The sequence below is a fragment of the Musca vetustissima genome, unplaced genomic scaffold, assembly GCF_032173495.1.
Source record: "Musca vetustissima isolate MV318-11 ecotype Yass unplaced genomic scaffold, APGP_CSIRO_Mvet_v1 utg12623, whole genome shotgun sequence".
In the NCBI taxonomy this organism is placed as follows: Eukaryota; Metazoa; Arthropoda; class Insecta; order Diptera; family Muscidae; genus Musca; species Musca vetustissima.
Genome location: NW_026877613.1, coordinates 1,624 through 73,712, shown reverse-complemented (window position 1 = coordinate 73,712; position 72,089 = coordinate 1,624). Strand labels below are relative to the sequence as shown.

At 35.1% G+C, this 72,089-nt stretch overlaps 2 protein-coding genes across 2 annotated transcripts; both read right to left on the bottom strand.

The window, feature by feature from the left end:
* Nucleotides 1-41,723: 41,723 nt before the first annotated feature.
* LOC133322266 (probable cytochrome P450 28a5) lies at nt 41,724-56,862 on the bottom strand. The gene is made up of 8 exons (XM_061531279.1): nt 56,667-56,862; nt 49,654-49,792; nt 49,451-49,558; nt 49,284-49,388; nt 42,480-42,887; nt 42,295-42,415; nt 41,954-42,223; nt 41,724-41,887 (listed from the first exon to the last, which is right to left on the bottom strand). The coding sequence occupies exons 1-8, from the start codon at nt 56,852-56,854 to the stop codon at nt 41,724-41,726; spliced, it is 1,503 nt and encodes a 500-aa protein (XP_061387263.1). The 5' UTR covers nt 56,855-56,862.
* Nucleotides 56,863-63,787: 6,925 nt separating this feature from the next.
* LOC133322269 (probable cytochrome P450 28d1) lies at nt 63,788-71,342 on the bottom strand. Its single transcript, XM_061531280.1, has 8 exons — nt 71,149-71,342; nt 65,394-65,532; nt 65,223-65,330; nt 65,052-65,159; nt 64,537-64,953; nt 64,355-64,478; nt 64,022-64,291; nt 63,788-63,957 (listed from the first exon to the last, which is right to left on the bottom strand). The coding sequence occupies exons 1-8, from the start codon at nt 71,340-71,342 to the stop codon at nt 63,788-63,790; spliced, it is 1,530 nt and encodes a 509-aa protein (XP_061387264.1).
* Nucleotides 71,343-72,089: the final 747 nt, after the last annotated feature.

The following is a 72,089-nucleotide window of genomic DNA, read 5'->3' as shown; positions in this document are numbered from 1 at the left end:
TAGAAATGCAGACATAGCCCATATATATATTTTCGCCCGAATTCATGTTAGTTGGGCTCCAAATAATCATTTTGTCCCATGGCAAGAAACAACTTTATATCTGTCCAAATGAAAAAAAAAACTTTCTATAGGTGGCAGAATGACATGGTTATGGATTGATCTAAGTCGGTTCACATTTAGGAATTTTAGTCCATCCTACTTCATGTTAATGGTCCTTCAAGAATGGGACGTCCGAAAGGATGCATCTGTTGAACATACCCAAAGTGGTGAAGGGTATCATAGTCGATCCCGTCCGACTTTACTACTTTCCTTTCTAATTCATAATAATATCGAAAAAATAGTAAAACTTAGAAGATTCCTGCAGTACGTGAACAGCCCAATAGATTAATAGTATAATTTTTTAATGAATGTCAGTTATGTGCATGCAATTCGTTATGTTTCATGTTTGAACGTAATACCACCAGCCCTATTAAAACAACAGCATGTTTGGGCTTTCAAAATGACTGATGTTTTGTCTATCAATTTAATGTATGAACATCGAATTGAATGTCACCCATACATTGATGGGTGACATTCAGGCAAATTTAGTTTGTTTCAAATATATATACGTTGCGTTTTGGAATTTTGATGTGTTTTCTGTCAGAGTATAGACATCATGATTTTCAAATGAACATAATTATTTCACTACATTTTTGGAGTTCGTGTGCTAATTTTACCCATGCAACATAAATTACAGTATAGCAGCGTGTCAATTTACTCGCAGGTATAGTATATAAAATGTCAGAAATGGAATATTGTTGTATAGCATGATACAACTCGTGCACTGATTTGTCACGACATTGAAAACAAAAATTACTTAACTATTATTTAAAAAATGGAAAAAAACTGCAAGCCAGCCGATATATAAGTAACATAGTTATGTTTTTGAACAATTATGTTTGCAATATATGGTTGGAACATAAAACTGGTCATGCATCAAAATAATTGCACATTAATCGTTGTCTAACAGAGAAAATGAGAATGCGATTGTAATCAACTTGTCTACTATTGCACACCAAGACGTATGAGTACTAAATTAACTAAATTATTGTAACGCATACGACCCAAAGTATTTCTCTAACAAAAAAGTTGACGCATATAAAAACATTGTTTCGTTTCAAATGCAACTAAAAGGAAATGAAAACACAATAAAAAACATCTACACCTCGTTTTAGTTATTACTTCAGTAGAATTTATGGCGAAAGGGAAAAATTCAAAATAGTTGACGGTCTGTATTCAGGGTATGGACAAAATAAATGAAATAAATCACAACATTTTTGCAATTTTTTTTTTTAGGATGATATTGAGATTTTATTAGCATAGGGAAATTGGAACGTTTTTATTTTCTATCCACTACCATTTGTAGTTTTTTAAGGGCATCGCAAAGCGGGGATTTGATGCTGCTGTGATATGCCCACCTGTTCGTACATAATATTCGAAATGGTCAACTCAAAATAGATAAATAGATATATTTGGCAATACCAGAAATTAAAATAGCATTACATACATACATACAAAATGGCACAGGAGAGAAAAGTGTGTCTTTCTTCAGCTATACATCAACAAAACAATTAAGTAAGTAAGGAAAGGAGTAAAGTCGTACGGGGCCGACTATATGATACCCTTCACCACTATGGGTATGTTAAACGAATGCATCCTAACAGAAGGGCCATTAACATGAAATCGTATACTCAAATATATATGACCTTTATCTAAATGTGAACCGACTTAGATCAATCCATAAACATGTCATTCGTTAGTTACAATGGGCCAAAATTATGTAAATGGATTTAAAGCAAATATCAAAAATATCAAAATGCTCCATTTTGTACGTTGTGCAAAATTTCATGTCAATATTACAAACATGAGGAGTTTGGTGCACCATTTACTTAAAATGGGATGAAAATAGATATGGAAGCTATATCCAAATATGATCCGATTTCAACGAAACTTGTCACAGGTTAGATTGTACCAATTTCAGCAGGTTTTGTTCCTAATGGCCATATTTTGGGTCCTACTGAAAATCAGATAGCTATATCTAAATCGGAACCGATTTTCAACATATTTTACACACATCATTCTAGACTGAATCCATTACGCTATGCCAAAATTCGTGCAAATCGAATGATTTTCAGGGACTTTGGTGCACCATTTACCTAAAATCGGGCGAAACTATATATGGGAGCTATATCTTAATCTGAACCGATTTTCAAGAAATTTTATACACATCGTTCTAGACTCAATCCAGTACGGTATGCCAAAATTCATGCAAATCGTATGATTTTCTGGGATTTAGGTGCACCATTTACCTAAATCTGAACCGATTTTCACGAAACTTAGCACATGTCATTCTAGACTTAATTCAGTACGCTATGCCAAAAATCGAGCAAATCGAATGATTTTCAGGCACTTTGGTGCACCATTTACCTAAAATCGGGCGAAACTATATATAGGTCCCATATATAGTTTCTGAACCGATTTTCAAGAAATTGTACACACATCATTCTAGACTCAATCCAGTACGGTATGTAAAATTTCGTTCAAATCAAAAGACATATAGCGACTTTGGTACACCATTTATATTAAATCGGGCGAAACTATATATGGGAGCTATATCCAAATTTGAACCGATTTTCTCCAATTTCAATATGGCTCGTCTTTGGGCCAAATAAGTGAATCGGATCATAAATGCGACCTGTAATTTGTTAACAAAAATACATGGACGGACAGACAGACGGACGGACGGACAGACGGACATGCTTAAATCGACTCAGAAAGTGATTCTATGCATAATCTCAAAAGGAACCATGGGTCCATCTCGATTCCTTTTGCCTGTTACAAACATATGCACAAAGATATAATACCCTGTACCACAGTGTGGTGAAGAGTATAAAAATACACATTTGTTCAAAGATTCGTATGAATCGTTTTGTGCAGTTACAACTTATTTACAACACAATATTTATAATCAACAAAACTATGATGTGAGAATCTAACAAGTTTGTGGGCGCAAAAGTTTATAAACTCCACATTTTACGTTACCAATATCTCGACTAAACAAAACACAGGACGCACTTACGAATCATTCGAAATTTTGCATCTTGGTTCTGTTCACTTATAGTTATTGGTAATGATCGATTTTTAATCTAATAGCAATTCCGATAAAAGAGGATGGATATACGTGATATATATATATATATATATATATATATATCGATATTTTCCCTAGATCAGGGATTTAACTCTGGTGAAAGTTAAAGTTCAGACTAATTGGTGTTTATATATACATGTGGCCTCCCAGGAAGCTTGTGGTTTCAATCCAGCGAGCTGACCGAAAGATTCACACTGCACCAAATCCTAGAAATCTGCGTCTGCGTCGAATAAACCATGTACCATCTATTCTCTGAAATCGACATAGTCAGACGTATTTTGCTGCAGCGACTACGGTGACTAGGTCATGTTGTAGGAATGGATGAGGATGCCCAATCTTAGAAGGCACATAAAAGAGAAGGTTTAAGCAGAAGGGGAACGCCATGGAAAGATCAAGTGGAAGACAACAGTTCGAAACATGGTCTATCAAATTTGAAAAGCTGAGTGTAAGACCGAGGGTCCAGAAATCTTTTCTAAGCTTGGCTTATGGAACAAATATTCTGTCCAGAGCCAGCTATGTTAGTAAATAATGTAGGCTGTAATTTGGTATTGTGTTTTCATTGTGTTACAAGACTTCTTACCATGAATTTTCAATATTCATCATATGTTTAAGGTACCTTGCACATTTTGCTATTTTGAGAATTTTTTTAATGTCCAGCTCATGGTGGAGGGCATAAAAACTTCGGCCCGGCCGATTTTAACGACCTTTTTACTTGTAATATTTTAAAATATGATACGAACCTTTAATAGTTAGGGTAGTATATTTTTAGTTTCAAATAAATGTTGCTCCAAATAGTGAAACAAACACCGTGAGTCTTTCCAAATGAATAGAAATTTTCTATAAAATGGAATGTGTCAAGTCCATATATAATTAATTGTGTGTTACAATAACATTCATAGAACTTTGGTTATTAATGACGTGTTTAAAAATAATAGCTTCGGCCTTTGTACCATGATTTATTTAAATAAATATTAATATTGTTCATTTTTAATTTAACATATGCATACCTTTTATGTTTTTCTAAGCGTGAAATAAAAAAAAATATCATCGCCCTTTCAGGCAAAAACTCAGTATGAAGTATTGTAAAAAGTCAGTTATCCCTTTTCACCGCTGATATATTGTTTGTATGTACATCTGTAGAAAGCACACAAAAAGCATCAACTGTCAGTTATAATTAAAAAACATTTAACTAATAGCACTACAGCTTCTATTGTATATTAATATTGAAATATGAATTTGTTATTTTTTACGGCAAGTGAGATGCGAAATTACAAAGCTCTAAATGAATGAATTGTGGAGATCAAAAAGTGTGAAATAATAAAAACAACAATATTTCAGTTATGATAAAGTGTTACATTCATTATGCATATTTATCTGCCATAACAAACAACGAATAATCTGTAAATATTTACACAAATGCATGGCACAACCTTCTATTTTTTAGAGTTTGATGTCGTTCTTTAGTACGCAAAGTGGTAAACTTTTCTTCACCATAAAAGGTAAAGTTACCCTTTTGAAGTTCATGATATATTTCGAGGTCGTAGAACTCCAATATACATCAAAAAGGTTAATATAATAACAAAAGCCTACGCTCTATGTCGTGAAACTAGCTCACTATAGACACCTTAGTATATTTCTATACATACAAATCTCCAAGATACAGTATTTTTATATTATTTTATATTTATTCACAAAATATAGCAATGCCCATATATGTAAATCGTTTTTTTCCAGATTTTTATTTAATATTTGCTCATCGTTTTCAAATGATTATCATTCAACTGTTAATCGCAATGCAGAATATATGGAATTTTTGATAATATCCTTCTTCGAATTATTGTTTGACTGGTAATACTAAATACACAACGATGTCCTTTGTAAATGTTCCAGTAAATACTTTAAATACGAACATGTAAGGAATTTTGTGCAAAATTTCGTCTAAATCGGCTACCTTGGAAGTTTGGTCTACAATATGCATCAAATCAGGTAAAACCAGTAAGGAAAGTAGTAAAGTCGGACTGGGCCGACTATATGATAACATTCACCACTTTGGGTATATTGTACATATGTATCCTAACAATATCATGTCTATGTTCCCTCTTTCTCCAACCTATCCTAACTTTAATTTCATTCAAGCAGATGTAGAGCCGTCTGCGTAACATAGGGAACATTTATGGAAAACTATTGATAGCAAAATTGATACACGATATTCGGTACGCCGCGTTGTTAAAAATATAATCTATATGTGGGAGCTATATCTAAATCTGAACCGAAAATTGACACATATCCTTCTAGACATATTTCAGTACGTTATGCCAAATTTTGTGCAAATCGATGGATATATATAGGAACCTTTACATAAAATTGGACGAACATATATATGGGAGATATGTCGAAATCTAAACCGATTTTCCCGAAACTCACCGCTCATCATTCTAGACTCAATTCAGTACGCTATGCCAAATTTCGTGCAAACCGAGGATACAAAGGGACTTTGGTGCCCTATTTACCGAAAATCGGACGAAAATATATATGGGAGCTATATCTAAATCTGAACCGATTACCACGGAATTTATCACACATCGTTTTAGACTTAATTCAGCACGTTGTGCCAACGGTCGTGCAAATTGAAGGATATATAGGGACGTTGGTGCATCATTTACATAAAATCGGACGAACATATATATGGGAGATATATCGAAATCTTGATCAATTTTCCCGAAACTCACCACTCATCATTCTAGAGCCAATTTAGTACGCTAAGCCAAATTTTGTGCAAATCGAAGCATATAAAGAGACTTTGGTGCACTATTTACCTAAAATCGGACGAACATATATATGGGAGCTATATCTAAATCTGAACCGATGTTCACAAAATTTAACAAGCTTAGTTCTAGAATTAATTCTGTACGCTATGCCAAATTTCGTGCAAATCGAAGTATATATAGAGACATTGGTACAGCATTTACCTTAAATGGGACGAAAATATATATGGGAGCTATATCCAAATCTGAATCAATTTTCAGGAAACCTAACACACATCATTCTAGACCTAATTAATTACGCTGTGCCAAATTTCGCGCAAATCAAAAGATATATAGGGACTTTGGTACACCATTCACCTTAAATCGAACGAAATCATATATGGGAGCTATATCCAAATCTGAACCGATTTTCAGGAAACTTGACACACATAATTCTAGACCTAATTAATTACGCTGTGCCAAATTTCGCGCAAATCAAAAGATATATAGGGACTTTGGTACACCAGGGTTGGTATAGGGTTCGTCCTTGGGCCAAATAAGTGACCTGTGTGAAATTTCATCCCATTCGGATTATAAATGCGATCTGTACTTTGTTTACAATTTTACATCGACAGACAGACGGACGGACGGACATGCATAAAACGACTCAGAAAGTGATTCTATGCATATTCTCAAAAGCAACCATGTGTCTATCTCGATTATTTTTGCCTGTTACAAACATATGCACAAAGACATAACACCCTGTACCACAGAGTGGTGAAGGGTATAAATATATTAGGTTAGGGAATAGGAATCCACTCTTTTTATAAGAACTCTAGGACTTTATTCAACATGCTTCGGGATGTCTGGGTCAAATATGCACCGTTTTGTTGTATGATTTGTTGCCATTTAAAATGTAACTTAAAATGCCTCTTTCATAGAAATCATGTTCTATATTTGCAAAAAACCCTAGTAGTCGATTTTCACAATCCTCTCTATATACCGATTTTTTAGCGTAAAAGAAATTTTTCAATGCAAGGAAAAAATGATAATTAAAACGTCCAAACCAAGCTCCCGAATTTTCTGGCGAGTCGCTGTGTGTGGCCTAGCGTTGTCATGGTGGAAGAAAACACCTCTTATACCAATTCTTCCCGTTGCTGGTCAATTGCTATCTTCAAATCGTCGAGATGTTGACAGTAGAGATCAGAATTTAGCGTTTGGCCATATGGAAGCAACTCATAGTAAACCAGTGAGCGGAGCAGTATAGTCGGACGGGGCCGACCATACGATACCCTACACAACTACCACGGAACTCTAATTTTCTACGGATTTTTATTCCGTACCTGGTAGTTCCGTCGTAGTTCCACCCTCTTGCCCTATAAGAGGTCAACAGCACCTCTTCATTACACTGACATATTTTCCGAATATTACTAATATTCAGTACAGTCCTTCTAGTTACTTGTCCATATTCTCTTCGCCGTGGGTTGTGTTGTGATGTACGGTTTATAATTGTGGCCTATAGATCGACTCGAAAAAAAAATAAGTTTTCGGTCCATTTCATCCCAAAATAATTATCTGATCATCACCGATAATTACAGGCTTTGTCCTTGACCATAACTGGAACCTCATGGAACATTTCAAAACATACAGCGCTATATTTCTGCCCACTAGTGTGGTAATAGGTTACTAAAGAATATATCACAGTACGTAAGCACATGTAAATATTTAAATGTAAATCCCACATCCGAGTACATAAAACAATATAATTGGTATCAATTTGAAGGCCAAGCACTCCTCTTTGGCATATTGTCAACTTCATGGGTCTATGCCATTCAGGGGTAAATATTTACGCGATAGAATACAAATTTTGTCAATTTTCACACAAAAGCTAAATATTGACCGATCTTTTTCAAAACTGGTATGATTATTCTTTGGCCCGATTCTCTTCTTCATGTAAAAATTCGCGATGTTTGGACCATAATAGCGGCCTCTGGAGCGACTAGAAAATCAGACAAAAATTTAGTATTTGGACCATTTCACTCCATAAATATTAACTGATCTTTCAAAAAAAAAAAACAATAGGGGTCTTTATGGGCCAAAACCCATCCTATATGCAAAATTTCGTGAAGATTGTTCCATAACTTTGGCCTGTATCGTGTTTACAAATTATAATGGACAGACGGACACGCATGTCTAGATCGACTCAGCTTGTCGAGATATGACGGTCGGTATACTTAATGGTAGGTCTAGGACCAATATTTCGCGGCGTCACAAACTCTTGGGGCTGCACAAAGCTATAATACCCTGACAACATAGTTGTGTAGGGTATAAAAATCCCCTTCCAGTCTGTTAGTCCTATTTTGGCCACCTTTTGAGGTGCTTCACTGCTCTTTGGCCACGATCGGCTTCGCACAGGGTCCATGATTCATTTCTAAACTCCAGTCACCATCCGTTTAAGAAATGGGTCTATCTCATTCTGTTTGGCCAAGGCTTCGCAGATGGAAATTCGATCCATCCAATTTTTTCTGTTTATTGACGAGACATCCAAACTTCGACCTTTTTTGAGTCCAGCTTTATGTGAATGATTTAAAACAGCTACATGGTCGATTTTTAGCTCCTGGTCGATGTTACGACTGCTTACATGTCGATCAACTTTTATCATTTCCCAGATTTTATAGACATTTTCATAATGGGTTTCTTTCATCTTTGGAGGACCATTACAGTACATAGATATTTGAACTAAATTAAAATAGCCAATACACATACCAATCTGAAATTTAAGAAAATTGAATATCAATCATCTTTATTCGATGATATATGATCTACATTTAAATCTGAACCGATTTCCGACTTAACAAAAAGCATTCTAGACTAAATTCCATATCCGCTTCTAAATGGTGTGAATATAAAACAAACGTAGGCATACATCAATCCAGACCTAATTCAGTGCTCTGTGCACAGTTTTGTCTTAAGGGGACCCCCCCATTCTCGATGTCAAAATTTTTGTTGATATAATTCGAATCTACACTGATTAAGGAATGTCTCTACAAAATTTCAAGTGAAAATCTCAAGAAGTCTTGAAGATATATCCGATTTATTGTATCAACATTAAGTGACGGCTAAAGGGCTTCTCAAACTTTAATCGCGTTTTACTCTAAACATTTTTTTTGTGAATGGCGGGCACGATAACTCAAAAACCAATAATCCAATCGGTTCCAAATTTTGCAGCGTTTCTCTGAGAGTGTATAGCTCTCGTATGAACTAGGATAAAGCCAATCGGTGAAGATCTTCCTTATTTTTTAACATGGTTTTTGGTAAAAAATCGGCGATTTTCCAAAAAACAAATTTCAAAGGTCCACCATTTTGTTAATTTTAGAGCGAAGTCAATAATCCTAGTTCATACGAGAGCCAGACATGTCCTCTTTCTAACACAGTTGGAATTTTCGGATTCCGATGTTCCAGTGAGGAGTTATCATGCCCGCCATCGAAAATGTGGACTTTTCTTTGCACCCAAAAAACAACAACAAAACAACAACAACAACAAATTTTTGTAAATTATTTTTCTTCCTTTTTAAATCTTCAAATATATATGTGCCAAGTTACAAACCTTAACAAGCATTGGTATTCATTTACCAGCCCATTTAAAATCTTAAAAATAAAAAATCGAGAATGGGGGGGGGGTTCCCTTAATAGGACCAATATTGGAAGTATGGTGCTTCATTTACATAAAATCGGATGAAACTGTATATGGGATATATATTTAAATCTGAGCCGATTTCAACAAAACTTCGCATACATCAATGTGAACATAATTCAGTACTCTGTGTAAAAATTTGCCTCAATCGGACTAATATTGGGAGCTTGGTGCATCATTTAAAAAAATCAGACGGAGTAATATCTAAATCTGAACCGATTTTCTCCAATTTCAATAGGGTTTGTCCTTGGACCAAATAAGTGACATGTGTCATATTTCATCCAAATCGGATCATAAATGCGGCCTGTACTTTGTTTACAAAAATACATAGAAGGACGGACATGCTTAAATCGACTCAGAAAGCGATTCTATGCATATTTTCAAAAGGAACTATATCGATTCCTTTTGCCTGTTATCAAATATATGCATACGCTGTACCACAGTGTGGTGAAGGGTATAAATATATATAATGTTTTATTTAAGTCCCTAATTCGTCCCTAATTCGGGTTTCAAATTACAAACTTAAAATTACAAACTACTTCCCCGTCTTTTGAATTTCGGACAGTTTTTAAACTGTACAATATGGCTCAAACTGTTTGATACCACAATTCTAATTTCCAACTTCCCAACTGCCAACTAAATATGCAACTTTGTAAAACAGCTAACAATTTATCGTCGTCAAAAATGTTTGTTATCAACAAAATAAAACAATTCGTACATGACACAGACAAAGTGAGAATTGTCCAAAACAATCCGCAACAGAATGAGTTCTAAATGAAATGTACCAAACTACAACAGCAGGAACAATGATAATAAAAACCATTCAAAAATTTTAATTAATTCACTTTTAACGCCATGGATGAGCATCGCACTGCGGAGTTCAACAGTGGGAGTTTCTGAATAAAAACATAAATTTATTCATAACAATATTTCTCATTTATTAGAGTTTGTTGTGGTGTGATATAATGAATATAATAAGTATTCAGATTGTTCATGCTGTGTGTCCGTTGTTGCATATATATTCAAACATTCTATTTAGAATTTATGATAATGTAATTGTTTGCCATTGCCACTGTTGTCATATTAAAGAGTAGCAGCATATGCCAGGGAAGAATTGTAGTTTTAGTGGCATTTGCATCTTTTAACCAGTAAGGAAAGTAGTAAAGTTGGACTGGGCCGTCTATATGATGCCCTTCACCACTTTGGGAATATTCAACATATGTATCCAAAAAAGACGTCGCCTTTACGAGTGCACATTGGCATGAAGTGGAACGAACTTAAATATCATTATCTATAGGTGAACGGACTAACAACAATCCCTACACATACCATTCTGCAACATATAATAAATTTTTTAAATCGATTTAAAGCAAACTTGACACACTCTATTCGGTATCTGCACTGTTCAAAATGTAATCTCAATCGGATACCCGTCGATTATTTTGTGCACAATTACAGCAAATTCGGTTGAAAAACGATATCAAAACCCTGAAAATTCCGAAAATTGGGGGTACTCCTACGGGAAAAAGTGGATCTATATTTATAATTTTTGGTGGAAAGATTTAGTACCCAATAAGAACCCAATGTACCAAAATTCATCGAAATCTGTTGAAAACGCGCTTAAGTCTCAATCGCACACCCGTTGATTCTTTTGTGCATAATTACAGCAAATTCAGTTGAAAAACGCGATCAAAACCCTCAAAATATCGAAAATTGGGGGTACCCCCACCGGAAAAAGTGGACCTATATTTATAATTTTTTGGTGGAATTATTTAGTACCCAATAAGAACCCAATGTATTCAATTTCATCGAATTCTGTTGAAAAATGCGCTTAAGAACAAAATACCGAAAATTTTGTGGAGACATTTGTTACCCAATTCGGTTGAAAAGCGCGCTCTAAAACACCAAAATACCGAAAACTGAAGGGTACCCTTATATGGGGGTATACCTAAACATAATTCTAGACTAAATTCATTCCGCTATGGCAAATGTTGTGAAAATCGAATGATATATAGGGTCTTTGATATATAGGGTCGAATGATATATAGGGTCAAAATACCGAAAATTTTGTGGAGACATTTGTTACCCAATTCGGTTGAAAAGCGCGCTCTAAAACACCAAAATACCGAAAACTGAAGGGTACCCTTATATGGGGGTATACCTAAACATAATTCTGGACTAAATTCATTCCGCTATGGCAAATGTTGTGAAAATCGAATGATATATAGGGTCTTTGGTGCACCATTTAAATTAAATATCTAAATCTGAACCAATTTTCACGAAACTTAAAATACATCATTCTAGTCTTAATTCATTACGCTCTCCCAAGTTTCGTGCGAATCGAGAGATATATGGGTACTTTGGTGCACCATTTAAATCAAATCGGACGAAAATATATAGGAGCTATATCTAAATCTGAACCGATTTTCACGAAACTTAACACACATCATTCTTGTCTTAATTCAGTACGCTCTTCCAAATTTCGTGCGAATAGAACGATGTATAGGTACTTTGTTGCACCACTTACCTTAAATCGAACGAAAATATATATGTGAGCTATATCTAAATCTGAACCAATTTTCACGAAACTTAACACACATCATTCTAATCTTAGTTCAGTACGCTCTGCCAAATTTCGTGCGAATCGAAATATATATAGGTACTTAAGTGTACCATTTACCTTAAATCTGACCAAAATATATGTGAACCGCTGAACCGATTTTCACAAAACTTAACACACATCATTCTATTCCTAATTCAGTAACATATGCCAAATTTCGTGCAAATCGAAAGATATGTAGGTACTAAGGAGTGGACCGATATTCTCCATCTTCGAACTTGCTCTAAGTTTGCATGAAATATTACGATGTGCAAAGTTTGGATGAAACAGATTTGGTTCAAAGAAACATGAGGTCTAAAATCAACAAGGATGTTCCGTGTGACTATTTTTTAGGTTTTCGACTGTCAAAAAGGTGTAAACGTCGAAAAAGTCATATACCTGTATAAAATGTAATAAATGTAGTAAACGTCATTTATTGGTATATTCCTACCATATACAGTTATTTTCAAGAATATATATTATTTTTAGATATATGTGACTATTCCTTACTAGAACTGATAAAAAATCTAAGCTTTTTGCAGAAGAAAATTTTGAAAATTTATATGGAATTTAGTAAACTATACGTAATTTCCAAATTGATTAGTGGAAATAGCTTTTTGGTAAAAAACTTAATGGTATTGGGTGGGTTTCCGACGTTTCGGACGTATGTATTATACGTCGGAAATGTATGTCATTTACGTCAGAGTTTCTGACGGACCATCTCTGAAAATCAATATTTCGATCAGGCACATTTTTGTCGTATCAATGTGGATATACTCTCATTATTCATATGGCTTAGAGTATAGAAATATATGAGGTATGTCAAAATCGGAATGTCATTTTGACAGCATATTTTAATTTACAGTTATTCAAATCGGAAATCTGAAGACCAAAGACACAAACAGACGGACATTTTTGATTTTTTTCCTTTTGATTTAATGCGAATGTTTAAAAATCTAGTTTATTTCATTATTGCAATATATTCTTTAAAATTCAAAGTATTAGAAACCGTAAAGACTCGACAAAATGTATTTTGATAAAATAGTTTATGAAAAAATATCCAGGGGGAATCAGGTATAACAGAGGCATGTTAACAATATAAACGCCAATACGCGATAATGTGTTTATAAAATGTAAATAAAATCAGAGATCTGCACTCAAAATATATTTTTTTAATTTAATAAGCTTGCGATATAGCGTTTAAAACGTTTAATATTGTTTACTCTGTTGTTATGATATCGTAACAACAGATCAAAAGCCATCTATTGGAAATTGTTTACGCATCGATTGTCGTATCTTTATACTTTTATGTCTTGATAAAATGTTCCTTGATAACTCAAATAAAAGCTTCGTAGTTACACCAAGGGTTCAACTTCCTTCGTATAATGTTATATCCTGAAGATGAAGATGGAGATCTGACGTAAATATCAAGTTGTTTTGCCTACATCATCACTGACGATGGTCGTATTTTTGTCAGTTTCGTTATCATTTTTTTGCCTTTTTAAGCATAAATAAAACGCGTCCTGTCACATGAATTGACAAATTCAAACTAAAGTTTTCCACCAAACAACAAACAGAACCAATCAACCCACAACTTTCTGGTAAATATTGCGAGAAGTAATGTTGTTTGCAAACACACGTTACTTGCAACAACAGCAGATTCGCTATAACAACAGCAAATCTCACTGTAACCGGCAACCGGGATGATAAACCACAATATAATAACGTTGATTTGATGATGTTGTGAGTCTGAAATAGAGGAAATGAAACTGTATGAGAAAGGAACGCTTAGAGTATATTGGCGAATTTAGAGTCAAAATATATTTCTTATTATACCCTACATCACACTGTGGTACTGGGTATTGTGTACACATGTTTGTAACTCTTTTCTCTGCTAATTCATTAAAATCCCGCTCTTGTTTGAAGAGTGTGGGGTAAAGGCAATAACATCTCCAAATGACTGCATGTTCAGTCTGCACAAATCTGTGATGAGTTGTAAGAAATATATAAACGTGCAGACTTCCTTTTCTCCCTAATATAAACCACAAACCGGCTTTTGCTGCTGATATTTGTGCGCTAATAATGTGCACGCAGATTTTGTTGCAGTTTTAATTTGTTTATTTCAGAGAGACAGTATTCCATCTCAGTAATCGCTCTCCATTTCAATTTTACTCTGCGACAATTTCTGTTAAAAGAGTAAAGCCATTTACAGAACATGTAAACCAGTCGTAACCGTCGGATCAATCTGCTGGAAACGATGGGAAACGTTTTCGTTATTTAAAATTTAATTTATCACATTTTTTTATATTATTTGGAGAGCAAGTAAGTTTTCATTGTATACCATCCACAATTAGTTGTGCATTCAAAAGGCCTCACATCGAGACTTTTATATGGGAACATTGTCTTACAAATTAAATAAGCAGCTATCATACAATATTTCAAAATTACGAAATTTAAACAATTTGGGATGTCATACCAACAATAACAAGTAAAAGCGTTCGGTCACGCCGATTTTTTTACCCTCCATTCGAAATACCTTTAAAGGATAATAAAGATATATGGGAATGTTCTGGATGCTGGCATATGACATATGAGACCACATTCAATGAGAAAATTCTGATAAAAACTTAATAACACGGTGTTATAATATATATGAGGCGTTCAGTTCACACATAGATTAAGTCCAATTTTTGAAAAGTCGTAAATTTAAGTTTCAAAAGCCTTGTAATAGTAATAAAATTTTATATTTAAAAATCTTTCCTGAGTAATCATGATTATGGCGTATATTAATTATTTTTGGTAGAAATATTTTCTACCCAGTAGGAACACAAAATATCAAACTACAGCTTATTAGATGGAAAAACGTGCTTCAAAATAGCGAATATTGAGGATGCCGTTGTATGGAGGCTATCCCAAAGGTGAGCCGATATGCCCCTTTTTCAATACGAAACATCCTAGTGACCATAGAGTAACTTCTGGTAATGTGGACCATGCATCAAATGTGGACCACCCCCCATATCTAAGAAAATACTTGAAATATGCCAATGCCGCCTAATTAGTGAAAACAAACATCAAACTTGGTTTTTAATAAATAATTGCAATGTTGAAAATTTAGTAGGTGAAAATGTAGCTCTGATTTTAAAAGTGTGATTTGAAAATTTTTTAGCACAATAGTGGAACGATTTTGTAAAATAGTGGTTTTCTGGTGGTGGTTTATGTGGTTTTCTTGTTTCCTTTAACAAAAATACACGTTTATCTGTAATTACTTTCGGTTATTTTTAAATTTTTATTCATTTTTGAAGCCGATAATTATTTTTAAATAAAAATATTCAATGTCGGGTAATGTGGACCACTATAAAAAAGTGGGACATTTTCATGAGGACGAGTTCGAAACAAGGGCGCATTTAATATGCGAGGAGGTATTCTATCCTCTGAAAACTCGATATCCGAAATTATAGGTGCCTCGGTTGGATAATGAAGGAAGGACCTTTAAAATACCGCAAATGGGGTGGTACCCTTAAATGGGGGCTATTCCAAAACATGGACCCATATATTTTTGCATTCATTGTTACCCAAGAGTGCAATAAATTGAAATTTATCACAATTAATCCACAACCTACCTTTAACTTACTGATCCTCATTACCCACACATACTGGTCCACATTACCCGCCAAGTTATTTTTATTTGCAGTTTAGAGTTTTTTGAAATATAATGCAATAACATTTTTATGGACAAATATATATAATTTTTGACCTGGAATATAATTAGACAACAAATCTACCATGCTGTGAAAACAATTTGTTTTTATTTTTTACCGTTGTTACGCCCACAATATCAAAAAAAGAAAATGGTGGTCCACATTACCCGAAGTTACTCTATATGTGCACAATTTCAAAACTTTATCTTAAATATTGCAAGCTCTATCGCGATTTCAACGGCATAGAATTTCATTTAATCAAGAATATATACTGGTCTTCCGGCCAATATTTCATGGAGATGCGATGGAATGATAAATAGTCTACCACTGTATCCCATGGATTCATATTCCCAAGGGTATTTACGAAACAACAATTAAAATGGTTGCTATTCAAATTGTCAAGGTCTCTAAAATAAATCTATTAAAAACCAAAGCTGTAATTCAATTTACCGTTAAATTTACAGACAGAGAGCATAAACACGTTATGGGAAGTTTTAATGGAATTCACTCTAACTTGGACAGAATGTCAACGACAGGATTATATGAATGAAGTTGAAACCAACAAAAATATTTGTTTAGTAGTAATACAGCCAAATTAGTTTATAACGACACCGCTTATAAAAACATGCCACTGTATCAAAAGTTCCGATAAATGTTCTCCCATTTATTTCAAAGATTTACCACGGCATATCGCGTACAGCGACCAATTTCGGTTCATTGACCATCGTTACAGATCGCAATTAAAATCCGAATTGGATTAAATTTGGCACAGCTAATTTATAATATCCAAGGACGAACCGGTGCAACAAAAACCCAAAAACAAGCCGATTTGCATTAAATTTTGCACAATATACTAAAGTTACTATAACATAACGTGTGTCAAGGAATCGGTTCACATTTAAATATAGCTCCCATATAAAGTTTCGTCTGATTTTAAATAATTGTTGCACCAAAGATCCAAAGTTAGGCCGATTGACTCAAAATTTTGCATAACGTACAGAAGTTTGTATAACCTAACGCGTGGAAAGTTTCATTGAAATCGGTTCAGATTTAGCTATAGCTCCCATATATAGTTTCGTGCGATTTTAAGTATATAGTGCAATAATATGACCGTTGAAATCGGTTCAGGTTTTGATATAGCTTTCATACAAATTTTCGCCCGATTTTATGTAAATGGCAAGAAATTTTGCACCACTTGTAAAATTGAGGATAGAATGACGTAATTGTGTTTTTTAGAAATACAAATATAGCCTATATATATTTTCGACCGATTTAATGTTAAGTAGGCGAACGGGTGTTCGATTGATATTTGATTTAAACTAATTTACATAATTTTTTCTTATTGAAAACAAACGATTCTATATCAGTCCAAATGAAAAATTTAGTATAGGTCTCACACCGACATGGATTGATCTATGTCGGTTCACATTTAGAAAAGGATCACATATTGATACGATTATTCTTTCGAAAGGTCGCATATGTACGATAATATGCGACCAAAATTATTAGCGAAGGGCGTATGTTGTACTTGGTTTATTTGTGCTGTACCTTACAATATAAATCGTATAGTCGGTCCCGTCCGACTTTTGTATTTATACCCTTCACTACTCTGTGGTACATGGTATTATGTCTTTGTGCATATGATTGTAACAGGCAAAAGGAATCGAGATAGACCCGTGGTTCCTTTTGAGAATATGCATAGAATCACTTTCTGAGTCGATTTCCGTATGGCCGTCTGTCCGTCCGACCATGTATTTTTGTTAACAAAGTACAGGTCGCATTTATGATCCAATTTGGATGAAATTTGGCACAGTTCACTTATTTAGCCCAAGGACGAATCCTATTGAAATTGGAGAAAATCGTTTCAGATTTAGATATAGCTCCCATATATAGTTTCGCCCGATTTTAGGTAAATGGTGCACCAAAGTCCCTAAAAATCATTCGATTTGCACGAATTTTGGCATATCGTACTGAATTAGGTCTAGAATGACGTGTGATAAGTTTCGTGAAAATCGGTTCAGGTTTAGATATAGCTCCCATATATAGTTTCGCCCGATTTTAGGTAAATAATATGCCAAAGTCCCTACATGTCTTCCGATTTGCACGAAATTTGGTATAGCGTGCTGGATTGAGCCTAGAATGATTTGTGTACAATTTCTTGAAAATCGGTTCAGATTTAGATGTAGCTTCCATATATAGTTTCGTCCGATTTTAGGTAAGTGGTGCACTAAAGTCCCTGAAAATTAGTCTAGAAATTAAGTCTAGAATGATGTATGTAAAAGTTCATGAAAATCGGTTCAGATTTGGATATAGATCCAATATAAATGGTTCACCAAAGTCCCTATATATCCTTCGATTTTCATGAAATTTGGCATAGCTTAATGAATTGAGTATACAATGATGTGTGTAAAATTTCTTGAATATCGGTTCCGATTTAGATATAGCTCCCATATATATGTTCATCCGATTTTAAGTAGGACGCAAAATATGGGCTTTAGGAACAAAACCTGCTGAAATTAGTACAATATACCCCTTCTGTTAGGATGCATTCGTTTAATATACCCATAGTGGTGAAGAATATCATATAATCGGCCCCCTCCGACTTTACTACATTCCTTAATGATTTTCTTACTGGATTTTTAATTATCGATGGATAGGAAATTTTTTACCTATATTTATTGGTCTCGATGTACTTTTTACAATAGGATCATTCGGTATTGAGAGAGTTTGGAATCGCGTTTCAAACAAGTTTGTAACACTTTACTATATTGGATTACCATTGGCTTTCTACAAAAAAAAACTTGGTCCCCTTTTTAAGATAGCCACATATAACCGTATCCCATATTATTCAATATTTTGGAGAGGGTACCGAGGGTACAATTTTTAATGCCAACGAGTAGTAACAATACATCTTAAGAATAATAACAATGTAAGTATTATTATACACTCCATATAGAGGGTATTAAAGCGAGATTTCCAAAATGTTTACCTGTTACAAAAACACGTCAAAATATTAGCGTAATATCATTTGTAAGGATTAGATTCGTGCCTTTACTCGTTACATAAATATTCCATAAATTTATATGTGGTTGTATATACATACGGAATTACATAAAATCCGTATTCGATACTTAAACACGTAACTCTTACTGCCAAATATATTCCGCCTTTATACTAACTGGATTAACCGTCGGCGACATGCAACATATAACTAGTATGTTTGTATAATTTTACGAAATCATTGGTCTTTCTGGGTTTATTTAAAACCAACAGTGTTATATATATATACATACACTTATATATATATATATATATATATATATATAAGTGTATGTATGAGCATTTTTAAAACTAGCTGTAGATGTACGAGCCTTCCCCACATTTTATTCGTATTCAAAGAAATTGAACAGAATCCAGAAATAAATGCAATAAAAAGAAAAACTAAACACTAAGGAAATGAGGAAAGTGTTTCATTTTCACTTTTCTTTGACTCGATTGTTTGTTTGAGTTTGTCTGTCTGTTTATCTGTTGAACAGGCATAGAGAAATACACAACAGACATACCTAAATGTGTACATCACAAAAATACCATATTTTAGAGCAATATTTAAAAGGAAACCCATGTCTTTAATTTATTACTTTCGTATAAAGTGTACACATTTAAAACAAAGGAACGAAGGCTGACCGTGAGGTTCCTGCAATGCCTCATTCCAAAATTGGACAAACCATTTGAAAACTTTGTTACGCAATGCATTCAGCACACAAAAAACTGTATCATGTCAATTGTCCGCCAAAAATGCTATCTCTGACCGATCGACATGATAATCGGACATTTATTTAATTAGGTAATTTATTTAATTAGACAAGAAAAATTAATAAAAACTAGTTTTCATTTATAATATTACAATATTACAAACTAAGAGATAACTAACTCAAATTAAATAATTACTGCTTCCGATAATAAAGTTATATAAAGCCAGCCGAAATCAACTATTTTATCTCTTTTTAACCGCCCAAAGGGAGACACTACTCTTTTAGTAATACACTAGCAAAGTGCCCGCTACTTCGTATGCGGAAAGGGAATACAAAAAATATTTAATATGGTATCGTAAATACTGTAAATTTGTTGTACTATAGTTTGCGATTTAGTACTCTTCCTACACATAAGCACTATTTTCCGAAATCTCTCTTACTTCCATTAAACAGATTAAAACCAGTAAGGAAAGTAGTAAGTCGAAAGATATATAGGGACTTTGGTACACCATTTACATTAAATCGGACGAAGTTATATATGGGAGCTATATCTAAATCGGAACCGATTTTCACGATGTTTAACACACATCGTTCTAGACGTAATTCAGCCCGCTGTGCCTAATTTCGTGTAAATCGAAGGATATATAGGGAGTTTGGTTCACTATTTACCTAAAATCGGACTAAAATATATATGGGAACTATATCTAAATTTGAAAAGATTTTTCCCAATTTCATTAGAATTCCAGCTCTGTCTGTTCATCAAAAACCAAATTGTGCCAGATTTGGTACCATTCTGTACTTTTCGTACCCATATTCCAAACTTTGTCAAATCTACACTAAGTTGCAACTTTCGGGATTCGAATTCTACCCGTTCACCAATGTCCAATTTGTACCAAATTTTGTGCTTTTCGTACCCATAAGTACGAATTTCCAAAACTACCCCAGTAATGTTCTCCAATAATAACCTTTAGTCCACATTTAAGGATTACAGCTCTATCCGTTCGCCACACTCCAACGTTAATTTAATCATAAATTTCAGGATCCCATCCCTATCCGTTCACATAAATCCAAATTATAGCATATTTAGTACCATTTAGTACTTTTCGTACTTTAAGTTTGAATTTTCAACACTGTCTCAATCCTGTACTCTAACAGTAATTTTATTTTCAAATATAAGTTTTTTATCTCAATCTAAATAAACTTAGTACCATTTAGTACACATAATCATGCAGTTTCAAAATTACCTCCATATCTCAATCCCACACTCCATCCTTAATTTTGATTCCAAATTTTAGGGTTCCCGCTCACACAATACGAATTGTACCCTATTTAGTACCATTTAGTGCTTCTCGCATACAAGAGTACGAAATTCCAATACTACCTTAATTCTGTGATTTGCATTCTAAATTTAAGTTTTCCATCTCTATCCATTCACTCTGATCTAAACTGTACCAAATTTAGTACCATTTAGTACACGAAATGACAAATTTTCAAAACTACCGACATATTTCAATTCTGCACTCCAACAGTAATATTAATTTAATCAAAATTTCAGGATCTCAACCCTATCCATTGGTACCATTTAGTACTTTTTGTTTCTATAATTAAACTACGTCAATCCTACACTTCAAAAGTAATTTTAATTCCAAAATTCTGGAGTCCAACTCTATCCACTTAATCAAGTTGTACCAAATATAGTACCATTTAGTACACATACGTACTATGCTTCCATACCTTAATTCTATATTCTAAAAGCAACCATTATTCCAAATTTTAGGTTTCCAGCTCTCTCCGTTCACCCAAATCCAAATTGTACCATATCTAGTGCCGTTTAGTACTTTTCGTACACACAAATACGAATTTCCACAGATGTCTCTATAGCTCAATCTTCAACAGTAATCAAAATTCCAAATTTCAGGTTTTAAGCTCATCCGTTTAAGCAAAATTCAAATTTTACTATATTTAGTACGATTTAGTACTTTTCGTACCAATAAGTGCGAATTTCCAAAACTACCTCAATTCTACACTGCAACTGTCATTTTAATTCCCAATTTCAAGACTCCAGCTCTATATGTGAACCGAAATCCAACTTGCACCAAATTTAGTACCATTAAGTACTTTTCGTACACAAAGGTACGATTTTTTAAAGCTACCTCAATCCTGTATTCCAACAGTAGTCCTAATTCCGATTTTCAGGATTCCATCTATATACACTCAACTAAATGCAAATAGTACCAAATTTAGTACCATTTAGTACTTTTTAAAAAACATAAGTACGAAAATCTTAAACCATTTCTATACATCAACACCACTTCCCAACCTGTATTCTATATAAAATTTCAAGATTTTAGCTATATATGTTCAATATATGTAGAATTAGAACTAAATTTAGTACTTTTAGTACACTTATAGGTCGAATTTCCAAAAACCCTTTTGTACATCTTTCTAACTTTCCATCAGTGACCCACATTCCAAATTTCAGAATTCTAGCTCTTCCCGTTCGCCTAATACAAAGGGTACCATATTTAGTACATTTTAGTACTTTTCGTACCCTTCTAGTACGAATCTCCAAAAACCCAGCCTTATCTCACGCCTACACACCAACAACAACTCACACTCAAAATTTCAAGCTTCTAGCTTTAGCCGTTTCTTCTGGGCTATGATCTGTCAGTCACTCACTCACTTAACACTAAGCTCTTTTATATATGGGCAATATTGCCAATTTTTTAACATAGCTGAAGCTTCACCCTTATATATTTATAAAAATCGATTATAAGATTATTGTAGTCGCGAATCTGCGTAATTTGATATGTATTTTGTGTATGTAGTATGCACAGCTTCAGAGTAATACTCATCCGAAGGTGCGAATTTTGTGCGATCAAATTTCTAAAAAACCTATTTTTCGGGCCAAATTTTTAGATCTGTCAACTGAATGACATGGGTACCCGCGATCAATAAGGTTTTTTACGTGTCGGATGATATAAAAACTTCTTCGTGAAAATCCATCTACTAGAACGGCGGGAGCTGGCCTTCCAAAAACACGAAATTTGGCAAAAAATGTTTTTGAAAATGTCGCGGATTTAATTGCGTTTTCTGTGTATCATTTCCGCTTCAATAAATGACCTCATACGGATTTTGATCTTTTTCGAAAAGAGAACTTTAAAAACTTCAGCCGAAAGAGAGATGTACGCAATTTATCTCAAAAATAGTGTGAGCTGGCACATCCATGGTTCTTAATGGACCACATTGAAACCGGTATAGATCGATGTATTTTTTTAGGGTGCACACCGAAATCGGATGCGCGTTAATGGCATATGGAGTTTTCGGAAATTATTCGCGTTTTACGATTTTTTGGGTACTTCAATGTAACGTGCGGCACATCTCAACCGTCAAATGAAATTTCGCAAAATATACGTCAAATGAAATTTCGCAAAATATATATGTGATTGGAACATGGAAATCGGTATAGATCGGTGTATTTTTTTAGGGTGTACAGTACTTCCTGGAAAATTATTCCGCATGCGCATCAAATGATTTTATATATGGAGGAATTTCAGTACTTCCTGGAAACCGCATTTAGACGCAATTTAAAATGTATATATCATAATATTATATTATTTCAAGATTTATTCCTATTTATAGAACCCTAAGATTTATCGGAAGGGTCTTGATATAAATCGCAAGGCGTATACTTGTACACAAAAAGTGATTATTTTCATATATGTCAATTTTTCGGCGAAATTCGGGTAAAATAGCAGAATAACCCCAACATTTTTTTTTTCTGAAATTTATTGTATAAAATTAAAAAAATAAATATGATGACATTATTTTTTCGAACCAAAAACAAATATTTTTCGTCAATATCTTGTTTTGTTGTCGTTGTGATTTACAAACCGCTACACGGACTTGTGTGATTTTGATATCATTTGATTCATCAAGGTGTTTAGATTATGTAGATATTTTTAAATTAATTTTTAGGTGTGTGTATGTCATTAATATAATGCAAATATTGATGTAATCTGCTATATTTTTTTATTTTTCTCATATCGAATATGTGCAACTTTATCGGGATTATTATAATATATTCATATTCTTATTTTACGGAGGAAGATATATATCAACGTTTTTGGTCAATATAATAAACGGCGTAATTTTAAGATTTTTTTCTTATGCCAAAAATTAAAACCTCGATAACTTTTGCGCACATCAACCACAAATTTGATCGCGAACGGTTTCAGAGTCAGAACATTTTTCTCTATATGTGTACCAAAAATCATTGATGTGCCACAAAAACAAAAAAGCTGATTTTTTGAAAATGGAATATTAAGAAATTGGCAATATTGCCCATATATAGATAAAAGGTTTTGTGCGTCCCTATGGAGACCCTGGACTCGACTGGTCTAACCTTAGATGACGAGAAAACCACATTATAAACTGTACACCGATTGTCAGGAAAAACTCAATATTTTCATTAATTTCCTTGCAATTTCTATTAGTTGCATACTTTAACTGAGATGCAGTACAATCGTGTTAACGTCATATCTACCACATTTGTATTCTGACATTATGTATAGAGCAAACATTCTTCATGACACCATATCACACACTTAAAGTAGATTGTGTGCACTATACGATTTAGTACACACTCAAAGTAAGAGCACTTCCTTTATTGCGGCTGTACCACCCACTGATGAAGAACGACTTTTAGTTCGTCCTAGAAAGTACGCTCGCCAGATCGACTAAATAAACCAGTAAAGAATGTAGTAAATAGTTCATCCGTTGAGCTAGGTCTGTACTTCTAGAAAACCCAACTACGTTATTCTATGCTCAATTTTGTACGTTGTGCAAAATTTGATGTCAATCTAACAAATATTAGGAGTTTGATGCACAATTTACTTATATATGGATACTATATCTAAATATGAACCGATTTCAACGAAATTTGTCACAGGTTAGGTTATACTAATTTCAGTACGTTTTGTTCCTATCAGCCATATATTGGTTCCTTGGTGCGTCAATTACTTAAAATCAATCTATAATATAAAGAGCTATATCTAAATCTCAGCCGATTTTCACTAAACTTGGCACACATTATTCTGGATTAAATTAAAAACGCTATGCAACATAAGAACTTGGTACATTATTTAGATTAAATCTATATATATATATATATATATATATCTATATATCTATATCTAACTCAGCACACATCATTCCAGCATCAATTCAGAACGCTATGCCAAAATTTGTGCCAATCGAAGGATACATGTGGTGCACCATTTACATTAAATCGGACGAAAATATATATGGGAGCTATATCTAAATCTGGACCGATTTTCACGAAACATACCAGACATCATTCTAGGTTCAATTCAGTACGTTATGTCAATTTTCGTGCAAATCGAAATATATATAGGGACTTTGGTGCACCATTTACATGAAATCGGACGAAACTATATATGGGAGCTATATCTAAATTTGGACCGATTTTCACGAAACTTGGCAGACATCACTCTATGCTAAATTCAGTACGTTATGCCAAATTTCGTGCAAATGGAATGATATATAGGGATTTTGGTGCACAATATACATGAAATCGGACGAAACTATATATGGTAGCTATATCTAAATCTGGACCGATTTTCATGAAACTTGGCAGACACCATTCTAAGCTCAATTTAGCCCGATATGCCAAATTTCGTGCAAATCGAAAGATATATACGAACTTTGGTGCACCATTTACCTAAAATCGGACGAAACTATATATGGGAGCTATATCTAAATCTGGGCCGATTTTCACGAAACTTGGCAGACATTACTCTAGGCTCAATTCAGTACGTTATGCCAAAATTCGTGCAAATCGAAAGATATATAGGGACTTTGGTGCACAATTTACATGAAATCGGACGAAACTATATATGGGAGCTATATCTAAATCTGGACCGATTTTCATGAAACTTGGCAGACATTACTCTAGGCTCAATCAGTACGTTATGCCAAATTTCGTGCAAATCGAAAGATATATAGGGAATTTGGTGCACTATTTACATGAAATCGGACGAAACTATATATGGGAGCTATATCTAAATCTGGACCGATTTTCACGAAATTTTGCAGACATCACTCTAGGCCCAATTCAGTACGTTATACCAAATTTCGTGCAAATCGAAAGATATATAGGGACTTTGGTGCACAATTTACATGAAATCGGACGAAACTATATATGGGAGCTATATCTAAATCTGAACCGATTTTTCCCAATTTCAATAGGGTTCGTCCTTGGGCCAAACAAATGAGCTGTGCCAAATTTCATCCAATTCGGATCATAAATGCGACCTGTACTTTGCTCACAAAAATACATGGACAGACGGACGGACGGACATGCTTAAATCGACTTAAAAAGTGATTCTATGCATATTCTCAAAAGGAACCATGGGTCTACCTCGTTTCCTTTTGCCTGTTACAAACATATGCACAAAGACATAATACCACATGGTACACCACAGTGTGGTGAAGGGTATAAAAAGTCTGCGTTCAGACATTGTACACATTAATTTTGTGGTTTAACATTTTAGTATTTTTAATTTCGAACATAATGGTATTCCGATTAATATTTCGAGATGTTGCCAGCGGATTGAAAAATGTAATATACACTCCACCTTATGGGGGATCGATAAACAAAAATCTTAAAAAATGACATTTTGTTTGTTTCTATGCGTCAGTACACAAAAACTCCGGTATGCAAAATGTACACCAGTGAATAAGCAACACACATTTTTAGTGGAGTTTGGTATATTTTAAACGACTTAATTCGGTTAGTCCGTTGAGCTTCAAATTTTTGGGTTTTTTTTCTAACTAGGTACGTTGCATTGCGGCTTTGGGAGTTTCTCGAGGGGACATTGATTTGAAAAGTTATGTTGCCAAAGTCCATGCAATGTTTGTAGCCATTTTGTGTCATAGAATAAACGAAAAAAGAAAAACATTTTTGAAAAACAGTTATGTGTAAATGCCCAACAGAGAAACTGTTACCGTATAAATGGTTTAGACCAAAAAAGGAGCCGAAAACAAAGAGGGCATTTCAAAACCGATAAATTGACTAACTGCGAAATTTATTACTTAAATTTAAAGACAAGAGCGCTTTGTGTGCCATTTACTTGAAATCGGACGAAAATTTGTATGGTTGCCGATTTACAGCAAACTAGACACATGGTGTTCTAGACATAATTTCTAACAATAAGAACGTCCAAAATTCCAGCCCGTACGTATTTCACACTTGAAACCAAGGTACCCAATCGGTTGATACCATTCAATGGGGACTATGTTATTGTTAATTGTCGGCTTTTGAGCTTGTTCATAATTCGAGATAATTAAATGATCAAATTGCCAACAATGGCATAGAAACTTCGACACAGCGAATATGAGGGGGGACCTATAAAATATACATATATCTACATATATTAGAGCCCGCAATTCCAAATTTGTTCCGAAAATGCGGGGAAATTGTTCGAAAAAAGTAAGGTGCAGTTTTATGGATCTATGCTAAAATTTGAATAGATACTTCTATTTAAAATACCACACATCTTAGAAGTATTGACAATGTATGTGTACAAATTTGCAAAACTTTATCTTAAATGGTGAACTCAACAGGCAGGCGGACATGGACATAGACATAGAATTGTTCCTATCAAGAGTTGTTATACGTTATGGGGTTTCCGATTAACATTTCGATGTGTTGCAAACGGAAAGACAATTGTAATATACAATTGTTTCCATGTCCTCCATGGGTCTCCATAAGGACCCACAAAACCTTACCTCGTTAAATCTCCCGATTTAACGACGATCGGGAAGGTCTATTGTCAGCAATTGGCAAAATAATCTTTTACGATGATTGGGAATGGATATTCTCGGTAATCGTGACGACGATTTAAGGGTGATTGAGAGCGCCTATCGTCGGTGGACGGCTACGACGGCTTTATATAGTTTAGTAATACATATGTACGAATACTAAGTCGAAGCCTCTGTGTGGAACAGTAAACCGAAGTGCCTGTGTGGAACACTAAGCCCAAGTCTTTGTGTGGAACAGTAAGCCCAAGTCTCTGGATGGAACAGTAAGTTGAATCCTTCGCGTATTACAGATTTTCGAAGCTCTGTCTGTGTGTATGTATTTATGTAGGCGCCACCAAAAAGAATTGCGATTGATCGTGTATGTGCAATAAACATCCACAACACAAATGAATGATACTAAAATACTTATTTTTGCGGTGTAACAACCTGAATGAGAATTATATGGTAGTGAACGTGGGTAAAAGTCAATGCTTTCGTTGTTGATAATCATGGGACGTCATGCAAATTTGTTGCTATGGTGGATGGAGCGATCGTAGGTGTTACTGTATATATGTGAATATTGTCACGTTACAAATCTCAACCAGTAAGGAAAGTAGTAAAGTCGGACTGGGCCGACTATATGATACCCTTCACCACTTTGGGTATATTCTACATATGTATCCTAACATATGTTGAATATATCTGAACCGATTTCAGGGAAGCTTGCCAGAGACTAATATATATTATCAATTCAGTACGCTATGCCAAATTTCGTGCAAATCGAAGGATATAAGAGACTTTGGTGCACCATTTACATAAAATCGGACGAAAATGTATATGGGAGCTATATCTAAATCTGAACCGATTTCAGGAAACTTAACACACATCATTCTAGACCTAATTAATTACGCTGTGCCAAATTCCGTGCAGATGGAATGATATTTAGGGACTTTGGCGCACCATTTACCTTAAATCGGACTAAAATATATATGGGAGCTATATTTAAATCTGAACCGATTTCCAGGAAACTTAACACACATTATTCTAGACATAATTCATTACGCTATGCCAAATTTCGTACAAATCGAAAAATATGTAGGGGCATTGGTGCACCAATTACCTTAAATCGGATGAAAATATATATGGAAGCTATATTTAAATCTGAACCGATTGTCATGAAACTTTTTACACATCATTCTAGTATCAATTCAGTACGCTATGTCAAATTTCGTGCAAATCGAAGGATATAAGAGACTTTGGTGTACCATTTACATAAAATCGGACGAAAATGTATATGGGAGCTATATCTAAATCTGAACCCATTTTCAGGAAACTTAACACACATCATTCTAGACCTAATTAATTACGCTGTGCCAAATTTCGTGCAAATCGAAAGATATTTAGGGACTTTGGCGCACCATTTACCTTAAATCGGACGAAAATATATATGGGAGCTATATTTAAATCTGGACCGATTTCCAGGAAACTTAACACACATTATTATAGACATAATTCATTACGCTATGCCGAATTTCGTGCAAATCGAACGATATATAGGACATTGGTACACCATTTACATTAAATCGGACGAAAATATATATGGGAGCTATATCTAAATCTGGACCGATTTTTCCCAATTTCAATAAGGTTCGTCCTTGGGCCAAATAAGTGACCTATGCCAAATTTCATCCAATTCGGATCATAAATGCGACCTGTACTTTGTTTACAATTTAACATGGACAGACGGACGGACATGCATAAATCGACTTAGAAAGTGATTCTATGCATATTCTAACCAGTGAGAGGAGCAGTATAGTCGGACGGGGCCGACCATACGATACCCTACACAACTACCACGGAACTCTAATTTTCTGCACACGTTTATTCTGATCGTGGGCAATATTTGGTAATAGTTGCACCCTCTTGCCCGATTAAAGATGGACAGCACCTCTTCCTTACACTGACATAGGGGTCTTCATTGGCCAGAACCCATCCTACATGCAAAATTTCGTGAAGATTGGTCCATAACTGTGGCCTGTATCGTGTTTACAAATTATAATGGACAGACGGACGGACGGACACACATGTCTAGATCGACTCACCTAGTCGATATATGACGATCGGTATACTTAAAGGTGGGTCTAGGATCAATATTTCGCGGCGTTACAAAATTTTGGGGCTACACAAAGCTATAATACCCTGACAACTTAGTTGTGTAGGGTATAAAAAAACCATGTGTCTATATCGTTTCCTTTTGCCTGTTACAAACATATGCACCAAGACATAATACCCTGTACCACAGTGTGGTGAAGGGTATAAAAACTAACGTCTTGCAGTATATAGATTACAATTCAAGAAAATATGAGATTATAAGATTCGATGACGAGGATTAACTACATAACTCAAAAACTTTACGTACGTACTTCTAGATTCTTAATATACCTGCCAACGGCATTCAAACCCATAAAGATTTTTTCACCTACCGAAATCTTCTTGCACTGTGATATGTTCGAGGTTAATATTTCGACAAATCATTCATATATATATTTTAGATATTCCTCATTAATATCTAAAAATAAAAATTAAATTAATACAAGTGTGCTTGATACCCTACATAACTACCACTTAACGTTAACTTTCTGGGTGTCTTTATTCAAGCATGAGTAGTATTTCGGGATTTTTGCATCTTCTAGATCAACTTAAGGTCAACAGCATATATTTCTTGTCCTAGCAGATATGATATGATCGACCAACAACTTGTGTAGAGTATAAATAAGTTTGGGTAAAATGCAGCTCGACATTTGTCTGATCAAAAAACCACGCACCGTAAAAAGTTTGGTTCAAAGAGCACAAAACTATTAATTTCCTTTCGTTCAGAATTTCATTTCCCCTCTGTATTTTCCAAAACATAGATACATTCATTTAAATAGCAATCTCCCAATAAAATGTGTTCAAACGTGATTGGGCATAAATTCAAAGGCTGATACAACATACCAAAAAAATATTCGTATTGTTTAACTAATGAAGTTAAACACTTCGATACCAAATATGTATAGTCTTCCATTGGCTGGAACAAAATCACACTCAACTTCAAAAGAGTTTTAAAATTTTTGTGGCTACAAAACAAATGTCTGTCAAGTGTGGGTACCACAACTGCATGGAGTAATTCTTCCACATTTTGTGGTTTATAGTGTGGACAATTATTCGGAAGCCCCACGTCCGTAAAAAAACACAGAGGCATGCACATAGGAATGTGTGTATGTGATTTAGTGGTGTCCTTCTACTGTCTGTGTGCTAGTATCCGCACAACCACATGTGTGAAAGAGAAATTTTTCCTTTTCGAAATCTATGTTGGCCAGGCAAAAGGATTTAGCCGAATCATCATTAGAAAGGGACTAACTTTTGTCAGTCTCCATGTGGAGACTGAAAAGTTTAATTTGTTAAATCATTTTTAATTGAGTCGATTTGTATGTGTGTGTGTGTATTAGTATATGTTTGTGTTGCTTGGCCTTTCGTCTTCATGAGCAGTTGCAAAACTATAATTAAATTCAATTTAATAGTATTTTATGCAAAATAAATTCAGATTGATAATTTAAATCAATTAAAGTTTGATGACCACAAAACAAATATTGTTTGTGGTTATTCATGCATTCAGGCAATGAATGAAATGCCATGTTAACATAATTTGAACATATGGATTAAATTTGTTTTTATTTCCAATCAATAATGTGAACAAGATAATGGGCTGTTGAAATTTCTATGTAAACCATTAAAATTTTTGTTGGTAATTTATGCAAAATAAATTCTTATTGTAAATAAAATTTAACTTATTGATTTTTCCATGGAATCTTTTAGTGATCTGAAAATGTTGGATATTATGTCTGTTTGCATATGTTGGTAACAGGAAACGAGATATAGACATGGTTCCTTTTGAGAATATGCATAGAATCACGTTCTGAGTCGATTTAAACATGTCCGACCGTATGTATGTCTTTCTATATTACATTGCAAACCAAGTACAGGTCGCATTTATAATTCATATTGGATAAAATTTGGCACAGCTCAATAATTTGGCCCAAGAACGTACCCTATTTAAACTGGTAACAAGTGAAAAAAGCGTTAATTTCGGTCGGGTCTAACTTTGAATACTCTCCACCATATGTATACTGACAGATATTTGCAATGAAAATATAGGGAACATGCCAAAAAGGGACCTACACTTCTACAAACCGATTTGTGTAAACCAAGTTGTACACCAAATACAAATTTCAGCAATTTTTAATGGAGGTTTTTCCTAAAATCCCTAAAAACTGGTGGTGTGGAACATTCCCAAAATACTGTAATTTAAAGGGCACAGTTATATGAGGTACTCTCCAATGCACCCAGGTTTTATTTCGGGGCGTTGGGTGGAAGCTTCTGATTTAATATGAAAAATTTCATTGCAGAAAAACAATTTTTATGAGTACGTCCCTGGAGGCTATACCTTAAACGGAACCAATATTGATTATAACGCTCAGGAATTATCGAACATTTTTAGTTATCGTTATATGAGGGGCTATGCCTAATTGAGGACTGATATAGCTCAATTTCGAAACTAAAATTTTTTGCATCACAATACCTTCCTTTACCTTTGTGCATATGTTTGTAACAGGCAAAAGGAAACGAGATAGACACATGCTTCCTTTTGAGAATATGCATAGAATCACTTTCTGAGTCGATTTACTCATGTCCGTCTGTCCGTCCATGTATTTTTGTGAACAAAGTACAGGTAGCATTTATGATCCGATTTCGATGAAATTTGGCATAGGTCACTTATTTGGCCCAAGGACGAACCCTATTGAAATTGGGAAAAATCGGTTCAGATTTAAATATAGCTCCCATATATATTTTCGTCCGATTTAATGTAAATGGTACACCAAAGTCCCTTTATATCTTTCGATTTGCACGAAATTTGGCACAGCGTAATGAATTAGGCCTAGAATGATGTGTGCTGAGTTTCATTAAAATCGGTTCAGATTTAGATAAAGCTCCCATATACAGTATCGTCCGATTTTAGGTAAATGGTCCACCAAAGTCCCTATATATCTTTCGATTTGCACGAAATTTAGCATATCGTATTCAATTAAGTCTAGAATGATGTGTGCTAAGTTTCGTGAAAATCGGTTCAGATTTAGATATAGCTCCCATATATATCATTCGATTTGCACGAAATTTGGCAGAGCGTTCTGTATTAGGTGCAGAATGATGTGTGCTGAGTTTGGTGAAAATCGGTTCAGATTTAGATATAGCTCCCATATATAGTTTCGTCCGATTTTATGTAAATGGTGCACCAAAGTCCCTATATATCTTTCGATTTGCACGAAATTTGTCACAGCGTAATGAATGAAGTATAGAATGACCTGTCTTAAGTTTCTTGAATATCGGTTCAGATTTAGATATAGCTCCCATATATATTTTCGTCCGATTTAATGTAAATGGTCCACCAAAGTCCCATATATCTTTCAATTTGCACGAAATTTAGCACATCGTATTCAATTAAGTGTAGAATGATGTGTGCTAAGTTTCGTGAAAATCGGTTCAGATTTAGATGTAGCTCCCATAAATATTTTCGTCCAATTTAAGGTAAATGGTGTACCAAAGTCCCTTAATATCTTTCGGTTTCCACGAAATTTGGCACAGCATAATGAATTAGGTCTAGAAGCCGTGTTAAATTTCCTGAAATCGTTGAAATCGGTTTTAGATTTATATATAGCTTCTACATCTGACCAAATGAAAAAATTAGTATAGGTTGTAGAATGACATGTTTATGGATCCAATTTCATTTTGATGGTCCTTTTAAAATGCGACGTCTGTTAGGATTCATCGGTTGAATATACCCAAAGTGGTGAAGGCCCCGTCCTACTTTACTACTTTCCTTACTGGTTTTATATGGGAGTTATTATATGCCTGCAGACAAAATACGACTCTATGCAAAATTTTGGCGATCTATCATTCGTTTAGACGCTAGAGTGATTACAACAGGCAGGCGGACAGACAGACGGACGCACAGACGGATACGCTTAAATCGTCATAGAAGTTTACGCGGTTTCAGAATATATATACTTTATAGAGTCGGAAATGATTATTTCGATGATCGATTGACAAAAAAACGGGTTCTTAAACAATCCACAATATTTTGACATAAATGTCCCGTCTTATTTAGAGCGCTTTCATGGTTCGGTATTTTCGGCATATTCATGGTCCTGGTAGTAGCATTATCCAACCGAAATGGATGTAATTAGGAATTTCGGGTTCTTGGTGAATAATTATTTGGTCAGTGCAGGTCCATGCTTCAACATACCCCCTGTAAAAGTCCAGCTAATATTAAGTAGTGAAGTGGCTGAATTGTAAATAAATGTCACGTCTTATTTAGTGTTTTTATGGTTCTAAGAAATTTATCAAAATATTGATCACTTATAGGGGAGGTACCAGAAGGAGTTCCTCTTGATCTAGGTTGTTCGGACTTCACTTAAGATTGATAGAACAAATTTTGTTTTCTTGAAAACGGCTACTACATAGATTGTTGCCTACAGGGAGCAGAGCTGAGTGGTAGCGAACAAATTAAATAAAAACCAAATGATATATGATACCATTCACCCCATTGGGTACCAATCTGAAATTTATGAAAAATTGAATGTCAATCATCGACATATGTAAAAGATTTACATATAAATGGAGACAGTGCGCAATCAAAAATTTATCTCGACACAAAATCTAAAACCTAATTCAGTACTTTGTGCAAATTTTTTTCTCAATCGTATAACCATCCATAGTATGGTGCACCATTTACATAAAAGCGGACGAAATTATGTATGTATGGGAGCTATATCTAAATCTGAACCGATTCCACCAAAATTTGGCAATCTGGGCCTAATTCAGTACTCTGTGCCAAACTTGATCTCAATCGGACAAATGTGGGCAGTATGGTGATCCATTTACATAAAATCGGATGAGACTATATATGGGACCTATATATAAATCTGAATTGATTTCAACAAAACTTCGCATCTATCAATATAGACCTAAATCAGTACTCTGTGGTAAGGGGTATAATTAGGGGATAGTAAATGGGATTTGGAGGATAGTCTCCTTGACCCAAGATCATTGAAGCGAAATTTTCGCTTCTAAATTACCAATTCTGCCAAATTAATACTTAAGTTTCAAAACGTCGTAATTCCGACATCGAACATCGAATTTTGTATGAGAGAAATAAAAACGAACAGTATTTTGGTTCGAGGAAGATGTATGTTGCAGCAAAAGCAGAGGCACCATGATGTCATCAATGACGAAAGCAAAATTTATTAGTATTGCGTTCCATCTTCATGATGAAATGAAAGAAAATGTGCATGTGGAGAGAGATTTGTACAGATATTAAGAGAACCACCTACCCCATTATATTTTTAATGCACAGGTAAATAAACATAAACTTTGTAACAAAAATTAGCCAAAAATAAAGTTGTTTTCTATAAAATGATACTGGACTAAAAAAATTTAACACTTTGTGGGGAAGATATCCGAAATAGTGAATGGGTGAACCTCATCTTTAAACTTGATGTAGTCTTATTAAAAATATTATGATGGGCTAAGTTTAAGGGAACCCTCCCCCCATTCACGATTTTTTTATATTTAACATTTTAAATGGGCTGGTAAATGAATACCAATGCTTGTTAAGGTTTGTAACTTTTCACATATATTTGAAGATTTAAAAAAAAGAAAAATAATTTACAAAACTTGTGTTGTTGTTTTTTGTGATCAAAGAAAAGTCCTTATTTTTGATGGCGGGCATGATAACTCCTCACTGGAACATCGGAATCCGAAAATTCCAACGGTGTTAGAAAGAGTGCAAATCTAGTATTATTGACTTCCCACAACAATTAACAAAATGGCGGAACTTTGAATTTTTTTAAATTCGCATATTTTTTACCACAAACTACGTTAAAAACTAAGGAAGTTCTTCACCGATTGGCTTTATCCTAGTTCATACGAGAGCTATACACTCCCAGAAATTTGGAACCGATTGGATTAATAGTTTTTGAGTTATCGTGCCCGCCATTCGCAAAAGAGAAAAACGCGTTTAAAGTTTGAGAACCCATTAGCCGTCACTTTATGCTGACACAATAAATCGTCTATATCTTCAAGAGTTCTTGAGATTTTCACTTGAATTTTTGTAGGGACATTCTTGAATTAGAGTAGATTCGAATTAAATCAAAACAAGTGAATAAGCGTTAAGTTCGGCCGGGCCGAACTTTGGATACCCTCCACCATAGATATACTGACAGGTACTAGAAATGAAAATATATGGAACATACCAAAAAGTGGACCTGTACCGACATTTCTATGTAAACTATAATACAAATTTCAGAAATTTTTAATGGATAATTATACCCTCAGCCTTATGGCTAATGAGGGTGTATACAATTTACACCGTGAAAATGTGCCTCATCGAAATATTGGTTCTAGGCCCCATGTTTCTTTGGACCAAATCCGTTTCAGAAAATTTACATTTCATCCAAACTTTGCCAATCTTATTATTTCTTCCAAACTTAGTTCAAATTCGAAGATGGGGAATATCGGTCCACTCCTTCTGGTACCTCCCACACAGGGGCTAGGTTTAAATACGGGTTATAGTTCATATATAGTTCATTATCGAACCTTACGTTCTAGTTTTTTATCTCGATATCCTCCACAGGTGATATAGTTACAACAGAGTCTTAGAACCAAACCCAAAACGCGGAACAAATTGCATAACTATTTTAATATAAAAAAGGGGTTATAAACTTTTTTGTAGAGAAATTTGTTACCATATTCGACTACAAAATACCACATTTCAGCGAATTCGGTTGAAAAACGTGCTCAAGAACCTCAACATAGCGAAAATTGGGGGTACCCTTATATGGGGGCTACCAGAAAAATTTGACCTATATTTATAATTTTTGGTGGAGATATTTGGCACCCAATAGGATCCAAATGTACCAAATTTCAGCGAAATCGGTTGAAAAACGCGCCCAAGAACCCCAAAATACCCTTATATGGGGGCTATCCGAAAAAATGGACCTATATTCATAATTTTTGTGGAGAGATTTGGTACCTATTAAGAACTCAAAATACTAAATTACAGCTAATTCGGCGAAAAAATACGCTCAAAACCCCCAAAATACTGAAAATTAGGAGGTACCGTTATATGGGGGCTACCAGAAAAAGTGGACCTATATTTATAATTTTTTGTGGAGACATTGAGTACCCAATTGAGTACCCCAAGAACCCCAAAATACCGAAAATATGGGGGGTACCCTTATATGGTAGCTATGCCTAAACGTGGACCGATAAAGCCCATCTTCGAACTTGACCTGCCTGCAGACAAAAGACGACTCTATGCAAAATTTTGGCGATCTATCTCAATTCGTTTAGACGCTAGAGTGATTACAACAGACAGACCGACGGACATGGCTAGATCGTCATAGAATTTTACGCTGATCAAGAATATATATATACTTTATAGGGTCGGAAATGATTATTTCGATGAGTTACAAACGGAAAAACAAAATTAATATACCCTCCATACTATGGTGGAGGGTATAAAAATGTTTGACCCCGAGAATGGGGGGTCCCCTTAAATGAGATTTGGATATTCCGTTTGCTTCATATGATATTCACATGTTTTCAAAATATTGAACCTTTATGGTGGAGGAGATACTAGAACGAGTGAAGCGACAAGCCCCCACTTCTTATCTTGTTTAATACACCATTCGGTTAATATTAGATTAATAAATTTTCAAAGTTCAATGGACAGTTGGGTCTCATATTCGGACCTGATCTAGACATGGTAAAAATATTATTACTATGTGCATAGTTTCAATGAAATTGGATATTCCATAGGCTGTAGTCCAGATAGTCCGTTTGCGTGATATTATAAAATTAATTTTCATCAAAATTTTGACATTTGGTGGGGGAAGTACAACAAAGAGTCGACCGATATTCCCCATCTTCGAACATTATTTAAGTTTGGAAGAAATATTACGATGTGCAAAGTTTGAATGGAAACGGTTACTCCCTTCGAGTGCTATTGTGCGCACCAGACAGGCAGAGGGACGATCATTTGTAAATCTACCCGAAATTGTGTGAACCAAATTTGATCCAAAATAATTGGAAGTCGAAAAGCAATATATCGGGGAGGCACAAAAAAATTTAGCAAAATTTATATACCTACATTAGCCATAAGACTGAGAGTGTAATAAACTGCTGTGCCAAATTTCGTGCAAATCGAAGGATATAAATGTACTTTGGTGCGCCATTTACATAAAATCGGACGAAAATATATATGGGAGTTATATCTAAATCTGAACCGATTTTTCCCAATATCAATAGGGTTCGTCTTTGGGGCAATAAATCCCCTTCACCTTGTGAAATATGTGACGTTCTGCATATAATAATGGCCTCTAGAGCCACTAGAAAACCTGACAAAAATAAAGTTTAACCGAAAATTATTAGGAGTCGTCCTAGGACATAACCTCAACTTCATGTAAAATTTCAATGCGATCAGCACGACATTTTCGCTCTCTAGTGGCGTAATAGTAATATTAACAATATCATAACATATAGACACCTTTAAATATTACGTATAACTATAGTGTCCAGGACCAATATTTCGCGGCGTTACAAACTCTTGGAGCTGCACAAAGCTATTATAGCCTAACAACATAGTTGGCATATAAATATTCCGCCCCATTTTTATACCCTTCACCATACTGCGATACAGGGTATTATGTCTTTGTGAATATGTTTGTAACAGGCAAAAGGAAACGAGGAAACGGACACATGGTTCCTTTTGAGAATACTCATAGAATCACTTTCTTAGTCGAGTTACGCATGTCCGTCCGTCTGTCCATGTTAAGTTGTAAACAAAGTGCAGGACACATTAATGATCAGAAGTGGATGAAATTTGGCATAGGTCACTTATTTGGCCCAAGGACGAACCGTATTGAAATTGAGAAAAATCGGATCAAATTTAGATATAGCTCCCATATATATTTTCGTCCGATTTAATGTAAATGGTGCACCAAAGTACATTTATATCCTTCGATTTAGGTCTATATCGATGATTTAGGTCTAGAATGATGTGTGCTAAGTTTCGTGAAAATCGGTTCAGATATAGACATAGCTCCCATATATATTTTCGTCCGATTTAAGGTAAATGGGACACCAAAGTCCTATTTATATATTTCGATTTGCGCGAAATTTGACATAGGAATTAGGTCCAGAATGATGTGTGCTAAGTTTCGTGAAAATCGGTTTAGATTTAGTTCCCGTACATATTTTTGCGTTCGATTTAATGTAACTTGTGTACTAAAGACCCAAAGTTGTACAATGTACAGAAGTTACTATATCTGAATGCTTTGTACGTTGAAGTATTTCTGACAACCACTTTTATAAATTTGTTCGCTCAGGACAAGTGTATTTACAGAAATGTTATTGTGGTTTCTGTATTTGTATTTAAACTTCATGTTGTTCTGCATGTTCATCGAGATTTTCGTGCCTTTGATATGGAAATCTATCCCTACCAAAGCTCGTGCGAAAAAATCGGGTTAGATTCAGATTTAAGTTCGCTCAATGTCATGTTAATGTTCCTTCGAAAAGGCAACGTCTGTAAGGATACATATGTAGAATATACCCAAAGTGGTGAAGGGTTCCATATAGCCGGCCCGTCCGACTTTTGAACTTTCCTTACTGTATTTTTTTTTAAAGATTTTAGCCTCCTTATGTTCTGTATGTTGACGTTCCATAGCCCAGTTGAGAGCATAAAAGAAACCTATTAGCAGATAATTTGTTACATTACATATAAATAACCCGTCCAATTTAAGAAATTTTAAAAACACATCGCCACTTGCATTTCAATATTATGACGTCGAAAAAAAAACTCTAGACCTCAATTAATGCATAAATTGTTGCCAGAAACACCAGACAGTACCCACCAGAAAATGTCCTTCATTGTGTGTATGTTATTGTTATTCTGTTGGTCAACACGTATGCACTTGCTTGCTGGTTTTGTCCAACTTTCCATTACTGCTGGGAGGAAGAGAAAATTGCATTAAAACATCATACCAATTAAAGTGGTCGTTGCATTTCTTCAATCACTGGGACCGGGAGGCATTGTCATTTCACAGACGTTGTCATATCCAACAATTTTGATATGACGGGACATTACATTTTCTGTCACATTCACCCGACCAGAACAGAACATTTTCTTAATTGACAAAAACTCATGAACATTTTCAAGAAATCACTGCAGTGGAAAATCCTTTCATGCAAACGTGTTGTGCTCCTTAACTTTTATGAGGTCAGCATTTAAGCAGATAATAAGCAGCAATTAATTTTACAATAAACTCGACACGGAGTTATTATGGCAAAAGTTAATCGTAGACAATGATAGGGTTAAGTTAAAAGAGTGCAATAATAGTGTAGCAGGGGGCAAGACTGCATTTCATGTAAATTAAATTGTCATTAACCATTTTTTAATCGATGTAGTTTATACGAACTTGAAAAGAATGTCGTGAAGACCAATTAAATGGGGCGTTAACGTTTTATTCCCTCCACCATAGAAAATTTACATTTAATTTTCATGACATTTTAAACCCCACAAGAAACTTTACTATAGTGCAGCTAATGTTCCTGGATGAGTGTGAGTAAAACTTCCAATGAAAAGGACAAGGAAAAAACGTCGATAAGTTAAGCCTCACCGAACTTTGTATACCCTCCAGCTATATCTATATGTCTATATTTATATATTTTCACGAAACATTACACACATCATTCTAGACTTAATTAAGTGCGCTATGCTAAAGTTCGTGCAAATCGAATGTTATATAGGGACTTTTGAGCACCATTTACATGAAATCGGACGAAAATAAATATGGGAGCTATATCAAAATCTGAACCGATTTTCACAAAACTTAGTACACATCATTATAGACATAATTCAAAGCTTTGTGCCAAATTTCGTACGAATCGAAAGAAATGTAGGAACTTTGGTGCTCCATTAACATAAAATCGGATGAAAATATATGGGAGATATATCTAAATCTCTTTAGACATAGTTCAAAATACTGTGCCAAATTTCGTGCAAATCGAAAGGTACATAATATATGGACTGTGGTACACCATTTAAATTAAATCCGACGAAAATATATATTGGAGCTATATCTAAATCTGAACCGATTTCAAACGCCATTCTAAGCTCAATTCAATACAACGTGCCAAATTTGGTGCAAATCGTAAGAAATATAGGGGCTATAGTGCTTCATTAACATAAAATCGGACGAAAATATGTATGGGAGCTATATCTAAATCTGAACCGATTTTCACAAAACTTAACACATATCATTCTAGACTCAATCCAGTATGCTGTGCCAAATTTCGTGCAAATCGAAGGATATATAGGGACTTTGGTGCACCATTTACCTTAAATCTAACGAAAATATATATGGGAGCTATATCTAAATATGAACCGATTTTCTCGAAACTTAGCACACATCATTCTAGACTCAATCCAATACGCTGTGCCAAATTTCGTGCAAATCGAAAGATATATAGGGACTTTGGTGCACTATTTACATTAAATCGGACGAAAATATATATGGGAGCTAATCTAAATCTGAACCGATTTTTTCCAATTTCAATAGGGCCAAATGAATGTGCTATGCCATCCAATTCGAATAATAAATGCGACCTGTACTGTGTTTACAATTTAACATCTACGGACGGATGGACGGATATGCATAAATCGACTCAGAAAGTAATTCTATGCATATTCTCAAAAGGAACCATGTGTCTATATTGTTTCCTTTGGCCTGTTACAAACATATGCACAAAGAGTGTATAATTAAGGGCTTTGGTGCACTATTTACATTAAATCGAACGAAAAAGTATATGGGAGCTATATGTAAATCTGACCCGATTTTTTCCAATTTCAGCAGGGTTTGTTCTTGGGCCATATAAATAAGCTGTGCCAAATTTCCTCCAATTCAGATTATAAATGCGACCTGCACAAAGAGATAATACCATGTGCCAAAGTGTTGGGAAGGGTATGATTAAAGATCGATAATCGAAACTTCACTATACGCATTTACCACCATTATTTTTTATTCACTTTTTTTTGCTTCAATGGTACTACACAACTCATATTCAACTCAAAGTAATTCAAAATCTAAATATATTCCACCATCAAGACGTGCTAAGAAATATGTTGGATCCAATGCATAATCGTTGCGAGTTTTTGGATTCGGTTTTACACTAAATTTTGTTAATATTTCAACGAGTGCTGCCTTAATCTGAACAAAGCCAAAGGTGACACCTGTAAAGAGAATCATAGGGTTACAGATTACAATTCTACACACAAAAATACAATTAAATAACATACCCAAACATATCCTGGGTCCATCACCATAACTCCAATAGACACCTTTGTTTAGATACTTTTTAACTCCTCCATTTTCTTCGGAAAATCTTTCTGGTCGATATTCCATAGGATCTTCATAGTATTCATCGTCCATCATAATTGGATATTTGGGTATTATGACCAACATGCCGCGGGGAACCTTAAATGCTTTGCCATTTTTATTAGTCAATACAATGGGTTCGGTGCAAAGTTTTCGTGAATACAAGTCAACGGGGAACAGGCGAATGGCTTCTACAAAAATCATAAAAATTTTCAGTTGATGAGATACTTAAACATTAGAGTGGCTTAAACGCCATTCCTACCAAGTATACAGGCGTTCAAATAGGGTAATTCATGTATGGCATTAAAATCTCGATTTCCTGCGGACAAATTTTCCTCAAATTCTTGTCGTAATTTTTCTTGTGTCTGAGGATGACGAGCCAACTGCAATTGATAGAAGATACTTTTAAAAATAGAATTTCAAGGAAATGAGACATAATATTCTTACCAATAGTAGGGTATGCGCCAAAATTGAGGAGACCGTCTCGAAACCATCCAGTATAAAAGTCATAGCATGAGCGCACAATTCCATGTGAGTTAAATTTTTCTTCGCCTGCAGCTGCAACAAATAATTTAGAAAATCCACTCTCTCTTGAGCGGCCGCATGTGATTTCCTCATCTCAATCGATTTTTCCATCAACTCAACAAAATAGTCTTCGAATTCTTTACTTATTGAACGAACTTTTTTAATTTTTGCAATCATTGGCAGTAGACCCGTTATGATCATATATATCGGATGAAATCGAAACATTTCATGTCTCTTAACCAACAGGGGAGAGTTGATATCTTTAAAGCTATCGCTTTCCAAACCCATTACACAGTCTGCTATAACATCGGCCATAAAACGGGATGTTAGCTGAAATCGAAAGAAATGGAAAACACGTTAATTTTTATACCCTTCACCACACTGTGGTACAGGGTATTATGTCTTTGTGCATATGTTTGTAACAGGCAAAAGGAAACGAGATAGACACATGGTTCCTTTTGAGAATATGCATAGAATCACTTTCTAAGTCGATTTATGCATGTCCGTCCGTCCGTCCGTCCGTCTGTCCGTCTGTCCGTCTGTCCGTCTGTCTGTCCATGTTAAATTGTAAACAAAGTACAGGTCGCATTTATGATCCGAATTGGATGAAATTTGGCATAGGTCACTTATTCGGCCCAAGGACGAACCCTATTGAAATTGGGAAAAATCGGTTCAGATTTAGATATAGCTCCCATATATATATTTAACCGATTTAATGTAAACGGCCCCTAAATATCTTTCGATTTGCACGAAATTTGGTACAGCCTAATCATTTAGGTCTAGAATGATGTCTGCCAAGTTTCGTAAAAATCGGTCCAGATTTAGATATAGCTCCCATATATAGTTTCGTCCGATTTCATGTAAATGGTGCCCCAAAGTCCCTATATATCTTTTGATTTGCACGAAATTTGGCATAACGTACTGAATTAAGCCTAGTGTGATGTCTGCCAAGTTTCGTGAAAATCGGTCCAAATTTAGATATAGCTCCCATATATAGTTTCTTCCGATTACATGTAAATGGTGCCCCAAAGTCCCTATATATCTTTCGATTTGCACGAAATTTGGCATAACGTACTAAATTGAGCCTAGAATGATGTCTACTAAGTTTCGAGAAAATCGGTCCAGATTTAGATATAGCTCCCATATATAGTTTCGTCCGATTTCATGTAAATGGTGCACCAAAGTCCCTATATTTCTTTCGATTTGCACGAAATTTGGCATAACGTACTGAATTAAGCCTAGAGTGATGTTTGCCAAGTTTCGAGAAAATCGGTCCAGATTTAGATATAGCTCCCACATATAGTTTCGTCCGATTTCATGTAAATGGTGCCCCAAATTCCCTATATATCTTTCGATTTGCACGAAATCTGGCATAACGTACTGTCTCCCAAGTTTTGTGAAAATAGGTCAAGATTTAGATATAGCTCCCATATATAGTTTCGTCCGATTTCATGTAAATGGTGCACCAAAGTCCCTATATATCCTTCGATTTGCACAAAATTTGGCATAACGTACTTAATTGAGCCTAGAATGATGTCTGCCAAGTTTCGTGAAAATCGGTCCAGATTTAGATATAGCTCCCTTTTCTTATAGATTGATTTTAAGTAATTGACGTACTAAGGAACCTATAGGAACAAAACGTTCTGAAATTAGTACAACCTAACCTGTGACAAGTTTGTTTGAAATCGCTTAATATTTGGATAGAGCTTCCATATATATTTTCGCCCGATTTCAAGTAAATTGGGCATCAAACTCCTCATGTTAGTCAGATTGACATCAAATTTTGCACAACGTACAAAATTGAGTATAGAATTACGTAGTTGCGTTTTCTAGAAGTACCGACATAGCCCAACGGATGACCTATTTATATTTGTTTGAAGTCGATTGACATACTTTATGGATAGATCTAGGTAGATTCAGATTTAGATAAATATCAAATTTTTTTCATCCAATTTTATGTTAATTGTCCTGTTTAATATAACCATAGTGGTGAAGGGTATCATATAGTCGGCCCCGTCCGACTTTACTACTTTTTGAAATTGGACCTTCCAGTCATCCGAAGTCATGCCTGTCGTCAAAAGAAGGACTTTCCGTTAATTACATAAATGATATTATTTCGGAAACATTTGCCCGGTGGCGAGTGTTTCGCTTGAACTTACAATGCGGGGTGTTGTTGCCCTGAAGGCTTCAGACCAACAAGAGAGCTTGAAACGGTTAAAACTTCCCGACAATGTGGAATTGATCCTCGCACAACATGAATCTAAAGCGTGATCAAAGATTTTCGTGTGGAGCCGATTCAGTTGAAATAACACGTTTTCGAAGTGTCTCAACAGAAAAAGTGTTTCGACTATTGATTTGAGATTAGGAAAACGTGTATACATCATGCCAGACAATTCATTGTAAAACAATATAAGCATTTTTATACCCTTCACCACACTCTGGTGCAGGTTAGTAGCTCTCATGTAACGGTCTTTTAAATACGTTGGTTAAGTCTATTTAGATTAAAATTTTCTTATTTGTATTTTTCTTTCTCTATTAATTGATCCCATTTGTTATTGATGAAGTCATTATAATATTTGAAAAGCATCAGGATAATTATAAATATTCAATTTTATGCAAGGAAATATTATAAACTTTCCTAACTTTAGTTATTAACTAATTTATGCACTTCGGGTATCAATAGCTGTCAGACCTGGTTGTAAACTGCAATGCAGCATTTGCATTCACCGAAAGAGGTCAATACACAAAAGTTTTGTAGTTGATTCTAAACGTAATACAATAGCAACTTTCAGTAAACATGTGCTCGTTGGAGTGCAATGCATAATGCTCAAGATTAAATAAATTGCCTCGGTTAGCTGACTAACGTATTGAAAAAGTGAATAAAATCAAAATGTAATCAGCTGTAAATATTTACGAACTCCACTTTGTGATGTGCAATTCCCTTCTTCATAACCGCACAATATTCTTGAATGTGTTTAGAAAATACGATTATTTACATGGGAGGTTTATATTAAAGCGAAATGTTGAACTCTTTTGAATAATAAAATGTACAAATTATTATTCAGCGTTTAATGTAACTTATTAGGCCTGTATAATATAAGGTTGGGGAAAAAGAAATTCATTGTTTTTATATGAACTATAGGACTTTATTTGACATGCTTCGGAATGTCCGATTTGGGCCAAATATGCACCATTTCGTTGTATGATTTGTTGCCATTTTAAAGGTAACTTAATAATGCTTTATCATAGAAGTCCTGCTCTCTATTTGCAAAGAAACTCTAGTAGTCGATTTTCACAATCATCCCTAGATACCAATGTTTATACCCTTCACCCATTGGATGCATTTTGGCAAAGGTCAGTCTGCCAAGTTTCGAGAAAATCGGTCCAGATTTAGATTTAGATTTGGCATAGTGTACTGAATTAGGTCTAAAATGATGTGTGTTAAGTTTCCTGAAAATCGCTCAAGTTTTAGATATAGCTCCCATATTTATTTTCGTCCGATTTTACACAACATTGACACAAAATTTTGCACAACGCTTTGAAGTTAATATAACCTAGATATTATATATAAATTAAGCACCAAATTCCCCAGGTGGGTCCGATTGGCACAAAATTTTGCACAACCTACGGAAGATAATATAACATAAAGTTTGACACGTTTTGTTGAAATCGGTTCAGATTTAAACATAGCTCCTAGATATAGTTTCTTCCGATTTTAAGTAAAAGGTGCACAAAAGACCCAAATGTTGGCCGTTTTCTACACAATTTTGCACAACGTACTGAAATTAATATTGCCATTTTACTGGTCCTTCAAAAATGCGACGTCTGTTAGGATTCATCTGTTGAATATACCCAAAGTGGTGAAGGGTATCATATAGTAGGCCCAGTCCGACTCTATTACTTTCCTTACTGGTTTTTTTTTAAATAATTGGTGACAAAATAAATGATGACGATAGGCGATAGGCTCGGATGCTTGATCACAATAAAATATTGAGCCGATTTTGAATTATTTTTTTTTTTCTAACCAATGATTCTTAATTTATTTTCACCTACGGATTTTACAATTACGACAATAACCAGTACGAATGTAGTAAAGAAGACGTTGGGTATATTCAACATGGGTGCCTAAAGGGCTAAGCAGAATACTCGCGTTGAGCCATCCGTCGCGTTATATGTTATCGAAAATGCAGCAACCACAAGGTTGTTGTATTTTCGATAACATATAACGCGACGGATGGCTCAACGCGAGCATTCTGCTTAGCCCTTAACAGACGTAGGTTTTTGAAGGATGAATATGTGATAGTTATCCATAAGTGAACCGACTAACATCAATCGGACGAATATATATATGGGAGCTATATCTAAATATGAACCGATTTTCACGAAGTTTAGCAGACATTATTCCAGAATCAATTCAGTACATTATGCCAAATTTCGTGCAAATCGAAAGATACATAGGGACTTTGATGCACCATTTAAGCTATATATGGGAGCTATATCTAAATATGATCCAATTTTCATGAAACTTAACACATATTATTTCGGACTTAATACAGTACGGTATACCAAATTTCGTGCAAATCGAAAGATATATAGGGACTTTGGTGCACCATTTACATGAAATCGGACGAAACTATATGTGGGAGCTATATCTAAATCTAGACCGATTTTCACGAAACTTGGCAGACATCACTCTATGCTCAATTCAGTACGCTATGCCAATAGGGACTTTGGTGCACCATTTAAATCAAATCGGACGAAACTATATATGGGAGCTATATCTAAATCTGGACCGATTTTCACGAAACTTGGCGGACATCATTCTAGGCTCAGTTCATTAAGTTATACCAAATTTCTTCAAATCAACAGATATATAGGATCTCTGGTGCACCATATACCTTAAATCGGACGAAAATATATATGGGAGCTATATCAAAATCTGGACAGATTTTCTTGAAACTTGGCAGACATCACTCTAGGCTCAGTTCAGTACGTTATGCCAAATTTCGTGAAAATCGAAAGATATACAGGGACTTTGGTGCACCATTTACATGAAATCGGACGAATCTATATATGGTAGCTATATCTAAATCTGGACCGATTTTCACGAAACTTGGCAGACATCACTCTATGCTCAATTCAGTACGCTATGCCAAATTTCGTGCAAATCGAAAGATATATAGGCACTTTGGTGCACCATTTAAATCAAATCGGATGAAACTATATATGGGAGCTATAATTAAATCTGAACCGATTTTCACGAAACTTGGCAGACATCATTCTAGGCTCAATTAAGTACGTTATGCCAAATGTCCTGCAAATCGAAGGATATATAGGGACTTTGGTGCACCATTTACATGAAATCGGACGAAACTATATATGGGAGCTATATCTAAATGTGATCCAATTTTCACGAAACTTGGCGGACATCATTCTAGGCTCAGTTCATTAAGTTATACCAAATTTCTTCAAATCAACAGATATATAGGATCTCTGGTGCACCATTTACCTTAAATCGGACGAAAATATATATGGGAGCTATATCAAAATCTGGACCGATTTTCTTGAAACTTGGCAGACATCACTCTAGGCTCAGTTCAGTACGTTACGCCAAATTACGTGAAAATCGAAAGATATACAGGGACTTTAGTGCACCATTTACATGAAATCGGACGAATCTATATATGGTAGCTATATCTTAATCTGGACCGATTTTCACGAAACTTGGCAGACATCATTCTAGGCTTAATTCAGTACGTTATGCCAAATTTCATGAAAATCGAAACATATATATGGTTTTTGGTCCACCATTTACATGAAATCGGACGAAACTATATATGGTAGCTATATCTAAATCTGAATCGATTTTCTTGAAACTTGGCAGACATCACTCTAAGCTCAATTCAGTACGTTATGCCAAATTTCGTGCAAATCGAAAGATATATAGGGACATTGGTGCACCATTTACATGAAATCGGACGAAACTATATATGGGGACTATATCTAAATCTGAACCGATTTTCATGAAACTTGCCAGACATCACTCTAAGCTCAACTCAGTACGTTATGCCAAATTTCGTGCAAATCGAAAGATATATAGGGACATTGGTGCACCATTTACATGAAATCGGACGAAAATATATATGGGAGCTATATCTAAATCTGAACCGATTTTTCCCAATTTCAATAGGGTTCGTCCTTGGGCCAAACAAATGAGCTGTTCCAAATTTCATCCAAATCGGATTATAAATGCGACCTGTACTTTGTTTACAATTTAACACCAACAGACGGACGGACATGCATAAATCGACTCATAAAGTGATTCTATGCATATTCTGAAAAGGAACTATGGGTCTATCTCGTTTCCTTTTGCCTGTTACAAACATATGCACAAAGACATAATACCCTGTACCACAGTGGTATTATATATGGGATCTATATCTAAATTAGAACCGATTTTCCCAATTTCGATAGGGTTAATCCTTGAGCCAAATAAATGAGATGTACCATCCAAATCGGATTATAAATGCCACCTGTACTTTGTTTAAAATTTAACATCAACAGACGGACGAGTTTCAAAAGGTCTGACAAAATTAAAATACACTCCTCCTGTAAGTTTTAAAAAATCACAAAAGTAACGCTCGGTCTGATTGATTTTGCGGAACTATCCATTTATCTTGTGATCCATACAAATAAATCATTTCATTTATATTTTAGTTTACTTACATCCTTTGCATCAATGCCCTCGTCAGATGGAATTTTCAGTTCCTTTTCTATGTAATTCGCCAAACGCTTGCATATTGCTAACGTTATGGGAAACATCGATTTTATCTGTAAATATGTTCAAATGTCAAGTTGTTGTTGTTATTTTCTGTAAACAAACGTATATTTACCCGACTTAATGTAAGGCCCGGAACTATTTCAGATCTGCGTTGTTTCCATTTTTCACCACCAGTAACAAAGGGATTGTTGGCAAAAAGGAAATCGGTCTTTTCATCAATCTAAAAAATAATACATAAATTAAGGCAATGGTTTTATTAAACCACATTGAAGTTATTGCATTCGTTATCGACATAAATATTATCACAGTACTTACCATTTGAGAACTTTCATTGTCATGAAAGTGTTTAAAATCTTGAATATAAATTCGTCTTGCCAACTCTGGATTGATAATGAATAGCTGCGGGGTACGATTTGTGAAAATTCCAACAAAATCATCGGTGTATTTGTATGTACTGCAAAATAAGCACATAGATAAATAAGTAAAGATATTTGTTAGAATATATTTCAATTTCTTTATCTCCGCTTGTGCCTATTTCGGTATAATTTTGAAATAGGTATATTTTTGTAAAATAAATCCTTCTTACATCTCTAGCCCTAGTGCCTCATTTTATACCCTCTACCATAAGGTTGAGTGTATATTAAATTTATCATTCCGTTTGCAACACCTCGAAATATTCTCCGGAGACCCAACAAATTATATATATTCTTGATCAGAATAAAATTCTATGTCGATTTACGTTTGTCCGTCTGCATATCCGTCTGTTGAAATCACGATAGAGATTGCAATATTAAAGATAGAGGTACAAAATTTTGCACAGGCACTGCTTGTACTCCTATGATATTTGGTATTGCAAAATGGAATATATGTGTCCACGTCTCGATCTAGCCCCCATACGGTAGCACCCAATCTTCGGTATTTTGGGCATTTTGGACACGATGTCGAACCGAATTGGCTGCAAATTGGTATTTTGGGTTCTCATTGTATTCCGTGCTAAAAATTTCTAATATTGATCCACGTCCCCATAATATGGTACCCCTCAATATGAGGATTTTGACACAAATTGGCTTTAACTTAGCATTTGGGATCTCATAATGGTACACCACATCTCCGGACAAAAAATTATTAATATTAGCTTGGGGAAAAAGAAATCAATTAGGCCGGTCGTCGAAAATGTCGATAAAATCGGAGAAATTATCGCAGTTGACCGGCATGTTAGCAGCCGTAACATCGCCCAGGTGCTAAAAATCGAACATAAAACTGTTTTAAACCATTTATACAAAGCTGATCACAAAGAAGCTCGATGTTTGGGTGTCGCGCCAATTAACAGAAAAAAACCAGTAGGGAAAGTAGTAAAGTCGGACGGGGCCGATTATATGATACCCTTCACCACTTTGGGTATATTCAACAGATGGAAGCCTAACAGACGTCGCATTTTTGAAGGACCATTAATATGAAATTAAACAGGTCTTTCTGCAAACTTTACATTGTTGTCAGATATAGAGTTGCTTCCTACAAAAGGACAAAATTATGTAAATTAATTTAAAGCAAAATGTCTAAATGTAAACCGATTTCATCGAAACTTGTCACATGTTAGGAGGTTACACTTATTTTAGTATGTTTTGGGCATTCGGCCACATTTTGAATACTTTATTATATATAACAAACATATGGGGACTTTGGTCCACCATTTACTTAAAATCGGACAAAAATATATGGGATTTATATCTAAATCTGAACCGATTTTTACGAAATAAAAAACACATATTTCTAGGCTTAATTCAGTACGCTATGCCAAATTTCGTGCAAATCGAAAGATATATAGGGACCGTTTACATTAAATCGGACGAAAATATATATGGGAGGTATATTAAATCTGAACCGATTTTTCCCAATTTCAATAGGGTTCGTCCTTGGGCCAAACAAGTGACCTATGCCAAATTTCATCCAATTCGGATCATAAATGCGACCTGTACTTTGTTTACAATTTAACATGGACAGACAGGCAGACGGACGGACATGCATAAGTCGACTAAGAAAGTGATTCTATGCATATTCTCAAAAGGAACCATGTGTCTATCTCGTTTCCTTTTGCCTGTTACAAACATATGCACAAAGACATAATACCCTGTACCACAGTGTGGTGAAGGGTATAAATAGAATGGATCGAATTTCCATCGGATTGAGATAGACACATTTCTTAAACGTATTGTGACTGGAGATGATAAATGGATCACAGACGATAACCCTGTGCGAAAACGATCGTGGTCAAAGAGCGGTGAAACACCTCAAATGGTGCTATGCATTCGGTAGGACTGAAAGGGGATTATTTATTATGAGTTACTTCCATATGGCAAAACGCTAAATTCTGATCTCTACTGTCAACAACTTGACCGCTTGAAAATAGCAATTGACAAGAAACAACCAGAATTGACCAACAGGAGAGGTGTCGTGTTCCACCAGGACAACGCTTGACCAGAATCTTCGGGAGATTGGTTGGGAAGTTTTAATGTATCCGCCATACAGTCCGGACTTGACACCAAGCGATTATCATTTTTTTCTGACCTACACAACTACCACGGAACTCTAACTTTCTGCGGATTTTTATTCCGAGCCTGGGCAATATTTCGTGATAGTTGCACCCAGTTGCCCGATTCCTTACACTGACATATATTCCAAATATTACTAATATTCAGTACAGCCCTTCTAATTACTTGTACAGATTGCCTTCACGGTGGTTTGTGTTGTAATGTTCGATTTTCAATTGTCGATCGACTCGAAAAAACACAAAAAATTAAATTTTTGGTCCAATTCATCTCAAAATTAGTATCTGATCATCACCGAAAATTATAACCTGGATCCTCATGGAAAATTTAAAAGCGATCAGCGCTATATTTCCGCCCTCTAGTGTGGTAATGGTTTAGTAAATAATATATAAATACGTAAGCACCTGTAAATATGTAAGTGTAACTCCCACATCGGAGTACATACGACAATATAATTGGTATCCGTTTAAAGCTCAACCACTCCTCTGGGATATACTATCAATATATCGGGTCTATGTCCTTTAGGAGTAAATATATACGCTCTAGAATACAAATTTTGTAATTTTTCACCCGCTAAATATTGACCGATCTTTATCCAAAAAAGGAATGCTTGGCCGGTCCCCTTCTCCATATAAAAAACTCGCGATGTTTGGGCCATAATTGCGGCCTCTGGAGCGACCAGAAAATCAGTCAAAAATAAAGTTTTTAGTCAATTTCATTCCCTAAATATTAACAGATCTTTACCAAAAAACAAAAGGGGTCTTCATTGGCCAGAACCCACCCTACATGGATTTCGTAAGGATTGGTCCTTAACTGTGTCCTGTATCGTGTTTACAAATTATAATGGACAGACTGACGGACGGACACACATGTCTAGATCGACTCAGCTAGTCGATATATGACGATCGGTATACTTAAAGGTGGGTCTTGGACCAATATTTTGCGCCGTTACAAACTCTTGGGCTACACAAAGCTATAAAGGGCCCCATACACTATACATCATGCGGATGAACCCCTTTTGGGGTTTGCCCGGTAGTACAAAATGAAAAAATTTGCTGTGGCAATCATAAATTTACTGTGAAAAAATACATTTCCGGGGGGGCCCAGGCTCCCCGGGCCGCCCCCCTGCTTACTTTCCTGCCTCCCATATATATTTTCGTCCGATTTAAGGTAAATGGTGCACCAATGTCCCTAAATATCTTTCGATTTGGCACAGCGTACTGAACGTAGTCTAGAATGATGTGTGTTAAGTTTCGTGAAAATCGGTCCAAGTTTAGGCATAGCTCCCATATAAGGGTACCTCCAAAGTTTCAATATTTTAGGGTTCTTGAGCCCGTTTTTCAACCGAATTCACTGAAATTTAGTACAATGCGTTCTTTTTCGATACCAAATCTCTCCACAAAAAATTATAAATATAGGTCCATTTTTTCGGGTAGCCCTCATATAAGGGTACCCCCAATTTTCGGTATTTTTGGGTTCTTGAGCCCGTTTTTCAACCGAATTCGCTGAAATTTGATACTTTGAGTTCTTATTGTGTAGCAAATCTCTCCACTAAAAATTATAAATATAGGTCCATTTTTTTCGGGTAGCCCCCATATAAGGGTACCCTCCAATTTTCAGTATTTTGGGGTTCTTGAGCTCGGTTTTCAACCGAATTCGCTGTAATTTGGTAATTTGTAGTCGTATATAGTAACAAATTTCCCTACCAAAAATTATTAGTATTCACCCCCTTTTAGGGGTAGTCCCCTTATAACCCACTTTTTATTATGTATGTATTATTATGTATTTTATTATGTATTATGTCTTTGTGCATATGTTTGTAACAGGCAAAAGGAAACGAGATAGACACATGGATCCTTGTGAGAATATGCATAGAATCACTTTTTAAGTCGATTTAAACATGTCTGTCTGTCCATGTTAAATTGTAAACAAAGTACAGGTCGCATTTATTATTTGAATTGCGCAGCGTACTGAATTAAGCCTAAAATGATGTGTGCTAAGTTTCATGAAAATCGGTTCAGATTTATATATAGCTCCCATATATATTTTCGTCCGATTTAAGGTAAATGGTGCACCAATGTCCAAAAACATCTTTCGATTTGCACGAAATTTGGTATAGCGTACTGAACATAGTCTAGAATGATGTGTGTTAAGTTTCCTGAAAATCGGTTCAGATTTAGATATAGCTCCCATATCTATTTTCGTCCGATTTTAGGAAAATGGTGTACCAAAGTACTTATATATCTTTCGATTTCCACGAAATTTGGTACAGCATACTGAATAAAGTCTAGAGTGATGTGTGTTAAATTTCGTGAAAATCGGTTAAGATTTAGATATAGCTCCAATATATATTTTCATCCGATTTTAGATAAATGGCGCACCAGAGTCCCTATATATCTTTGGTAATGAACTTAGTATAACCTATAACTTAGATATAAATGCTGCACCGAATTCCCCAGGTGGGTCCGATTGGCAAACAATTTTGCACAACTTATAGAAATTATTATGAGATAACGTGTAGCAAGTTTTGTTGAAATTAGTTCAGATTTCGATATAGCTTTTATAAATATTTTCGTCCGATTTTTTTTTTTTCGACTGATATATGTATTAAATTGATCCGACTGATATATGCTTTAAATTGATTTACATAATTATGTCCCATTGTAAGAAGCAACTCTATATCTGACCAAATGAAAAATTTAGTACAGGTTACATAAAGATATGTTTATGTGTCCAATTTAATTTTACTGATCCTTAAAAATGCGACGTCTGTTAAGATTCATCTGTTGAATATACCCAAAGTGGTGAAGGGTATCATATAGTCGGCCCCATCCGACTTTACTACTTTCCTTACTGGTTGTATATGTGAAATTGACTAGTGTATGGCAAACTCTTCAATCACTATTCCAAAAAAATCGATTTTCGTCCAAAAAAATCACATTTTGAGTTACAAATTCAGTTCTTTTTTTATTTCGTCATAATTTTATTATTTGTATACTCAAAATTATTTACTGTTAACTTTGAAAATTAATAAAATTCACCAGATTGAAAGGGTTTCATTTTCAAAATCAAAACTATTTTGATTTTCTTCATGCATTGTGTGTGTCACACATACATAAATAAACTTTCAAAAAATAACACATACTATGATAAATGCTGTACGGCATTATGTATAGTGTATGGGGCCCTTAATACCCTGACCACATTGTTGTGTGGGGTGTATGAATATATAGTAACTCTCAGCTATTATTCGAACATTTTTGTACATGGTATTGCGAAAGCAATAGAAAAAATACAATTTCAATCAATTCAAATGTCATGGTCTTAATTGAGCTTTATTTAACAATCAATTGAATGGGTTACGTTGCAAAAGTTATGAGTAGTTGTTTCAATCATTCACATTAATAAATCAATATACTTATACCCCCTATGGCCCGAATATTTTCCGTAAACATAGAAGAATTTTCTGTTCAGAGATTTAATGCAACTATTCTAACTAGGATATGAACAAAATTTGACATCGCTATTCTTTCTGAAAAATAAAAGTCCAATATCAAGAAAACCAAACACAAAATCGACGGAAAAGTCGTCTTATTCTCTTTATTTATTTTTATACGAATCAAAAATAATTCCGATGACAGAATTCCTAAAATTCGAATGCGAAGCGATTTAAATAATTTGGACTGTACACACAAATTAGTACTGAACACGTTTTTTACCTCTTCTCTGTATTGAAAAGCTCGTAACTTTACCAAAAATTTGATTTTTATACCCTACACAACTATGGTGTCAGGGTATTATAGCTTTGTGCAGCCCTAAGAGTTTGTAACGCCGCGAAATATTGGTCCTAGACCCACCTTTAAGTATACCGATCGTCATATCTCGACTAGCTGAGTCGATCTAGACATGTGTGCCCGTCCGTCCGTCTGTCCATTATAATTTGTAAACACGATACAGGCCACAGTTATGGACCAATCTTCACGAAATTTTGCATGTAGGATGGGTTCTGGCCAATGAAGACCCCTATTGTTTTTGGTAAAGAATGGTTAATATTTAGGGGATGAAATCGACCAAATACTAATATTTTTTCGGTTTTTCTGGGCGCTCCAGAGACCGCGATTATGGCCCAAACATCGTGAAATTTCACATGAAGAAGGAGATCGGGCCAAAGAATAAACATGCCTGTTTTGATGAAGATCGGTCAATATTTAGCGGGTCAAATGGACCCTGACTTTTGTGTGAAAAATTACACAATTTGGATTCTATGGCGTATATATTTACTCCTAAAGGACATAGACCCGATAAGTTGATAGTATATTCAAGAGGAGTGGCTGACCTTTAAATTGATACCAATTATATTGTCGTATGTTCTCGGATGTGGGAGTTACACTTACATATTTACAGGTGCTTTCGTATTCAGATATTATATAGTAACCCTTACCACACTAGAGGGCGGAAATATAACGCTGATCGATTTGAAATATTCCATGGGGTTCCAGTTATGGTCAAGGACAGAGCTTGTAATTTTCGGTGATGATCAGATAATAATTTTGGGATGAAGTGGACCGAGAACTTAATTTTTTGCCATTTTTCGAATCGATATATAGGTCACAGTTATATGCTATACTATTTCCAATAAAAAAATATCTTAAAATAATCAACTTCTTTGCTTTAAAATTATTGATTTCCAATATAGCACAAAGAAAATAATTCAATGGTAATTTTTGGAACTCTAATATAAATTAAAATGCACTTCCGTCCTTTCTCACCATACACACATACTTATATATGTCACACATGTCATAGACAACATGACGTTTTTTCGTTACAGCACTGGGTAAATTGCCAAAGTAGATTTCTGGCTTTGGTCCATTAACTTCCGAATACCACCAATAGTTGAAATTCCAACGCAAAAATAGGTAAAATAAACCGCAAGCGGCTACCATTAGCCATAGCGTTATTAAGATCATCGTTTCCGCACACACACACACTTTCTAACTACAAAATATTTGTATTTCAATTTATTTCGATATTGTTTTCAAAGCCGTTGTATAACGTCTGTACTCATCGACAGTAATGTAAGAACTAAAATGAAATGTTTGAGCTTCTAATGCTTACATAGTTGTTTGAAATTCGTTATTTCTCGCCGGTTCTCTGTTAGAGATGAGCAATAAATAATTGAAAAATTATGTACATTTCAAATAAAATGTACTTGTGAGTGTAATTTAGTACTCATCATTGTGGGTATATACATAACAATGAATATTTGTTTCTCAAACTTGTAAAGGGGCTGAATAGTAAAATTATTAATTTAAATATGCCCATCTAAATACATAGGAATGTTCACAGCAATAATGTCAAGAGAGGGAGAAATGCGGCTAAGGGGTCGGAGATAAACTATTTGACTGAAAAAAATAAAATGTTTATTTTCACAATGAGGAGAATAAAAGTAAATAAAATGCTGTCACCGGCTATATGGCAACAACGAGTGTTAAACGTCGAATGCTATTGATAGGTATGATAAATTGAAGGCGTAGTAATATTAACATCACCCTAACCGATACCAACATTTTCATAAGACAATATTTTAGAAACGTGAGTATTTAAACCTTTAAAAGCATATGGATAACCATTCAGAGCTAGAGGCAGTTCATCGAAATTTTCAGGTTGGAACATTCGAAAACAGATGAACCTGATTGCAGGTGGTCAACACTTACTACAGCCAAGCTACCAACCAAGATTGATATTTTCCGCCAGGAGCTTCTTAATTATTCTTGTGACGAAGTACCAAGTGCAGACCCATACGTTGCAAAATGCTACTGGAATATTCTAAATAAAAATGAGACGTACCTCAAAACACGGACCTTTATTGAACATTTGCTATGAAGAATTTTTAAAATTCCAAATCATGAAAATACATACAATGGGGAGAGATCTTTAAAGTGGGCTATATTAAATATGGGAATATAAAAATTTGTTGGAAATATGTTTTTCCACCCAAATGCTTGGTATGCCACAGCACAATAACAAATCGTGGACTCATATTCAGATTTTATCGTGATCAAACCCACATATAATTTTACTCCGATAATGATTATATTATGTATCTCCCTCGACGACTTCCATGAGATGTGAGAAATGAATTGTGGATTATAAAACTATGTAGGTTTTATATGATATGATATTTACAAGTTTATGTACATCGATTTAAAGTAAACTTGACACACGCTATTCGGTATGCTGCACTGTTCAATATTTTTTCTCAGTCAGATACCCGCTGATTATGACTTAGCCCGAAAATATTTGCGCCAATTTTAACAAAACGCCAACAAATTAATTCTATTCCCAATTTGATACGTTATGCAAAATTTTGTTCAATCGGACAAACATTAGGAGTTTGGTGCTACATTTACCTAAAACCGAACGAAAATATATATGTGGGAGCTATATGTTAATCTGAACCGATTTCATTAAAACTTGACACACTTAAGGCTATACTAACTGCAGTACATTGCACTAAATTGTATGCAAATCCGTCACTTCAGTGCACAATTTAATTAAAGAAACCAGTAAGGAAAGTTCAAAAGTCGGCCGGGGCCGGCTATGTGATACCCTTCACCACTTTGGGTACATACAAGAGATGTTATTACATACAATATCCTATCGATAGAACACACATAGGATCTTTGGGGGACCATTGACATGAAATCGGACGAAATTAAGTGTGCTATCACGATGTATATTTGAACCAATCGAAAAACCCCATACACATACCATTCTGAAATCAATGGAAATTTGCATGTCAAACGGGCTGACGTGGATTCTTTGGTGTATCATTTGTATGAAATCGAGTAAAATTTTGTATGGTAGCTATATATAAATACATGGATCTAATTGAACAACCGTTGCACAAAAAATCGGACGAAACTATATATGGGACCTATATCTAAATCTAAACCGATTTAAACAACACTTTGCAGACATCTGAGCCTAATTCAGTACTCTGTGCAAAATTTTGTCCCAACTGAAAAAAAAAAACCAGTAAGGAAAGTAGTAAAGTCGGACGGGCCGACTATAAGATACCCTTCACCACTTTGGGTATATTCAACAGATGGAATCCTAACAGACGTCGCATTTTTGAAGGATCATTAACATGAAATTAAACATGTCATTCTGCAATCTATACTAATCTTTGGTCAGATATAGAGTTGCTACTTACAATGGGACAAAATTATATAAATAAATTTGAAGCAAAATATCGAAATCTAAACCGATTTCATAGTAACTTGTCACATGTTAGGTTACACATATTTCAGTATGTTTTGTGCATTGGGCTACATTTAGAGTTCTTCATTTACTTATAAACCCAAATTTCGTGCAAATAGAAGCATATTGAGGGACTTTGGTGTACCATTTACATAAAATCGGCCGATAATATATATGGGAGCTATATTTAAATCTGAACCGATTTTAACGAAATTTAACACACATCTTTCTAGCCTTAGTTCACTACGGTACGCCAAATTTCGTGCAAATCGAAGGATATATAGGGACTTTGGCGCTAGGCTATGCAAAATTTCGTGCAAATCGAAGGATATACAGGGACTTTGGTGCACCATTATATATGGGTGCACGAAAATATATATGGGAGCTATATCTAAATCTGGACCGATTTTTACGAAATTTAACACACATCTTTCTAGACTTAATTCACTACGGTACGCCAAATTTCGTGCAAATCGAAGCATATTTAGGGACTTTGGTGCATCATTTACCTAAAATCGGACGAAAATATATATGGGAGCTATATCTAAATCTGAACCGATTTTTACGAAATTTAACACAAATCGATCTAGACTTTCAGTACGCTGTGCCAAATTTCGTGCAAATCGAAGCATATTTAGGGACTTTGGTGCACCATTTACCTAAAATCGGACGAAAATATATATGGGAGCTATATCTAAATCTGAACCGATTTTCACGAAATTTAACACACATCTTTCTAGACTTAATTCAGTACGCTATGCCAAATTTCGTGCAAATCGAATCATATTTAGGGACTTTGGTGCACCATTTACCCAAAATCGGAGAACATATATATGGAAGCTATATCTATATCTGAAAAGATTTTCACGAAATTTAACACACATCTTTCTAGACTTAATTCAGTACGCTATGCCAAATTTCGTGCAAATCGAAGCATATTTAGGGACTTTGGTGCACCATTTACCTAAAATCGAGCGAAACTATATATGGGAGCTATATCTAAATCTGAACCGATTTTTACGAAATTTAACACACATCTTTCTAGACTTAGTTCACTACGCTATGCCAAATTTCGTGCAAATCGAAGCATATTTAGGGACTTTGGTGCAATATTTACCTAAAATCGGGCGAAAATATATATGGGAGCTATATCTAAATCTGAACCGATTTTTACGAAATTTAACACACATCTTTCTAGACTTAGTTCAGTACGCTATGCCAAATTTCGTGCAAATCGAAGCATATTTAGGGACTCAGGGCCCATTTGACCCGCTAAATGTTGGCCGATCTTTATCAAAACAGGCATGCTCATTCATTGCCAGACCCCTACTACATGTAAAATTTCACGATGTTCGGGCCATAATTGCGGCCTCTGGAACGACCAGAAAAACCGAAAAAATTAGTATTTGGTCCATTTTATCCCCTAAATATTAACCGATCTTTACCAAAAACAATAGGGGTCTTCATTGGCCGGAACCCATCCTTCATGCAAAATTTCGTGAAGATTGGTCCATAACTGTGGCCTGTTTCGTGTTTACAAATTATAATGGACAGAAGGACGGACGGACGGACACACATGTCTAGATCGACTCAGCTGGTCGATATATGAGGATCGGTATACTTAAAGGTGGGTCTAGGACCAATATTTCGCGGCGTTACAAACTCTTGGGGCTACACAAAGCTATAATACCCTGACAACATAGTTGTGTAGGGTATTAATATATATGAGAGCTATATCAAAATCTGAATCGATTTTCATGAATCATGGTACACATAATTCTAGTCTTAATTCAGTACACTATGTCTAATTTCATACAAATCGAAAAAATGTAGGGGCTTTGGTGCATCATTAGAAATGGTATTTACAGTGTATTTAACGAGTAAATACCCAAGGGGTGGGTAAATACCCATTTGCGGGTATTTATTTGGGTATTTACTATATTGAATCGGTAATACAACATCTTACACTCTATTTCCGGGTTCTGCTATCAAATCAATTTAGAATGGATAGTTTTACGATACATTAAAGACCCATACAAAGGTACCCCTATTTTGAGTATTTACCCAACTGCCGAACCACTTGACATTTGGCTTAGATGATTTTTATATCAGTACTTAATATTATATCATTACTTAATGGTATAGGAAATGGGTTTCCTGGGTCCAAGTTTTGATATAGCCCCCATATAACCGTATCTCCCGATTTAAGGTATTTTTTGCCTATTAGCCAAATTTTAGCCGCCTATGTCAACTGGTTCGGCAGTTATGGCAGTGCATGGACATTTGGTACCCAAGAAGAACACTCTGTGCCAAATTACAGCCAATTTGGTTGTAAAATGTGTCTAATAGACAAAAAATGACTTAAATCGGGAGATACGGTTATATGGAGGCTATATCAATACTTGGGCCCCGGGACCATTTTGGATTTCTATATTTGTTTTGACATTAAAAACATGTATGCAAAATTTTGGCCGCCTATGTCAAGTGGTTCGGCAGTTAATGAGTTTATACCCAATTTTTGGGTAAAAACTCTGGCATTTACCCACGTCTTTAAAGTATCGTAAAACTACCAATTTTTAATCGATTTGATAACAGAAACCCGGAAATAGGGTGTATGATGTTGTATTGCCGATTCAATATAGTAAATACCCAAATAAATACCCACAAATGGGTATTTACCCAATTTACTGAGTATTTACCCTTTGGGTATTTATCCAAATGCCCATCTCTATGCATCATTTACATAAAATCGGACGAAAATATGTACGGGAGCTATATCTAAATCTGAACCGATTTTCACGAAACATACCACAATCAATCTAGTCTTAATTCAGTACACTGTGCCAAATTTCGTGCGAATCGGAAGATATATAGGGACTTTGGTGCACGATTTACATAAAATCGGATGAAATTTTCATCAATTTCAATGGGGTTCGTTATTAGGCCAAATAAATGAACTATACGAAATTTCGTCCAAATCGGATGAAATTCAATGAAACGTAACTATGTAAATCTATTTGAAACAAGTTTCAATCGGATATCCGTTGATTATTTGGTGCACAATTGAAGCTGGGTCTGCACAAATTTCTACAACCCGCAATAACGCCACACACGAAAATATATATGGGAGCTATATCCAAATCATAACCGATTTCAAAAAAAAAACTTGACACAAGTTAGTTCATACTAACTTATGCACGTTGTGTCAATGTTGTGTCAATCGGTCATATTTTGGGTCTCGGGTGAACCATTTATTAAAAATCTTAACCGATTTTTTCCAATTATCATAAATATCATAAATGCGAACTGTACATCGACCCAGAATGTGATTCTATGCATATTTATACCATACACAACTATGTTGTCAGGGTATTGGAGCTTTGTGCAGCCCCAAGAGTTTTTATCGCAGCGAAATATTGATCCTAGACCCACCTTTAAGTATACCGATCGTCATATCTCGACTAGCTGAGTCAATCTAGACGAACAGACGGCTAGATTGGGTCTGAACATAGATTAAGCATGACAGTTTTGAATAAGATCGGTCAATATTTAGCGGGTCAAAGGGACCCAGACTTTTGTGTGAAAAACGACAAAATTTGTATCCTTTGGCAAATATATTTACTCCTGAAGAATATAGTCCCGAAAATTCGATAGTATATTCAAGAGAAGTGGTTGACCTTTAAATTGATACCAATTATATTATTGTATGTACTCGTATGTGGGATTTATACGTAAATATTTCCAGAGATCTACCGATTCTGATTACCATTACCACACCATAGGTAATATATTTCGCACCCATCGATTTGAAATTTTACACGAAATTCCGGTAATGGTCAAGGGGACGACGCCTATTCGAGCGGATTATCCGATTCGAATCATCTATTGGAATTTGTAAACGTATGATTATCTTTATATTTGTATGTCCATAAATCGGTCGGGACCTTTATATGAGGAATCTGTCTCTGTAAATTGTCTGTCTTTTTATGCCTTGAGAAAAATACAGACACTCAGGTTTGAAAATTAAAGACTTCAACATACAGGGAATAAAGCGGGGTTATGTAAAAACTAGGAACACGGAATGTAAACCTGGTATGAAATTAAAATGTAAAGTTTCAGGAACTTCGGTGAGAAAATGCGGCTGAAAACCTTAAAAATAATTTGTTTTTGCAAAATAGTCAGGCTGAATCCCAGTTTGTTTATGTCGTTGGTCAGCTAAGTACTTTGCTTTGTTACAACAGACATTTGGGTATGAAAGGTTTTTTTGTATAGAAGCAATAGCTTCTGGGGAGAATATCCCAACAAAAAATTAAGGGAACTGATGAGGAACAGTGGCGTGATCCGAAACTATAGTCTTCCCTGCCTTACCCCTCGGCAAACAATGCCATACATTACCCACTAATAAATAGTTGTTTTTTATAAAAACAACAAACTGGGATTCAGCCTGACTATTTTGCAAAAACAAAATACAAATGGTATCCCAAATAAACCGTCAACACTACTGACCTTGAAAATACCCACAATGGGATCTATGTCAAAACTACATTCCAATAGGTTTTATAGCTATGTTTATTAACCTCCTTGAAATCGGAATAAGAAACGTTGATCCGAATGACACATATTAGCTATTGCTCAATTTATCCATTGATCGGTTCAAAATCCAGCCAAACTCCACCATCCAAGGCTGGTATGAATTCCTTTTTATCCAACAAATTGTCACTGCGTGTCTTGGGATTAGATTTCACATAGAAATTTCTAACGATTTCAACGATGGCAGCTTTCGCCTGAGTTGAACCGAAGCGCATGCCTAAAAAAAACATCAAAAAATAAATTAAAGGAAATGAAATATCTTTGAAAGAAAAAGTTCTTACCCATACAAATACGTGGTCCATCGCCAAAACCCATATATTTACCCTCTTCACGATATTTCTTGACACCACCATTTTCGGGTAAAAACCGTTCAGGTTTATACTCCTCCGGATCTTCATAATACCGTTCATCATGATGTATGCTGTAGTAGCAAATTGTGGCGGCCTCACCTGGCTTCATATGCAAAACTTGGCCATCATTATTTACAAATTCATATGGTTGAGTGCATAGCTTGGAATTCATGGCGACAGGAGGGAATAAACGCAGGGCCTCTGTAGACGAAACAAATGTTGGAATCAGTATTGGAAAATATATATTTCGATTAGAAAACATACCATTAAAACATGCATCTAAATAGGGCATTTCCGTCAGTTTATCATAGCTGACAATTCCCTCCTCATTGATATTTTCCATAATTTCGGCACGTAACTTCTCTTGAGACTCGGGATATCTGGCCAGCTAAAGCATGCAAAATACGTTATTTAAAATTCAAATTGTTTTTATTTTTAAAACCTACCCCCAACAAACAATTACTTATGCTATGGGCAGTTGTCAAAAATCCATCGGTCAAAAATGTCATGGCATTTGCAGTTAAAATTGTATTCGATAATTTCTTCTTTTCCTGTAGCTGCAATAGAAAGTTCAAAAAATCTGCACGATTTTTATTACTTTGTTCCTGTCGTCGCAGTCGAATAGAATCAGCCATAAGATCGAAAAAATATTTTGTACTGGCCCTAGAGAAGAACGTAGCTTTTAAATATTTCTTTAGACTCGGTAGAAATGCAATAGTCAGTTGATAGATGATCTGCGATGGTGTTAATGTAAATAGGTTCTTGATCATATCCAATAGGGTTGAGGGTTGGTCATTTATAGTTCCCACATTAACACCCAAAACACAATCGCTAACCACTTCGGTGGTAAAGCGAAGGCAGAGCTAGAAGAAAGAATTAATATAATTAGGAAAATCTATTGAAATCAATTTGGCTCGGCCGAACTTAAAATCTTTTTTACTAGCTTCAAATGAATGCTTACATCATGTGCATCCAAACCTCCTTCCTTGGCTTTCGTCTTCATTTGATCCCTAATGAAGTGCGACAAACGTTTACACTTTTCCAATGTCACGGGATAAATACTTTTTATCTGAAATGCATACAAAATTAATTTTTTACAATACCTAAAATTTCAATTCATTTAAATATTTACCCCAATTGGTGACATACCGGGTACCAAATCAGCGCGTCTCTCTTTCCATGACTCACCACGCAGGAAAAATGGATTATTAAATGCAATTATATCGGATTTTTCATCAATCTACATGCGAGTATTTATGACAGTTATATATTCAAATATGATTATAGACTCCCTAGTACTTACATAATCACCAAATTCATTGTCATGAAACGATTTGAAATCATTGACATGAATGCGATGTACCAATTCAGGATCTAGAATGAGCAGCATTGGGGCACGTCCACTATAGGCACCCACAAATTTATTTGTATCTCGATATTTTCTGTACCAGAAGAGTGTAAAAAATTAAGAAATTGGGGGAAAATATTAATACATTCCTGATAACTGAACCAGTAAGGAAAGTAGTAAAGTCGGACGGGGCCGACTATATGATACCCTTCACCACTATGTGATGATCAATCGACTTCAAACAAATATCAATCATCCGTTGGGCTATGTCTGTACTTGTACAAAACGCAACTACGCAATTCTATGCTCAATTTTGTAAGTTGTGCAAAATTTGATGTCAATCTGACTAACATGAGGAGTTTGATGTCAAATTTACTTAAAATCGGTCGAAAATATATATTGAAGTTTCATGAAATCGGACGAAACTGTATATAGGAGCTATATCTAAATCTGTACCGATTATCACGAAACTTGGCAGACATCATTGTAGGCTCAATTCAGCACGTTATGCCAAATTTCATGCAAATTGAAAGATATGTATGGACTTTTGTGCACCATTTACATTTAATCTGACGAAAATATATATGGGAGCTATATCTAAATCTGGACCGATTTTCACGAAACATGACAGACATCACTCTAGGCTCAATTCTGTACGTTATGCCAAATTTCGTGCAAATCGAAAGATATATAAGGAACATTGGTGCAGTATTCACATGAAATCGGACGAATCTATATATGGGAGCTATATCTTTTTTCTCGAAACTTGGCAGACATAACTCTAGACCTTATTCCGTACGCTATACCAAATTTCGTGCAAATCGACAGATATATAGGGTCTTTAGTGCACCATTTACATAAAATCGGACGAAACTATATATGGGAGCTATATCTAAATAAGGACCGATTTTCTTGAAACTTGGCAGACATCAATCTAAATTTCGTGCAAATCAACAGATATATAGGGACTTTGGATGACCATTTACGTGAAATCGGACGAAACTATATATGGGAGCTATATCTAAATCTGGACCGATTTTCACGAAACTTGGCAGACATCATTCTAGACCTAAATGATTAGGCTGTACCAAATTCCGTGCAAATCGAAAGAAATATAGGGACCGTTTACATTAAATCGGTTAAATATATATATGGGAGCTATATCTAAATCTGAACCGATTTTTCCCAATTTCAATAGGGTTCGTCCTTGGGACGAATAAGTGACCTATGCCAAGTTTCATCCAATTCGGATCATAAATGCGACCTGTACTTTGTTTACAATTTAACATGGACAGACAGACGGACGGACGGACATGCATGAATCGACTTAAAAAGTGATTCTATGCATATTCTCAAAAGGAACCATGTGTCTATCGCGTTTCCTTTTGCCTGTTACAAACATATGCACAAAGACATAATACCCTGTACCACAGTGTGGTGAAGGGTATAAAAAGGGGCTTATATAGGGACTACCCCAAAAAGGGGGCGAATATTAATAATTTTTAGGTAGAGAGATTTGTTACCATATACGACTACAAAATACCAAATTACAGCAAATTCGGTTGAAAAACGCGCTCAAGATCCCCAAAATACCGTAAATTGGGGGTACCCTTATATGGGGGCTATCCGAAAAATTGACCTATATTCATAATTTTTTGTGGAGAGATTTGGTACCCATTAGAAACTCAAAATACTAAATTACAGCTAATTCGGCGGAAAAATACGATCAAAACCCCCAAAATACTGAAAATTGGGAGGTACCGTTATATGGGGGCTACCTGAAAAAGTGGACCTATATTTATATATATATATATATATCTGTAGCAAATTTTTTTTTTGAGACAGTGAACTATATACATAATTTTGTGTAGAGAGATTTGGTATTAAGAACTCAAAATACTAAATTACAGCCAACTCGGTGGAGAAATGCGACCAAAACCTCCAAAATACTGAAAATTAGGAGGTACCGTTATATGGGGGCTACCAGAAAAAGTGGACCGATACTTATAAGTTTTTGTGGAGACATTTAGTACCCAATAAAAACTCAATGTACAAAATTTCAGCGAATTCGTCTGAAAAATGCGCTCAAGAACCCCAAAATACCGAATTTTAGCGGGTAACCTTATATGGAAGCTATGCCTAAACGTTGACCGATATATCCATCTTCGAACTTGACCTGCCTGCAGACAAAAGACAACCCTATGCAAAATTTCAGCACCCTTCAATTAATAATTAATACATTCCTGATAACTGAAAAATTACAGTTCGCATATTTACCTATTAATATCGAAAAAATGTTAAATATTAACAATTAAAAACCCTGTTAAGCCCGGTCGGACCGAAATTTGTATACCCTTCACCATGAGGATGACAATCAAAATATGTAAATTTAATGGAGGGGCTCCTAGGAGACAACTCATGTTATGAAAAATACTCCAGCTAACATTTTATTCCGAGTTTTTTCCCAATTCGTTTCCGAATTAGATGCAAAATTCGTACCGAAATCGCAACAAAATTTTGGGTTATTTGGGGGGGCTACCCTGAAACTTGGATAAATATTAATAATTTTTGGTACGGATATGTGTTATTCAATGAAAATCAAAAATATCAAATAACAGCCAGTTCTGTTGGCAAACCTGTCCAAAATACCGAATACTATGGGGTACCTTGGACCCACATATATCCCATTTGCAAAACAAAACATCCTAGGAGTACTTACAATTCCTGTGCAAAATTCCAGAGCTCAGTTCTAAATATTGCGTTCTCCATCGTGACTAACGGACATGCTTAAATCGATATCGAATTTTATTCTGATCAAGAATATATTTATAGTTTGTAAGGTCTCAGGCGAAAAAGAATGACAAATTTAATATACCCTCTAGTATTTGGTGCAGGATATAACAAGGCCGAACCTTTTATACCACAACGAGTTTGACATTCGAAAAAACTCAAATGAGACCAAGAGTAATGAAAATAAACTGGAAACACTCGCAAAATTTGACATGGGACTTTGAACAGCCAGAAAATGACTTGAGACCTTTGTATGGAAGAATGGACCTCTATTGAAAATGTTCTGCTAAGAATTTGTTTACCAACCAAGGTCCCGTAATTTCAAATTACAGCCAAATGCGGCATTTTAACATCAAATTTCGATTGAATACTCTTATAAACTGTCATAATGTACGAGATGGCGCCATCATACAATATGTTATAACCAGTAAGCGGAGCAGTATAGTCGGACGGGGCCGACCATACGATACCCTACACAACTACCACGAACTCTAACTTTTTGAGGATGTTTATTCCGATTCTGAGTAATATTTCGTGATATTTGCCCAGTCTTGCCACTTGGCGCCATCATACAATATGTTATAACCAGTGAGCGCAGCAGTATAGTCGGACGGGGCCGACCATACGATACCCTACAAAACTACCACGAACTCCAACTTTTTGAGGATGTTTAATCCGATTCTGAGTAATATTTCGTGATATTACCCCCTCTTGCCCAATTAGAGGTCAACCTCTTCCTTACTTTTTCGAATATTCAGTACAGTCCTTCTAATTACTTGTCCAGATTACCTTCACGGTGGGTTGTGTTGTGATTTTCGGATTATACTCGACTCGAAAACACAAAAAAATTTAAGTTTTCGACCCATTTCATCCCAAAATTTTACTCTGATCTTCACCGAATATTGTAGGCGTTGTCCTTGACCATAACTGGAACTTCATGAAAAATTTCAAAGCCATCAGCGCGATATTTCCACCTGGGTGGTAATGGGTTACTAAATAATATCTGAATACGTAAGCACCTGTAAATATTTGACTGTAACTCCCACATCTGAGTAGATACATCACTATATTTGGTATCAATTTAAAGGCCAACCACTCCTATTGGATACACTATCAACACCTCGGGTCTACATCCTTCAGGAGTAAATATATATGCCATAGAATACAAATTTTGTCATTTTTCACACAAAAGGCAGGGTCCATTTGACCCGCTAAATATTGACCGATCTTTATCAAAATATGCATGCTTATTCTCAGGCCCGATCCCCTTCTCCATGCAAAAATTCGCGGTGTTTGGGCCATAATTGCGGCCTCTGGAGCGACCAGAAAAACCGACAAAAATAATGTATTTGGTCCATTTCATCCCCTAAATATTAACCGATCTTTTCCAAAAACAATAGGGGTCTTCATTGGACAGAACCCATCCTACATGCAAAATTTCGTGAAGATTGGTCCATAACTGTGGCATGTATCGTGTTAACAAATTATAATTGACAGACGGACGGACGGACGGACACACATGTCTAGATCGACTCAGCTAGTCGAGATATTACGATCGGTATACTTAAAGGTGGGTCTAGGACCAATATTTCGCGGCGTTACAAACTTTTGGGGCTGCACAAAGCTATAATACCCTGACAACATAGTTGTGTAGGGTATAAAAATTTATCAAAACAAGTGAAGTTGACCGGCATGTCAGCAGTGGTAACATCGCCCAGGAGCTGAAAAACTGTTTTAAACTACTTACAATTGACCAGAAACGGTAAGAATTGGCCAACAGGCGAGGTGTTGTGTTCCAACAGGACAACGCTGGCCACACACACATCTACAGTGACTCCCGAGAAATTTCGGGAGCTTGGTTGGGAAGTTATAATGCATCCGCCATACAATCCGGACTTGCCATCAAGCGATTATCATCTTTTTCTTGCATTGCAAAATTTCTTTAATGATAAAAATTGGTATCTTGGGATGATTGTGAAAATCGACTACTAGATTTTTTTTTGCAAATAAAGAGCAGAACTTCTATGAGAAAGGTATAATGAAGTTACCCTTAAAATGCAAACAAGTCATTCATTAAAACGGTGCATATTTGGCCCAAATCGGACATTCCGAAGCATGTTAAATAATGTTCCCCAAACTAATATTAAATTAGAACAAACTCGATCATGTACCCATATTGATATTTTTATACAGCTTATGCGGTTGATTAACGTGTTTGAACCTCCAAACCCCAGAAATACTAAATTAGAGCCATTAACGTTAGAAAAAATGCGTCTAAAACCTTCAAAATACCGCTAAATCTTTTTAGGCGCAGATATATGGCGAACTCTAAAAAACTGGTATGCCAAATTACAACTTATTCATTACACCTTTATTTATGCGACTTATACCCTCAAAATTCCAAACATTTGGAGGAATCTTCACATAGGAGCTATCGAAAGACATGGACTTAAAATGATAATTTTCCCCAATGATATATATCGGCCTCCAAAAACCTGAAATTACTTTTCGGTTGCACAATCCGTCTAAAACCATTCAGAATGGATTGTCAAATTACAGCTCTTTCGGTTAGAAAATGAGCCCAAACCTTTAAAAGAACCTAGAAAATGGGTGGTTCCTTTATAACTTGTCTACACCAAAACGTGGACCAATAACAATTTTCAAAATTCTATCTTCAGTATTCTAATTTCATACGACAGACAATCAGACATCGGAAAATCGACGGTCTCTCCCATACTTCTCACTATAGTGGAGGGTATAACAACTTATGCCTATATTTATCAAGTGAATTGTCTTTAATTTCAAATTTTACATTTTCATTACACCGATGGTGTTCGCATAAAAATGTATTGTGATTCGAGCTATACCTTCGTCACTATATTATTCTATTTTACTATTTTAAATGCATTCTAAAGCTTACCGGTAAATCTCATCTAAATCGTATAGAAAATTACGTTTTTGTGTAAACAACGAGGGTAATGACCCAATGCCGGGATACGATTTAGCTTCTGGTACACCTCGTCTCTTCCAACCGCCATAATTCCATATTAAAAACAAATAAAACAAACTGATACTGCCGACAAACAATAGAAGTGTGATAAGCCACGTATCCATAGTGTTGTTAGTCTTATTTTGTATAACAACAATAATAATAATAATACTTATAATTCTAATAGAGTGCGATCAATTTTAAACATTCCCGATTAACAATTCTGAACAGACTGAGTGGTTCTTGTTGAAATGTTATTTGAAATTAAAGAGAGAATGTCACTATTGTGTTATTATCTAGATGCAATGATTCTTATCTCATTTAAAAAATTGTTTTTGTATACGTTATGGGCTATTCCATTATCAATTTGAAAATACAAATGTATTATCTAGACCCAAAATATTTTCTTTTTTTATTTTGAGCGAAATTTTCTCACGCAATACTGTAATAAACTGTTATAATGTACGAGATAGCGCCATCATACAATATATCATAAATATTTATCAAAACAGTTTGTGTTTCGATGTAGTTTATATGAGCACTCGCATATTCCCTAAATAAACAATTAACCAGTAGGAAAGTAGTAAAGTCGGACGGGGCCGACTATATGATACCCTTCACCACTTTGGGTATATTCAACATATATTCAATTATAAACACGAAAATGGATCCAAAAATATGTCACTCTGCAACCTATAATAAATTTTTCATTTGGTCAGAACCGATTTCAATGAGATTACCAGAGATTAACTTATATTAACTACAGTTCATTGTACAAAATTGTGTGACAATCGGACAAACTTTGGGTCTTTAGTGTATAATTTACATAAAATCGGAAGCCAAGATATATAGGAGCTATATCTAAATCTGAA

Bases quoted from the DNA above. Each gene is read 5' to 3' on its own strand.
- LOC133322266 (XM_061531279.1), bottom strand. From the start codon at position 56,854: ATGATCTTAATAACGCTATGGCTAATGGTAGCCGCTTGCGGTTTATTT. The intron at 49,559-49,653 runs GTAAGTACTGTG...ATTATTTTTTAG, and splicing joins ACAATGAAAGTTCTCAAATG to ATTGATGAAAAGACCGATTT. The intron at 41,888-41,953 runs GTATGTTATTTA...TTCTCTTTACAG, and splicing joins TGGACCCAGGATATGTTTGG to GTGTCACCTTTGGCTTTGTT.
- LOC133322269 (XM_061531280.1), bottom strand. From the start codon at position 71,342: ATGGATACGTGGCTTATCACACTTCTATTGTTTGTCGGCAGTATCAGT. The intron at 65,533-71,148 runs GTAAGCTTTAGA...CTTCTGGTACAG, and splicing joins GATTTAGATGAGATTTACCG to AAAATATCGAGATACAAATA. The intron at 63,958-64,021 runs GTAAGAACTTTT...TGTTTTTTTTAG, and splicing joins TGGACCACGTATTTGTATGG to GCATGCGCTTCGGTTCAACT.